This window comes from Hordeum vulgare, chromosome 5H, assembly GCF_904849725.1.
Source record: "Hordeum vulgare subsp. vulgare chromosome 5H, MorexV3_pseudomolecules_assembly, whole genome shotgun sequence".
In the NCBI taxonomy this organism is placed as follows: Eukaryota; Viridiplantae; Streptophyta; class Magnoliopsida; order Poales; family Poaceae; genus Hordeum; species Hordeum vulgare.
This window is the reverse complement of record NC_058522.1, coordinates 136,973,297-137,045,385: the sequence shown is the minus strand read 5'-3', so window position 1 is coordinate 137,045,385 and position 72,089 is coordinate 136,973,297. Positions and strand designations below refer to the sequence as shown.

At 43.2% G+C, this 72,089-nt stretch overlaps 1 protein-coding gene across 1 annotated transcript; it reads right to left on the bottom strand.

The window, feature by feature from the left end:
- Positions 1–28,101: 28,101 nt before the first annotated feature.
- On the bottom strand, positions 28,102–56,831 carry LOC123396420. The gene is made up of 7 exons (XM_045091359.1): positions 56,686–56,831; positions 29,962–30,180; positions 29,713–29,849; positions 29,333–29,404; positions 29,132–29,203; positions 28,730–28,893; positions 28,102–28,214 (listed from the first exon to the last, which is right to left on the bottom strand). The coding sequence occupies exons 1-6, from the start codon at positions 56,829–56,831 to the stop codon at positions 28,829–28,831; spliced, it is 711 nt and encodes a 236-aa protein (XP_044947294.1). The 3' UTR covers positions 28,102–28,214; positions 28,730–28,828.
- Between the last annotated feature and the right edge of the window lie 15,258 nt (positions 56,832–72,089).

The following is a 72,089-nucleotide window of genomic DNA, read 5'->3' as shown; positions in this document are numbered from 1 at the left end:
TACCTTGGTGACCCTGTTCTTGAGCTAGAAATGTTGATTTTAGTTGGTCCCAAGTAGTTTTAGCGCGTGATACGGTCTCTAGGCACTAGTGGGAGTAGTTGCTACAAGGTATGGTGGGTCTTTATTCACTTTTCTCTTGAACTTTAAAAATTTCAGCATAAGGAAATTATGTTCAGGAGGAAGTTTCATGGTGGTTCCACAAGTAAGAAGGGTCCTCGTCTCTCTTTTCGGGAGCCTGAACCTTTTCAACTAAGGGAAGCTCCGGTACAACCATGTGAATGGCCTTCCGATGAGTTCATGATCGAAGAAGGTTTCAAGGATGAGTTTGATACACTTGTCCGCAATGCTGGGTTCGAAGAATTCCTCTCAGATAAATGTGAACAGTATGGTATGCTCACTGCCTCTTTCGTGCATAGATTTAAATTCTCAGTTGGCCGTGACTCATCCATACTGTTCGATCTGTACGATAAATCATATACCATGGATCTGGAGGATTTCAATAGGATTTGCAAGATACCTGATGGGGGTAGTGTTAATGATCCTCCTAAGTCTTCGGTCAGAGACTTTGTCTCCAGTATAACTGTTGGAGAAACCAGAGATATCACGCACGCCACCATAGGAAGCATCCATTTCCCTGCCTTGCACTACCTTGCCCTCTTCATAGGTAGGAGCATTAACGGCAAGGGTGCACATTGTAACCTATGCGCTTTCGACCTTAGTATCCATAAGAGCGCAGTAACAGGTGACAGGAGCTTCAATATGGGAGCTATAATAGCAAGGAGGCTGAATACAAATGCCAGTGAGGGGGATTTCTTTAGTGGAGTTTATGCTAAACACTTAGCAAATTTTCTTGGGGTATCCATCCGTCCAGAAAACCCTCCTCTCCGTACACCCTACCTTGATCGTGTCGCTCTAACACGCTACCAGTTCCTTGAGAGAGATCATGGATCCCTCCTATACCGCTTGATATTTAACCGGCAGCGTGTTTTCCATATTAACCTTCCTACTCCTGCTTTCTTTGACTTTCAGGTTAAACAAAGATGCTACATAACCATAGGAGAGGAAGAGGAGTATGAGAGGGAGGCGATGGCTGCTCAACTTCGTGAGGCAGCTATTCAGGCAGTGGCTGCAGCACTCCCGTATAACACCCATTATGACTTTGGGTTTCGCGAGGATCATCCATGGCAGTAGACCAAGCTAGGCCAAAAGCCTAAGCCTGGGGGAGTACGTGTTCTCACCGACTTTACATTCATGCTTATGCTTTCACTTTGTTAGCCGGTGTTCACACTTTGCCACTGTATTATCCATGCTAGTTTATTTTCGTTTTCTTGTTTTCTTGTTTTGTGTCCTTTTGATAAAACCCAAAAAGATTTTTCTTTCTTCTTTTGCATGTTGGGAGCTTTCCTGTGTAAATAGTTTTCTTTTTCTTTGTGTCAAGGTAGAAGATATTGGTTACAATTTTTATTGGTTCTTGCATGCTTACCTGTTTAGCTTTCGAAAGAGCCATATTATTTTGTATTCTCCTTTGTGTTTGCCTGCAGATTCAGCTTAGTCCAATGCACTTATTATCGTTTTCATCGTTCGGTCATGCAAATGAAAGGCAACAATAATGATATATGATGAAGTGACTGAGACTGAAAAGCTGGTATGAACTCTATCTATTTTGTTTTTGTAAATATGACTAGCTTGTCGACCCAGATTTAGCTTTATTATGAGAAAACCATGTTTGCAATGACAACTTAGAGATCATAGTTTCTGATGCCATGCTTATTTAGCTGAGAGCTTATAATGGTTTGTCTTGAATGCCAACATAGATTTTGAGATGACTATGATGTAGTATGATAGGATGGTATTCTCCTTTGAATGTTTCAAGTGGGTTGACTTGGCGCATGTTCATGCATGTAGTTGAAACAAAATCATTATAGAATCTATGATGTTCATGTTCATGGTGATTTATATCCTGTTCATGCTTGCATTTAATGTTAGTCAAACTCATTGCATCTTGATGACTATTGTCGCTCTCTAGTTGGTCGCTTCCCAGTCTTTTGCTAGCCTTCACTTGTACTAAGCGGAATACTGCTTGTGCATCCACCTCCATAAACCCAAAAGTTTTTCCATGAGAGTCCACCATACCTACCTATTTGTGATATCTACATGCCGTTCCAAGTTAATTTGCATGTGCCATTCTCTAAACCTTCAAGAAATAATCTTTTTTGCATGCCCGAACCGCTCATGTGGTGACAGGGGGCTATTGGTATCTTCCATGCTAGGAGTGTTATTCTCGACATGTGTTTATTCACTGTCATTCACGAGAAAGGGGCCGGTAATTGGAATGCCCAGTTCCATGCTTAAATCTAAAACATAACTGTAAAACAAGACTCCCCCGGATTGATGTTAGTATGGACGGTACCCGAGGATTCGGCTAGCCGTGGAGTGTGATTTATTGGTGGTGGGGGAGTTAAAACTTTACTTTTCTGTTTGGGAACCTCCTATAGCATGAGTAGCATGGAAGATATTGAGAACTCTTGGTCATTACGTTGACAATGAAAGCATGCCACCCAAAATTATTATCTCTGTTTTCAAAGCTTGAGCTGTGGCACCTCTACAAATCAATGCTTCCCTCTGCGAAGGGCCTGTCTATTTATTTTCCTGTTGAGTCATCCTCCTCTTGTATAAGCACCAACTAGAGAGCACCTCTGTCATTTTTATGATTTGCTTTTGATTGATATTGAGTATGACTATGAATGGATCTTCGTTGCTATGAATTACAATGTTTAGTCAGCCCTTGATCTTTGAAAGTGCTCTGCATTTATGTTTTGCGGTCTCAGAAAGAGCTAGCGAGATACCATCTATTCATATTGCTTCATGCTTGTTTTGATTGAAGTGTTGGTATTTGAAACTCATTATTATTTGCTCCTTAGCTGATTATGCCATTGATATTAGTTTACCGTGAGACCTTTGTGTCATTTGCTTATGTGGTTAACTTGTGATCTTGCTGAAATTCTGGTTATGAGTTAGACATAGTTGCAACAACAAGATCAAACAGAGTTTGTCAAAGTTTTTCTTTCTCTCTCAGTTTGTCAACTGAATTGCTTGAGGATAAGCAAGGTTTTAAGCTTGGGGGAGTTGATATGTCTCCATCATATCTACTTTTCCAAATTCTTTTCCCTTGTTTTGGACTCTAATTTGTATGATTTGAATGGAACTAACCTGGACTAGCGTTGTTTTCAGCAGAATTGCCATGGTGTTATTTTTGTGCAGAAATCAAAGTTCTCCAAACGTCCTTAAAATTTACGGGGAGCAGTTTTGGAAAATAAGAAAAATATCCACACCAAGTTCCACCTCAGGGGGTGGCCCAGTGGGCCACAAGCCCTGGCTCCGCCACCACCCCCCCTGGTGGCGGTGGGCAGGCTTATGGGGCCCACACGGTTCTGCCGCCCCCAATGCCAGCTCTATAAGATCCCTTTCATCCCAGAAAAAATAAAAAGAGAAGTTTTCGCTGCGTTTACGATACGGAGGCGCCGCCACCACCTGTTCTTCATTTGGAGGGCAGATCTGGAGTCCGTCTTGGGCTCCGGAGAGGGGAAATCGTTCCATCGTCATCATCAACCTTCTTCCCTCTCCAATTCCATGAAGCTCTTCGTCGTTCGTGAGTAATCTATTTGTAGGCTCGCTGGGCGGTGATGAGTAGGATGAGATCTATCATGTAATCGAGTTAGTTTTGATGGGGATTGATCCCTAGTATCTACTATATTCTGAGATTGATGTTGCTACTACTTTGCCATGCTCAATGCTTGTCACTAGGGCCCAAGTGCCATGATTTTAGATCTGAAGTTATTATGTTGTCACCAATATATGCGTGTTTTAGATCCGATCTTGCAAGTTGTAGTTACCTACTATGTGATATGATCCGGCAACCTCGGAGTGACAATAACCGGAACCACTCCCGGTGATGACCATAGTTTGAGGAGTTCATGTGTTCACCAAGTGCCAATGTGTTGGTCCAGTTCTTTATTAAAAGGAGAACCTTAATATCCTGTAGTTTCCTTTTGGACCCCGCTGCCACGGGAGGGATGGACAATAGATGTCATGCAAGTTATTTTCCGTAAGCACGTATGACGACACACGGAATGCATGCCTACGTCACATTGACGAACAGGAGCTAGCCACATATCTCTCAGTGTTGTAGCTGTTGCATGATGAATATCATCCAAACAAATCATCGACCCATTGCCTACGAGTTTGTCCTACTGTTGCTACTGTTGTTACTTGTCTTGCTCTGCTGCTGCTACTACTGTTGCTATTGATGTTACTTGTTTTGCTCTGCTGCTACTACTGTTGCTACTGCTGTTACTTGTCTTGCCCTGCTGCTACTGTTGCTACTACTGTCGCTTGCTACTGTTGCTACTTGCTAGTTCTGTGACTACTGTTTTTCCTTGCCGCTGATATTGCTCGTTACACTGCTGCTACCTGTTACAATTTTGGTTCGCTGGTCGTTGACGGGAACTGACAATTTCCGTTGACGAGGCAACTTGGTGCCATTGATACAATCGTTAGGAATAGTCTGCCGTCAACAGATCGTTTTGGAAACCGTTGTTATCATATTACTTTGCTGTTACTACTGTGCTTGCAGATACTAATCTTTCAGGTGTGGTTGAATCTGACATATTCAGCTGCTAATACTTGAGAGTATCCTCTCACCTCCTGTTTGGTAAACCAACAAATTGGGTCGAATACTCTACCCTCGAAAACTGCTGCGATCCCATGCGCTTGTGGGTCGTCAACAACATTCTTCTAGTTTCGATTACCGGAGAGTGCTAAACAACATTTTTCTGGTGCCGTTGCAAAGGGGAAGAATAGTTGGCATCAGGCCGCTACGGGGGTGGAGATTCCATCGTTGGTGGCAAGTCCCAGCGGCGGAGGTGCTCGGGGAGGCAAAGGCGATGACCATGGGTCCTTCAGGGCAGCTTAGGGTTTTGAGGCAAAGAGATTTTGAGGAACTGTTATCAAAAACTCTTTCGCCAGAATATATACCCTTCCGCTGTAGGTGTCACCGAGATTACAAAATCGGTGTCACCGAGTTCCTCTGTTGTCAGCTAACAGGGAAACTCCGTCTAACAGAGTTGGTGATTATGCTGGTACCGAGATTGAACTAGATCAGCTTTGGGAATTCGGTGGAACCGAGTTTGTGAGGTTGGTTTCACCGAGATTCACAAAGAGGTTTTGGAAGGCAGCCTTTGACGATACGGAACTCCGAGTGCTCCTTCACACAGAGGGAACGACAAGAGCTTGTTCAAGTTTTCTGATGAAGCATGAATAGAACTTGAGATGAGATAGCATAGATAGCTAGAGAAGGGTCCTAGACACTCTTGTCCATCCAATTGGCAAAAGATAAATCAAGAGCCAAATAACAACAATTGGATGTCCTTGAATGAGCAAACACATGCAGACCAACATACTCACAGAATAAGATGATAGAAAAAATATGGTGAACATGCACAAACATCCTAGAATCCATCAAGCACTTGGGCAATGACAGGGTCATCTATATATGAGTATATTGACTTAGGAGCCAAGTAAGAATACTTGATCATAGGTCATACTCATCGTTAAGAACAAGTGGGGTTACCACTTTTACATAAGGATTAATGTGTTCATATCCTTAGGAGATGCTTATACTGAAGGTTTAGAGTAAAGCTCCCCCTTGACATGACATCCCCCTAAGAGGGATAAACTAACCTTGGGTTTTGTCGTAGAAGACTTGAAGTAGGTGAAGTAGTGGTGGATGCTCAATGTTGATGAGGATCGTCTTGAGTTGGGAGCAATCCTTGTTGTTTTTTACTCTTTTCACCTACATGGGTTAGTCCCAAAGCACGAGGAACATATGCAAGAGTATCTATGGACATGGAGTGAAACACAAATGGGATGATGTCTGATACGTCTCAAACGTATCTATCATTTTTGATGGTTTCACGTTGTTATCTTGTCTACTTTGTATGTTTTATGTACCTTTTTATATCTTTTTAGGGACTAACTTATTGATTCATTGCCAAGTGCCAGTTCCTGTTTTTCCGTGTTTTGACTCTTTTTAGATCTGATTTTGGAACGGAGTCCAAACAGAATAAAATCCCCGAAATGATTTTTTCCGGAACGAAAGAAGACCAGGGAGCCTTTGGGCCAGGCCAGGTGGGCCCCAGGGATCCCACAAGCTTGCACCATGCCACCTGGGGGGAGGCGGCGGTGGGCAAGCTTGTGGCTTCCCTGGCCTCCTCCTGACCTAGGTTTTGCGACTATATATTCCAAAATATTCCGCAAAAAATTAGGGAAGCCTCGAAAACACTTTTCCGCCGCCGCAAGCTTCCGTTTCCGCGAGATCTCATCTGGAGACCCTTCCCGGCGCCCTGCCGGAGGGGACTTTGGAGGTGGAGGGCTTCGTCATCATCATCATCGCCCCTCCAATGACTCGTGAGTAGTTCACTTCAGACCTACGGGTCCGTAGTTAGTAGCTAGATGGCTTCTTCTCTCTCTTGGATCTTAAATAAAAAGTTCTCCATGATCTTCATGGAGATCTATCCGATGTAATCTTCTTTGGCGGTGTGTTTGTCGAGATGCGATGAATTTTGGACTTGTGATCAGATTATCTGTGATATATATTTGAGTGTTTGCTGATTTCTTATATGCATGATTTGATATCCTTGTAAGTCTCTCCGAGTCTTGGGTTTTGTTTGGCCAACTAGATCTATGATTCTTGCAATGGGAGAAGTGCTTGGTTTTGGGTTCTGCCATGTGGTGACCTTTTCGAGTGACATTAGGGGCAGCAAGGCACACATCAAGGAGTTGCCATCAAGGGTAAAAAGATGGGTTTTTTATCATTGGTTTGAGATTATCCCTCTACATCATGTCATCTTGCTTAAGGCGTTACTCTGTTCTTATGGACTTAATACACTAGATGCATGCTGGATAGCGGTCGATGTGTGGAGTAATAGTAGTAGATGTAGAAAGTATCGGTCTACTTGTTTCAGACGTGATGCCTATAGAAACAATCATTGCATAGATATCGTCACGACTCTGCATAGTTCTATCAATTGCTCGGCAGTAATTTGTTCACCCACCGTCTACTTGCTTTCATGAGAGAAGCCACTAGTAAACACTACGGCCCCCGGGTCTATTCACATCCATCGTTTACATCTCCGCTTTTACTTGGCTTTGTTACTTTGTTACTTTCAGTTCTCACTTGGCAATCAATCTATAAGGGATTGACAACCCCTTCATAGTGTTGGGTGCAAGCTTTTGTGTTTGTGCAGGATCTTAAGATACTCTTCCGCCGGATTGATACCTTGGTTCTCAAACTGAGGGAAATACTTACCGTCGCTGTGCTACATCACCCTTTCCGCTTCGACGGAATACCAACGTGCCGTAGTAGCAGTATTTCTGGCACCATTTCCAGGGATACACAGCAAACATCAAAAGTATTTCTGGCGCCGTTGCCGGGGAAGAGGATCGCTTGCCGAGGAGGATCGTGAAGAATATTCTCCCGACAACACGCCTATTTCTGGTGTCGTTGTCGGGGAGGAGAAATCAAGATCTATCCAAGTAGGTCTCAGAAACTCTTCTCTTGCATTTACTTTTGTTGCCAGTTGCCTCTCATTTTCCTCTCCCCCACTTCACATTTGCCGTTTTCATTCGCCTTTCTCCATCGCCGTTTTCCTTTACCTTTGCCGTTTTCCTTTGCTGGTTTCTTGCTTGCTTGTGTGCTTGTTAGTTTGTTGAAGACATCATGTATGAAAACACCAAACTTTGCGACTTCTTGAGCACTAATAATAATGATTTTATTAGTACTCCGATTGCTCCCGCCACTAGTGCGGAATCGTATGAAATCAACACAGCTTTGCTGAATCTTGTTATGAAAGAGCAATTCTCTGGCCGTCCTAGTGAAGATGTCGCATCCCATCTAAATACCTTCATTGAGCTTCGTGATATGCAAAAGAAAATATATGTGGATAATGACGTGATTAAGTTGAAACTTTTTCCTTTCTCGTTGCGAGATCGTGCTAAAACTTGGTTTTCTTCTTTGCCTAAAAATAGTATCGATTCTTGGGATAGGTGCAAAGATGCTTATAAATCCAAGTATTTTCTGCCGGCTAAGATCATCTCCTCACGCAACGATATCATGAATTTCAAGCAACTTGATCATGAACACGTTGCACAATCTTGGGAGAGGATGAAGCTTATGATTGGAAATTGTCCCGCTCATGGCTTGAGTTTGTGGATGATTATACAAATCTTTTACGCTTGCTTGAATTTTGCTTCTTGCAATATCCTGGACTCCACCTTAGGTGGAACGTTCATGGAAATCACGTTAGGAGACGCTACAAAACTCCTAGGTTAGGAGACGCTACAAAACTCCTAGACAATATCATGACCAACTACTCTCAGTGGCACACTGAACGGTCGCCTGCTAGCAAAAAGGTGCATGCTATAGAAGAGATTAACTCGCTTAGTGCTAAGATGGACGAGTTGATGAATTTGGTTGCTAGTAGAAACGCTACCGTAGATCATAATGACATGCCACTATCTTCTTTGATTGAGAGTAGCAACGCTAGGTTGAGCGTGAATTTTGTTGGTAGGAACAATTTTGGCAACAACAATGCTTTTAGAGGAAACTATGTTCCTAGGCCTTTTCCTAGTAACTCCTCTAACAATTATGGCAATTCCTATGGCGACACTTATGGAAATCATAGCAAATTACCCTGTGATCTAGAGAGTAATATCAAAGAGTTCATCAACTCTTAAAAGATTTTCAATGCGTCCATAGAGGAAAAACTACTCAAAATTGACGATTTGGCTAAGAGCGTTGATAGGATGTCTTGTGATATTGATGCTTTGAAAGTTAGATGCGCTCCTCCCAAGATCAACTTGGATGAAACTTTGAAAAGCTATGTGTATCTTCATGAATGAGAGAAAAGAAAGAACCGCCCAAATTTGCGCTAGACATGAATGGATTAAAAGGGTGCGTTCTAGTGATGCAAATCACGAAGATCTTAAAGTGCTTGGTGTGTCTCCTCTTGAATCTTTGTTTTCGCGTGTCAAACCTACTTATGGAGGGGCTGGATATGAATCCACTTTGGTTGAAAAACGCTCCGATGATTCGGAGTCCACCTATCTTGATGATAAAGGTGTGGAGAGTGGAGTAGAAGAAGTAAAAATTTTGGGTAGTAATGAAACTCCCACTTTGGATTTAAAGGAATTCAATTATGATAATTGCTCCTTGTTTGAATGCATTTCTTTGATGCAATCCATCGCAAACTCTCCACATGCTTATAGCCAAAGTAAAGCCTTGACCGCGCATATCGTAGATGCTATGATGAAATCTCTTGAAGAGAAGCTCGAACTAGAAGTCTCGATACCTAGAAAACTTCATGATGAGTGGGAACCTACTATCAAAATCAAGATCAAAAACTATGAGTGCAATGCTTTGTGTGATTTGGGTGCTAGTGTTTCCGCGATTCCAAAGTCTTTATGTGATATTCTTGGTTTTCATGAGATTGAAGAGTGTTCTACTAATTTGCATCTTGCGGATTCTACTGTCAAGAAACCCATGGGGAGGATCGATGATGTTTTTATTGTTGCAAATAAGAACTATGTACCCGTGGATTTCATTGTACTTGACATAGATTGCAATCCTTCATGTCCAATTATTCTTGGTAGACCTTTCCTAAGGACTATTGGTGCTATCATCGATATGAAGGAAGAGAATATTAGAATTCAATTTCCCTTAAAGAAGGGCATGGAGCACATTTTATAGAAATAAAATAAGATTTCCTTATGAATCTATGATGAGGGCTACTTATGGTTTGAGCACCAAAGATGACTATACGTGATTCCATCACTTTTGCCTAGCTAAGGGCGTTAAACAAAAGCGCTTATTGGGAGGCAACCCAATGAATCTATCCTTTTTCTTTCTGTTTTGTGTTTTTCACACTTTCATAATTCTGTTATGATTGTGTTTTTTATGTTTCTTTTTGCGTTTGTGCCAAGCAAAACCGTTATGATTAGTCTTGAGGATGATCGTTTGGTCATGCTGGGAAAGACAGAAACTTTCTGCTCACGAAAAGAATTTTAATTTTTTTCTGTAAGAGCTTTTGAGTTGATTCGTTTTGCTGCTGATTGCTACGCAAATTCGTTAGACTGTCGTAATTTTTCAGAATTTTTGAAGTACCAGAGGTATACGAAACATACAGATTGCTACAGACTGGTCTGCTGTTAATAGATTATGTTTTTGTTGTGTTGGTTGCTTATTTTGATGAAACTATGGATAGTATCGGGGGGTATTAGCCATGGAAGATTGAAAGTACAGTAACCCAACATCAACACAAGTAGTATCTAAGTTTTCTACAGTACCTAAGGAAGTGGTGGTTTGCTTTCTTGTACTAATGTTATCACGAGTTTCTGTTTAAGTTTCGTATTGTGAAGTTTTCAAGTTTTGGGTGAAGTTCTTATGGACCAAAAGATAAAGAGTGGCAAGAGCTCAAGCTTGGGGATGCCTAAGGCACCCCAAGAGATTCAAGGATGTCGTAAAAGCCTAAGCTTGGGGATGCCCCAGGAAGGCATCCCCTCTCTTGTCTTCAATCCATCGGTAACGTTACTTGGGGCTATACTTTTATTCACCACATGTTATGTGTTTTTGCTTGGAGCGTCTTGTATCGTAGGAGTCTTTTATTTTTGTTGTGTCACAATCATCCTTTCTGCACACCTAGAGAGTGAGACATGCACACGCCATGATTTTGTCGAGCTTCACTTATATCTTTTGGTAGACAATTCAGCTCACATGTGCTTCACTTATATCTTTTGAGCTAGATACTTTTGCTCTGTGTGCTTCACTTATATCTTTTGAGCTAGATACTTTTGCTCTATGTGCTTCACTTATATCTTGTAGAGTGCAGCGGTGCGTGGCTTGGTAGTTGATCTATGCTTTGAAAGTAGTCTCAAAAGGGGTAGTTATCCAAAGGGATACGAAAACTTCCTCCTTCATGTGCATTGAATAGTTAGAGAAGTTTGATTCATCTCAATTAGTTTTGAGTTGTGGTTATGGTAATATTAAGGTCATGCTAGTAAGGTGTTGTGGATCTAGAAATACTTGTGTTGAAGTTAGTGATTCCCGTAGCATGCACGTATGGTGAACCGCTATGTGAAGAAATCTGAGCATGATTAGTATATTGATTGTCATCCTTTGCGTGGCGGTCGGGATCGCGCGATGGTTTATACCTACCAACCCTTCCCCTAGGAGTATGCGTTGAATGCTTTCTTTCGATTACTAATAAAACTTTTGCAACAAGTATATGAGTTCTTCATGACTAATGTTGAGTCCACGGTTTAGATGCACTTTCACCTTCCACCATCACTATCTTCTTAGTGTCGTGCAACTTTCGCCGGTGCACAAAACCCACCATTAGCCTCCCTTAAAACAGCCACCATACGTACCTACTATGGCTTTTTCAAGGTCATTCCGAGATATATTGCCATGCAACTACCACCAGGATATGGGCCACCACGTCTACATTGCCATTGCATGATCGTAAGATAGCTAGCATGATGTTTGCATTGATGTCTATGCCTTTCTAGATCGTTGCCACGGTACACTACCGAAGGAATTCCATATAGAGTTATAATTGCTCTAAGTTTTGAGTTGAAAGTGTGATGATCATCATTATTGGAGCATTGTCCCATGTGAGGAAATAAAAGAGGCCAAAGAAGCCCATAAAAAAAAGAGGACAAAGAGCCCACCAAAATAACAAAAATTAGAGAAAAAGAGAGAAGGGACAATGCTACCACTTTTTCCACACTTGTGCATTTTGAGCACCATGATCTTCATGATTGAGAGTCTCTCGTTTTGTCACCACCATATAGCTAGTGGGAAATTCTCATTTTATAACTTGGCTTGTATATTCCCATGATAGGCTTCCTCAAAATTGCCTTAGGTCTTCGTGAGCAAGCAAGTTGGATGCACACCCACTAGTTTTCTTTAAGAGCTTTCACATACTTGTAGCTCTAGTGCATCATTTGTATGGCAATCCCTACTCACTCACATTGATATCTATTGATGAGCATCTCCACAACTCATTGATATGCCTAGTTAATGTGACTACCTTCTCTTTTTTGTCTTGCAACCTCCACCATATTCCACACCGTATATATTGCTATAACCATGGCTCACGCTCATGTATTGTGTGAGAGTTGAAAATGTTTGAGAAAGTAAAGGTGTGAAACAATTACTTGGCCAATACCAGGGTTGTGCATGATTTAAATTCGTTGTGCAATGATGATAGAGCATAGCCAGACTATATGCTTTTGTAGGGATAACTTTCTTTTGGCCTTGTTATTTTGAAAGTTCATGATTACTTTGCTAGTTTGCTTGAATTATTATTGTTTGCACGTATATACCAAACTAGTGTTTTGAATCTAATGGATCTGAACATTCACGTCACATAAGAGGAACTACAAAGGACACCTATGCTAGGTAGCATGAAAACATCAAAAATTCATTCTTATCACTTCCCTACTCGAGGACGAGCACGAGTTAAGCTTGGGGATGCTTGATACGTCTCAAACGTATCTATAATTTTTGATGGTTTCACGTTGTTATCTTGTCTTCTTTGTATGTTTTATGTACCTTTTTATATCTTTTTGGGGACTAACTTACTGATTCAGTGCCAAGTGCCAGTTCCTATTTTTCCGTGTTTTTGACTCTTTTTAGATCTGATTTTGGAACGGAGTCCAAACTGAATAAAATCCCCGAAATGATTTTTTCCCGAACGAAAGAAGACCAGGGAGCCTTTGGGCCAGGCCAGGTGGGCCCCAGGGAGCCCACAAGCTTCCACCATGCCACCAGGGGGAGGCGGAGGTGGGCAAGCTTGTGGCTTCCCTGGCCGCCTCCTGACCTAGGTTTTGCAACTATATATTCCAAAATATTCCGCAAAAAACTAGGGGAACCTTGAAAATACTTTTCCGCCGCCGCAATCTTCCGTTTCCGCGAGATCTCATCTGGAGACCCTTCCCGGCGCCCTGTCGGAGGGGACTTTGGAGGTGGAGGGCTTCTTCATCAGCATCATCGCCCCTCCAATGACTCGTGAGTAGTTCACTTCAGACCTAAGGGTCCGTAGTTAGTAGCTAGATGGCTTCTTCTCTCTCTCGGATCTTCAATACAAAGTTCTCCATGATCTTCATGGAGATCTATCAGATGTAATCTTCTTTGGCGGTGTGTTTGTCGAGATCCGATGAATTGTGGACTTGTGATCATATTATCTATGAATCTTATTTGAGTTTCTTCTGATCTCTCTTATGCATGATTTCATATCCTTGTAATTCTCTTCGAGTTGTGGGTTTTGTTTGGCCAACTAGATCTATGATTCTTGCAATGGGAGAAGTGCTTGGTTTTGGGTTCATACCGTGCGGTGACCTCACCCAGTGACAGAAGGGGTAGCGAGGCATGCATCGTGTTGTTGCCATCAAGGGTAAAAAGATGGGGTTTTCATCATTGGTTTGAGATTATCCCTCTGCATCATGTCATGTTGCTTAAGGCGTTACTCTGTTCGTCATGAACTCAATACACTAGATGCATGTTGGATAGCGGTCGATGTGTGGAGTAATAGCAGTAGATGCAGAAAGTATCAGTCTACTTGTCTCGGACGTGATGCCTATATGTATGATCATTGCCTTAGATATCGTCATGACTTTGCGCGGTTCTATCAATTGCTCGACAGTAATTTGTTCACCACCGTGATATTTGCTATTTTGAGAGAAGCCTCTAGTGAACATTATGGCCCACGGGTCTACTCCACACCATATTTTCAGCCTTACACTTTTTACTTCGTTTCACTTTCTGCCTTCAGATGTCACTTTGCAATCAATCTTGAAGGGATTGACAACCCCTTTATAGCGTTGGGTGCAAGCTCTTTTGTGTTTGGGCAGGTACTCTGGACTTGAGGAGATTCTCCTACTAGATTGATACCTTGGTTCTCAAACTGAGGGAAATACTTACTGCTCCTATGCTGCATGACCCTTTCCTCTTCAAGGGAAAAACCGACGCAAACAAGAGAAGTAGCAAGAAGAATTTCTGGCGTTGCCGGGGAAGGACTTTTGTTGTCATAGCATGGAGCTCCAAGGCGTCGCTAGTGTCTCCGGCATCGCAGAGAAATGACATGGAGGAGCTGCGCTGTGTTGGAGAGGATGAACCGTAGGTTTGTTCAAAGAAAGTTGGAGGGTTTCTCCAGAAAATGAGTACGGTGACAACTTTTCTGGATGGAGTGAGTACTTCACACTTATCTTTTAGAGCACACTAACGTATAGGTTTTATAAAAATAATTGCACTATCGTTCTTCACTTGTATTTGTTTGTGAGTTAATAAACAATGATGGTAATTTGCATGGGTTATAATATCAGTTCAAAATTAACAGGTATTCAATGATTGCATAATCAAAACCACATGTAGCACATAAATAGAAATCATGGTTAATGATATTAATGGGTAATGTGAGAAATAATGAATGCATGATCATTGGTTAATATAGGTATCTTGAATTAGAGGTGTTAATTTTTTGTTCATCCAAATATTTTTATGGCATGGTGATGATGTGTGAGCATACTTATTCCTCGTTGAAATCCTAATGTTGTTTGAGTCGGGGGGCGCGCGATGGTTAACTCTGACCAACCTCCTCCCTAGGGGCATGCGAGTAGTGCTTTGCTTCGAGAAAGCTAATAAAATCTTGAAATGAGTATGTAAGTTATTCATGACTAATGTGAATCCATGGATATATGCACTCTCACCTCCACATATTTGCTAGCTTCTTCGGTATCGTGCATTGCCCATTCTCACCTCAAGGATCGGTGCAACTTTCGCCACTGCATCCAAACCCCGTGGCATGATACGCTCTGTTGCACATAAGCCTCATTATATCTTCCTCAAAACAACCACCATACCTACCTATCATGGCTTTTCCATAGCTATTCTGAGATATGTTGCCATGCAACTTCCATCATCACTTCATATGACTTATACTTCCATTGTCATATTGCTTTGCATGATCATATAAGCTGACATGGTATTTGTGGAAAAGCCACTGTTCATCATTGTTATACATGTTACGCTTGATCATTGCACATCCTGGTACGCTTCCAGAGTCATTCATATAGAGTCCTACCAGTTCTTCATGTTGAGATGTAAGTAAATAAAAGTGTGATGATCATCATTATTTAGGGCACTATTTCAGTGAGGAAAGTATGATGGAGTCAATGATTCCCACACAAGTTAGGAAGAGACTCCGAACAAAAAAAATTGAGAGAAAAGAGAGAAGGGATAGTGCTACTACCTCTTATTTCACACTTGTGCCTCAAAGTGGCACCATGTTCTTCATATAGGGAGTCTCTTATTTTGTCATTTCCATATGCTAGTGGGAATTTTTCATTATAGAACTTGGCTTTTATATTCCGCTAATGGGCTTCCTCAAATTATCAAGGTCTTCATGAGCAAGCAAGTTACATGCACACCCACTTAGCTTCAGTTGAGATTTCATACTCTACTCATCCCTACTCATGGAATATGGTGCACCTGTTGATAATTTGAGGACTGTGGATGCGAGACTTTCTTCTCCACAATATATGAGCATGAACGATGGGTATAGCATAAGGGTGGAATAGAATATGGTGGTAGATTTCAAAAGGGTGAAAGTGGAGAAGAAAGTCTCGCATCCACAGTCACCCTTTTGAAATCTACCACCATATTCTATTCCACCCTTATGCTATACCCATCATTCATGCATACGCTCATATATTGTGCAAGTAATAAAAAGTTGAAACGCGTTAAAAAGTACAATCCAATTGCCTCACTTGACACCACGATGCTTAACATTTGTATTTATGTGGTGAGGACGGAGCCATGCTATATTTTATATGATAAAATGAATAGTGGCTGAACATTCTTTTAGGATTGTATGCTTTGAAACTTGATGATTATGTTGCTTGTGTTTACATATGGATAGCGTGGAACATCAAAAATTCTGTTTTTATCATTTACCTACTCGAGGACGAGCAGGAATTAAGCTTGTGGATGATGATACGTCTCCAACGTATCCATAATTTTTGATTGTTCCATGCTATTATATTATCATTCTAGGATATTGTCTAGAGTTTATACACCAATTATTATTATTATTGAGAACTAACCTATTGACCCAGTGCCCAATGCCAGTTCATGTTTTCTGCGTGTTTTTGCTTTGGAGGTTTACAGTACCAAACGAAGTCCAGTTGCCACAAAACTTTTTGGTGATATTTTATGGACCAAAAACAAGATCTAGAAGCTTCGCGAGGAGGCCAGAAGCGTCATGAGAGAAGCACCACACAACAGGGTGCAACCAGGGGTAGGGCGTGCCCTGTTGCCTCGTGCTCCCCTCGGTTGCCTCCTAGAGTACCTCTTCGTCCTATAAATTCACATATATCCCAAAAACCCTAGAGAGCCTCCCGAAACACTTTTTCCGTTGCCGCAAGTCTCTGTTCTGCCGTGTGCCCATCTAGAGCCGTTTTTTGGTGCCGCGCCGGAGGGGGGATCGATCACAAAGGACCTCTACATCGTCCTCGCTCCTCCCATGGTGATGTGTGAGTAGTTCACCATAGACCTACGGGTCCGTAGTTAGCACCTATATGGCTATCTCGCTCTCTCTCTCTCTCTATCTATCTATCTCTATCTCTATCTCTCTCTCTCCCGATCTTCAATACATTTATCATTGTATCTTCGCTTTGATCTATCCGATGTACCTCTTTTGTGCGGTGCATTTGTTGGGATCTGATGAATTGTGGGTTTATGTTTAGATTATTCATGATAAATATTTGAGTCTTCTATGAATTCTAAATATGATTCTTATGTTCATGATCAGCATAGCTTCGTAAGTCTCTCCGATCTATTGATTTGCTTTGGCCAAGTAGATTGATCTTTCTTCAGTGAGAGGGGTATGTTGTAGTGGGTTCAATCTGAAGGATTTCTATATCCCAGTGACATAGTAGGGAACAAGATACGTCTTTGTATTTATTTCACTAAGGATAAAACGATGGGGTTAGTTCATATTAATTAAATTCTCTTTCTCTACATCATGTCAATGTTTTCCAAGCATTACTCTGTTTTACTTAATACTCTAGATGCATGTTGATAACGGTCGATGGGTGCAGTAATAGTAATAGGTGCAGGCAGGACTCGTCCTATTTGCTTATGGAGGTGATACCTATATACACATGATCATTATCGTGAATATCGCATAACTATCCACTTTTCTATCAATTGCCCAACAATAATTTGTCTACCCACTCTATGATTGCTTTGTTGTGAGATGCCACTAGGGAAAACTATGGCCCCCGAGTCTATTCACTTATAAGTTTACAAAAATAATAATTTCCTTGCTGCCTTCATTTACTTTTTAGTTGCAACTTCCAACCACACTACTTACTTGCTTGCAAATAATGAGACAAGGTGATTGACAACCCTCTTGTCCACATTGGGTGCAACTATTTGCTTCTCTTGTGTGTAGTCCCCAAAGACTAGGGTTGGTTGTTACTCCTATTGATTCGATAAACCTTGGTTCTCTACTGAGGGAAATACTTACCTATATTTTGTTGCATCACCTGTTCCTCTTCACGGAAAACCCAACGCAGATCAAAAGTATATGGGAACAAGAAACAACGTTGCTGGAGGATCTTCTCTCCCCATCTCATCTCCACCTCACTTCCTCTCTATGGCTTGACTGACAACATCGGAGTGAGAAAGGACTATGACCACAATTTTCACAATAGATAAAACTACATCCAAGAATACATACATTGTATAGAGGCATTTAGGCTACACAAATCATGAATATATGGGTAGGACAGAGAGATCATGAGCAGAGGGGAAAGAAGGATTGGGGAAGCTCACTCTCATATGTGCCCCTCCCAAACTCTGCCCGTGGTTGCCTATCCCTATTGCTGCTGCTCTCCTCGTGCTCCTCCTACTGGGTGGAAGAGGAACCAGCGGCCTAATTGGTGGCCCAACTTCCTGATGAGCTGAGGAGGAGAGGGTGGCGAGGCCGAGGAGTCACAAGAGATCAGTGCCAGGGTAATGCGATCTTTTGCATCAGCTGCTTCCGTAGTCGCCCACATGCCGAGGCCGTCCACTAGACCCACATGAGCTGCCTATAGAGCTAGGGTTTGATGTGGTCGGGCGGAAAGGATGGTGTCGAGCATGGTTGTCGCTGCATCAAGAGACTTTTGAGACCGGAGGTGGGGCGCCGGGAGAGCACCAGCTTTGTAGGGGCCAACAGTGATGTCACGGGAGATGAGAGGATGAGCGTGTGGGAGGGAGCAGAGGTAGCGGCAACGTGGGAAGAGGAGGGAAGGAGTGTGGGAGCGGATGAGGGAGGGAGGAGGAGTGAGGGTGTGGCGGCCATATATTAGGGCAGGGCTGCCCAATGGGCTCTTATTGAGCCAGTCAATCCCACCCACCCGCGCAGCCAGCGAACATACAACGACCCCACCAATGAGTTGGCCCACTTGTCATTCACGTGTAAAAACTGAATGGGGTAAAACACACATGCAAGATCTAATGGTTGAGGGGAGAGAAATGGGAAATCTACTGTGATCGAATCACTAGGAACGGCCCAATCGGGGGAGCTCAGTCGAGACGATTTCTGAGTGACCTTATAGGTTTAGATATGGAGTAAATGTCCCACGTGTTGCTTGTCAAACATAATCTTCTCATGGGAGTTAAATTCACTCGCAGACACTGCATTTGATGTGGAAATTCACTTTGCTCACTCGACTGCGGAATACCCAAATTACAATGCTTAACGTCACATCAAAAAACAGTGTTGCTCACCGTGCATGATGTATCAGTGTATTTGGCACACGGGCACACTATTTGACCATTTGACCAGCCACGCAAGCTAGGCGAGGGTTCTTTTGCTGACGCCAGTCGATTTGGGGGAGGGCAATTTGCAAATTTTGCATTGTGGTGCCTACATAGTAAAGCTCCTCCATTTTGCTATGTTCCTTCTTTGTTGTGCTCGAGGCAGGGAGGCGGTTGGCTTTCCTCTCGTCAGGAGGCGGTGATGAGAGGCGGAGGTGATCGGTAGCTTGTCCTCTCGTCGGGAGCAAGGCTATGAGAGGTCTTGCCATCGGGACTCAGGCTCCTCTAGTGATGGCCCATGTTCGACGCCCAGAGCATGAACTGTCGCTACAACATAGTAAGAACTTGATGTAATCAGCCTTTAATCATGTTTTTTCATGCATAGTCGATCGTCCATAGCCTCATTCCATGGATTCGAAGGTAGAAATCTTGTGAAGAAAGGGGTTAGAGCTAGGGATTTGGTAGGGTTTTGGCAGTGGATTTTTTGGTGGGATTAGGTAGGGTTTACGCACGGATTAGGCTGGCATTGAATTGCACTGATTTGGGGGGATTTTGTAGATATGTTTTGATATGCTGAAGAGAGATAGGGTTCTAAGGGAATTCAATAGGGTTTGTAGTGTTCGTTTGGGGGGTTGTAAATAAAGCAGGCTCTTTCAGATGTAGTTGCTTCCAATGCACGCACTTATATACGCAATGCAGTACTGATCAAGCAATAAAGCAGACTTATGTAGTACTAATCAAGCAATAAAGCAGGCTCTTTTGCAATGTGGTTGCGTCCTCCTTTCATGTACATAAACTCTCTTTAGTTTGGAATAGAAGAAAAGGTTGTGGGGTGATCACCCTACAGTAGTTCGTCAAAAAAATGTAGTTGCTTCCAATGGTTAAACTTTTGATACTTTGTTGTGTGGATAAAATTCATGTAGCTTCTTTTTCATAATCCAATGTCGAAATTCAGAAACTAACTGCTTATTTTTTGTGACTGAATATGTTATACTGATAAACTCCATATATTGATTGCAGGTGATGATGATCCTATGTTTTGTGTTCAAATATGGCATGGAGGTTTTTTAATGGGCCAAGGAAGAACCAAAAATACTATGGAGGGCACAACATATGCACTACAGGAATCAGAGAATTTGCCATATGTCTGATCTTTGCCGTCTGCTCGCACATGGCAAAGAAGCTCTTTGCCGTCAGCTGCCAAAAACAGACGGTAAAGAGCTGGCTGATGCCAAAGATACTCTTTGCCATTAGTGTGTTCTTTACCATCGGCCGGCGGACGGTAAAGATGGACCGGGCTAACGGCAAAGCATAGGCTCATGGCAAAGATGGTCCAGGCAGAAGGCAAAGAATAACCGCATGTGGAGCCGTCCCCTTTACCATCAGAGGCATCTTTGCCGTCTGCACACAACCCCCTTTGTCGTCTGCCTCGAACTCTTTTCCATCAACTTGATTCCCAAGCGGACGACAAAGAGGACGGCCACTAACGGCTGGCATCCATCTCCCCACCCCCATCTACTTTCTCCCCCGATCCCCACTATCTCTCTCTCACCAATCCACACCTCTCTGCCTCTCCTCCCCGCTCCGCCACACCACCACCACCGCATTGCGCCCTTCCCAGCGTCCTCCAACCGCCCTTCCCTCCCTCCCCGATCCAATCCAGAGATCGAGGTCCTCAAGAGAAGGTCAGGCGGCAGCCATGGCTCGTCTAGATCAGCCAGCACCGCCATCGTCCTTCTCCTCTACTCCTAGTGCCAGATCCACCTCGGGCGGGCCCCATCTCCACATCCGGCGACCTCTCCTCCCTACCATCACTGCCTCCCCACCCCACCTCCCCACCTTCTCGAGCAGGTCAGGCTTCGTCTGCATCCGCCCCAATCTTCCTCCTCCCAGGTTGCTGCGGAGGAGCCACTGTAGTGGGACAGCATCCGACCAAGCACCGCCGGCTAGATCCACGTCTAATCCCCACTCCCGCCGCACCGCTGCCCGAAACCCTAGCTCTCCCACACATGGCCATGACCATGGCGAGCCCTCACGAGGTGCAGTAGCTCATGTCACTGTAGTGGAGTCAGTCATTGCTTCTATTCAGGGGCTCTTGCAGTTCGCAAGATTGGATTTATGCAGAGTAGCATGTGTGTTTCTTTTTTCGATCAGTGTTTTGTGTGTGATTCAAGAATTAGCTCATTTTTGTGCTAATCTTTTTGCAGGATTAGGATTGGTAAGGCGGCAGATGAGAGGGAGAAGAATCCTAGCAGAGTGCCTGCACTTGAAGCATCGTGCTTTTGCGGATAACAAGGTTGATACCATTGTTAATCCAGCAGCCTGGACTAGCTTCGATACCGTGGAAGAAGCGTATAAGTTTTAAAACCTCTACTTGTTGGAGACAGGCTTGTGTCCGGTATAAAAAGAGCCAACTCAATGTATAAGGTCAGGTGGAAGTGGACAAAGTCGTATTTCGTGGGAGCGTTTTGCGCTAAGATGACGGACACGCCGAGAGTGAGAATGCAAACCATTTGCGGAAGGGGTATGTGCTTCCTAGGTGCCCCATGCACATGTTTGTTAGACAGTACAAGAAGATGTAGTTTGACAGAGATTCAGTGGAGAGTTATCAAGAGAAGAGGATAAAATTGGTGAGATGACCTTTGACCTTTTGCACATACATTTGCATATAGCTGCTCGTAGAATAGTTCCAGTGTTGCTTCATTCATTGAGAAGATAATATTTTAAAATCCTTCCATGCAGGGTGGAGTAGATTTAAAAGCAAATTTGCTGATTCAGATACACGCTTCTAAATTTATACAAGAACAAGGTTCGAAAAATTCCGAGAGATGTTGTATGATCAGCTCATGTCACGAGCCCTCATGAGGTTATGTCTATCAGTTTAAGTAATATGCTTGCTCTCATGACCATAAATTGTTCTCCATGTTTGTACTCCATGATAATTTAGGACAGTGTGAAATTACAATCGAGTGTGAAATGACTATTGGTTTTATTGGTTTTCTTTAATTGTTTTATTAGTTAGCTTTGTCTCTGTTGATGCAATTACGATCGAGTGTGAAATGACTATTGTTGGTGGTGATGTATTGATTTGATTTTGAGGGCCTGGTGATGGTGACAATGTTCTCGTTGATTTAGTTATATTTATGAAAGTGTTGGCTTCCTGAGTTGCTGATATATATCAATGGAATCAGAGGCGCTCGTGCAAACACAATACATTGATTTTCTTTAGGAGATTATAAGCATGTTTGTCTATAAGGTGTCCTTTTTTTAATTAAGTTAAGGTAGCTACAGTTGATGCCATGTATACTAATTAGGTTCTGCAACTCTTTGCAGGTCACTCGCAAAACAGTGGATGTTTCTTCTGGCATATTGATCATGGCCGTGTTAGATATGTAAGTAAAACATTACTTTATGTGAAATTGAAGGGTAAAATTACCATGCAATCAAATTTCATTTATCAGGTTATCCTCCAGTCTTGTATAAGATTTTTTGTGCGGTATTATAGTGCCTTCATTTCATTGTGATTAATTTCAATCAAGAAAGTTTGAAGAGGCTATTGTTGCTCGATTACTGCTTCATGGATGCTTCAAATACCTGCACTGAGACTATCCCGTTGGCAAGTCTCATGGCCTCACTTCTAAGTAAATTAGCTTAGCCGTGTTTGAAGAAATTAGCAATTAGGTGTTTGTAAAATGTTGTGGAACCAGCACGAATGATGAAGGTTGTTAAGAATTTGTAATTTGGAAATATTATTCGTTCCACGAGACTGACGGGAGCAGCAAAGCGCGCATTCACAACAAATTATTAGTATGCTAAACTTAGTGTTCCCGATAAAACTATCTGCCATGTATAAAATGGATGATACTCAGTTTAGGGCCCTCTGTATCATGTGTGTTTAGAGTTTAACATTGATAGACAATGGTGGAATGGCCACGATATGATAAATAATAATAATATCCCAAATTATTGCTTCATCTTGCAATTCAATAATGATATGCCAAATTATTTGCATTATGATGTGGAATAAAGAGTTTTAGGCATCATTTTTATCTTCATACATTAGTATTTGGAACAAATATTCCCTTTATTCTTAAGGTATTTAGATGAATGGTTGTTGTATGGTCCTTTCATTGTAGGATTATATTTTCCTTGTAATATATTTTAGAATAAATAGCACTTACATTTTATGGTTTTGTTCTGTCAAATTGCTCCTCCTACTGTATATGCTTGTCTTAATCGGAACCTCTACATCAGTGGTTTCACATGAGCATAGGGCATTGTTGCATCTTATCTGGTTGCATACAAATTTATCACAATATAGGGTGGTCTCTCCCGCTCCGCCCCTCCCCGTGACTCCTCATGCCGACTCCTCCTCCCGCGGGATCTTTAACGCCGTCTCCGGATGCGTCATGCCCTCGGTAATCGCATCTGACCCCCACCCCTTCCTGCGCATACTGGATCTCGCCATCGCCGAGGGAGCAGGCGGGGAAACGGAGGCGGATGATCCCCTAGGAGACAGTGAAGCTCTGGCCGCGGACCGTCTCGCAGAGATCATGGAGTCGTTCGTGCCGCAGGGGAGCGGTGGATCCGTCTCGACGGTTGCGCCCATCGCCGCCTCCAACCTGGACCCCAACGCCAAAGAGTTCCTCCATAGTTCCAAGATTCGAGCGAAGCTTTTGGGCAACCCGACGTATCTGCAGCCGCTGATGTCCCCGCGGTCGTCGGAGCACGTGGCCGACCTGCTCGAGGCGGGTGATGAGGAGGTGCGCGGGATCAAGCTCGCCGGAGTCACGCCCAACGCCCGCTGGTTCATGAAGACCGAGGAGGGGGCCAAGGAGTTCGTCGCGCTGGTGAACCGGCCCGAGCTACAGCTCGGCGACATCGAGAACATCCTCAATGTCGTCTTAGGAGAGCCACAGCAGTTCGACGACCAGTACTGGTACGTTGCTAATTCGATGCCCCCAGTCTAGTCCCTCGGCTTGATCAAGAAATATGTTCATTGATTCAACGTGCTGCTGTGATTCTGTCTTGCAACCATACTGAACAAAAGTACAGTGCTCTGTCGTTGTAATTAACCTTTTCTTGCCTGCATCTGCATGGTGCAGGGTGACATCTCTGTTATATAACGTGTTATAGAAACATTTCCATCCCCTACAGATGTGTTTCCATCACAAAACTATTTTTCTCTAACCAAACATAAGTTGTTTCCATGCATTTTTCGTTCATACACCGTCTTCATATGATACACATTTGTGTCATTCAAGTTAGTGATGATACAATGCTTTCTATGTTCATATTATATGTCCCCTATAAACTATATATGGAAGTCAAACTATGGACACATAAGAAGTACATGTAGTATCATTTAGAAGCTGCAGAACTAAGAAGCACAAATAGATTAGTTTGGCAACAGATATATACTTTAGTAGAAGGATGCAAAATTTAGATCATGTTGAGACGAGTATTACCACCAACTTTAGGAATTAGGTTATTGTGATTTGATAATAAATTAACCAAAATTCATAGATCACATGATCCATTGCACACTGGATATAACATAGATATATACGTTAAAAAATCATGGGAGAAAGCATTGCATCCAAAGTAACATATTAAAAGTGAATCAAAGATGAAATGAATCAAACCCTATAGACATGTTTTTGTTTGATGCTCTTGTAGTTAGGATTCTACTCCTGGAAGTGATGCTTGTAGAAAATGTATTAGCTTTATATGGCAAAAGGTTGTGCATTAATTAGTCTTTTCTTCTTCTTCTTCTAATTTCTTAATTACTTCAATTTTTGCAGATTTGATTCATTTCATGGAAGCTGGCATTGATGGACTGCTAGTGTTTAGTTTTTTTCATTTGTATTGACGAACAATGTCAAACTTATGTATGTATATATAGATGAACTATGTGAAACTATGTATTGTGCTAGCCTATGTGTTCGCTAGCTTGTTAAATATTTCATGATGATGCTGGAAATATATATGATGTGAAATATATGTGTTGAAGATGTATGAAATATATGCTGTGAAATATATATGTATGTATGTATATTTGTGGTATGAAAATGTAGGGAAATAAAAGAAAACAGACAAAAAAGAAGCAATACAGGCTCTTTGCCATCAGCCAGCAGACGGCAAAGGGCTGCCCCCAGCAGATGGCAAAGGCCCCCCGGCAGACGGCAAAGGGCTGCCACCCGGCAGACGGCAAAGGGCCGACCCCCGGTAGACGGCAAAGGCTCCGTTAGCTATCTAACGGAGTTGCCCCTGGTGGTTGTCGTCTAGCTTCCTTTGCCGTCTGCTAACTATGGCAGGCAGATGGCAAAACTCTTTGCCGTCCGCTTCCTACCAGCAGACGGCAAAGAAGGCTCTTTACCGACAAAAGCTATCGTAGAAATTTTGCCGTCCGCCGACAGACGGCAAAGGTCTTTGCCGTCCGTGGAGTGGCCCTTTGCCGTCCGCTATGGCAGACGGCAAAGAAGTTGATTCCTGTAGTGATGGTTTTATAACATAGACAAGAACACATGGTCACCCCAAGATGTGGATGATCTCATAGAGCAGATAGGGTATGAGAAGGAAGAACGGATAACAGTGTACTACTGCATGGTAGGTCTTCAAGTAAGTAAAAATGGGACTAGAGTGATCAATGGAGAGTATGTCGCAAATAACATGAGAGCTTTTGTTACATTTGGGCATCATTTCATGGATATTTTTCTGGAACATGATGAATCTATCAGGGATCTAGATGATATAAGTAGGTTCCCAATTCAAGATATCCCTCAAGTCATCGGTCCTATGAAGCCATTGAGTGTGGGAAGACCTAAATCACGACAAGGTTTCAGGACAACAATTGGAGTACTAAAGGATAAAGGCAAGTCAGCTATGCACTACTAGGAAAAGGCCTACTAGTGGCGCACCTGTTTTGGCTACTAATGGCGCACTATAGGTGCGCCACTAGCATCACACCATTAGAATTTTTTACTAATGGTGGACCACAGGTGCGCCATTAGTATCTGGTATACTAATGGCGCACCAGGCAGTGCGCCATTAGTATAGCTCATGGTGCGTCATTAATATCTGGTATACTAATGGCGCACCAGGCAGTGCGCCATTAGTATCTGGTATACTAATGGCGCACCAGGAAGTGCTCCATTAGTATAGCTCATGGTGTGCCATTAGTATGCCTCCTAGGGGCCATATTTACCCATGTGCTCTGGCTTACTAATGGAGCACTAGTTGACGATGCGCCACTAGTGTGCTTTTGCAGTGCGCCACTAAAGTGTTGAGTAGTGCGCCACTAGTTTGAATATTATATTAGGTATTATTATTTTTCTGATATTTGCACAGATTACAAAACATATTATTGCACAGAATATAGAGAGCACAACATATAAACAGCAGATTTATCGAATACAATAGAAGATTAGTCTCCGAATACAATTCATCATATTAGTCTACGAATTTAAAATACCGAACAAAGTTAGAACATTACAAGTCCCGAGACCGCGAGTAGCGAGTTTGTCTTCACATTACAAGTCGATATCGATCATCTAAACTACCATCACATAGAAGAGAGCTGTGGGCATCACTACCATCTACGCGTGCGCTGCCATCATCAGTGGTGGCATCCTCGGCGGCACCATCAGTGGTGTCATCCCCGACGTCACTAGGGGTTGTGTAGTCGGGATCGGTGTCTTCCGTGGCATCCTCATAGCGGTGAGGTTCTTCCTCCATCTCCTAGGACAGCTCCTAGAATGCCTTGCCCGAACCACCAGCCTCATCATTGTGGGCCATGTTTCGCTCTAAATAGGAAAAACGTTTAGTCAAAAAAGTTGGTTATTGTCAAGGAACAAGATCATGGTCTCATCATTTAGGGTTTGTCGACACCGAGGCATCCTAAAAGCTAAGTTTTTATCATTTAGGGTTTGTCAACGCCGAGGCACCCTAAAAGCCTAAGCTTTCATCATTTAGGTTTTTATCGACACCGAGGCACCCTAAAAGCCAAGGTTTTATAATTTAGGGTTTGTCGACACTGGACCATAGGGACAACAAGACAAGCCTTGTGGACGGACATGCAATGGGGTGTAGACATCAGAATATGGATTGCACAAATAAATGGTGCATGCACTGCAAAAAGGAGCCCAACACAGAATTGCAATCACATCCTCAAGCAAGATGATGATCAGTCACAATAACACAAGACCGCCACCACACATCCAAACAATAAATCACCAACGGCTCGATTACCAGCCGTTATGTATGTCCTGATTGTGAGTGTGTGTGTGTGTGAGAGAGAGAGAGAGAGAGGTTATGTATGTCTTGATTGTTCTACTTGGTAACAAAAGACTATGCAAAAGTTAAAGAAAACTTAAAATAAAATTAGGCATATAAAGCATAGCAGTATATGTTCATGCTCCTGAGCCAATGAGTAAGCTAGTGTAGATTAGGAGCCCCCTGGATTTTTTATAGTAGAATAAAGCTACAATTTTTCTTCTCCAATTTATGCCTTTTTCGACTAATCACCAACCAATACGCTCAAATAGAATGGCGATGTTCATAGAAATTTATCTAATCGCGACAACATAACAAGTAAGCTATGTACATGGCAGGAAGGGGAAGAGGCATGCCTGGGCCGTCTAGGATCTACAGGCCGTCGGGGGCGGGGGGTGTGGTGGGGATGGAGGGGGGACTACCACAGCAGGGAGCTCCCAATCTTCTGTTCCAGGTGTAGCTTCACTTGTCTGCAATTACAAAAGTAATTTTCTTTATGGGTCACTCGATTCAATCAATCAGCAGGAGAAATATTGCAATTTAAAAGGATCCTCAGGTCAACCAACAAAAGTTTGCACAGGGAAGGAAACATGCAGCGACATTATAGCTACACACGGACTGATTCAGGAGTATGGTGCTACAAGAGACACAACTGCTGAAAAGAAAAGATCCAGTATCCGTCGAAAACATCAGGATTCAGGAAACTCCCAACCAACCTGGCCTCACATATGCAAAACATATATTTCTGTCCAATTTAAGCAGGGTAGCAGGCGTCCATCATGCACGTATATGAAGAACATAAGTACTAATATGCATAGAGTGAGAGAGAAGACTATGCATATCAAATATATGTTCTTGCTCCTGAGCAAACTAGTAAGCTGGAACAAATTAAGAGCCTTGTCCACTTTGTTTCCTACAAGCATCTTTATGCAGTCCTGGTTGGTCGAATACAGGTCAATTTCCTTGGCCCATATGTCAGACAGATTTGTGAACATGTCTCGGCGAGTAACATCGTACACTAGAAAAAAGACGAGGCATTCATTAAGTGGCATCTCTCAAAATTAGACAGCGCATTAGATATAACCCAACAAGAAACACACCAGTGAAAGAAACAGAAAAAAGGCTTTGGCGCCCTGTGTAGTGAATGACTCCTAATAAGTTAACCAAAGCCAGAAAGAGAGTTGTACTTTTCTATGATGAAGTAGGGTTGACAGTTGTATGTTCTATGATAATGATACAGTAGGCTCGGCAGTTTTTAAAAAATAAAAAAGCCTGAAAAGGTAACACTATAGATGAAGTGATTTTCTTTCAGGAAAGTCAAGCTGACCTACTTAATCATGTATGTATAACTGAAAACACAACCATCTAAGGCGATGTGTAGTTCATCAATGTAAGGAAATTGACAGAATAGTTTATTGTCAAGACTAGCCTAGTTGATGTGGCATCAAGTTCCAACAATGTAGGAAAAGGAGAAGAAAGGAGTATGACACGGCCTTCAACAGTGCAAACCGAAGTGTGAAGAGAAAGAATTACCCATGATGATCCCTTGTGCCCCTCTGTAGTAAGAGCTGGTCAAGGTCCTAAACCTTTCCTGTGTACGATGGTTAAGCCAGAGGAAATCGGAGTTGCCCCTCAAGGTTGTTGGAGTTGCAGCTCTCGCTGTCTCGCTGCCAACACTAGGTAATTAACAATGCCTCCTGCACCAGGCACCATGCATGAAGAATTAGTCGTCCGTCGGTAACTAAGTGATGCTCTACTGCCTAACTAAGTGATGTCGGACAATGATAAGAAGCCAAGAGGGTTTGAAACTGAACCACGTGGTACATCTCTGGCATTTAAACATGATGAGAAAAAAGTGCATCCCATCCCTTCCCATCCTTTTTCTACACACTACCATAACAAGTGATAGCAAAAGGTAGAGAATTTTGCCCTCACCTTTCTCGCATGGGGACGCACGGGCAGTTCCAGAAGCCTTGGGGCGCCTCGGCGGCCTTGTCGTCGTAATGCCTGGTTTGATTCGATTCCAAAAGCAACAGGTTCAGGTAGGCATGTAAGTAAGTAACAACACATGTCTGTGTGTCAAAAACAAAAACAGACGATGCGTTCCTAACAAGGCATGAGATGATTGAATACTACCTGCAGGGGCAGAGAGGAGCTCCGAGTTGATCCTTGTGGTCAGCATGCCCGTGCAAAAAAGATGTTTTTCTTCTAGTTAACGAAAGCAATGAATTAATCATCAAAGGAGAGGGACAGACACATCATGGGCGTGAACATGAACTCTGTTAGAGCTTAATTTGAATCAATCAATCAATCAACGAGGCACATCACATCAGTACAGCAGCAGCAGGTATGTGAATGAACTATTTTGGTTTGTACCAGTACCACTATCATGAACCACACTGTTTGACCTTAATTAGCTAGCATTTGCAGCAGCTGGTAGATGAACAAGATGGAGTCGAGGTTGCAGCTAATGACCAGCAGCAGGGAAAGGATAAGGATAAGGGGAAGGGCCGGACCTTGATGACGACGGCGGTGACGAACTTGTCGGAGCAGAAGAAGGTGCAGGAGCAGCGGGCATACTGCTCCGAGAACTTGCGCATTATCTCCACAGACTTCTGCTCGGACGAATACGCCGCTCCCCCGTCTCCGGCCGCTGCAAAACGCGGCAAGAACCGATTTTTTCAGATTCAGATGGTTTGTTTTGGGATTGGGATTGGGATTTGGATTTGGATTTGGGGGGTTTGGTTGAGAGAAGAAAATGTTACCTTGGGCTCGGACGGCGCACCTGCCTCCGCGCCGTCCGCCCCTGGAGACGGGCGGCGGGCAGAGCAGGGTCCCGGCGGTGGAGGTGATGGACATCATCGGCGATGGTTGTGGGTGGGTCGAGTGGGGAAGGAGGGAGGAGAAAGGGATAAGGCGAGACGAGAGGCGGACACCAGAGGAGGAGGAGACAGACTCCGGAAGGGGTGATAGCAATGGCGCATCTCCAGGGGTGCGCCATTAGTGATTTTGCAAAAAGAAAATTATTATAGTGGCGCACCACCTACAAATGCGCCATTAGTAACCCTGGTTACTAATGGCGCACCAGCTGATGATGCGTCATTAGTAGTTTTGCAAAAAAAAATTATAGTAGTGGCGCACTGGGTGAGTGGTGCGCCATTACTAGTTAAACTAGTAATGTCGCACTCTGCCTCGGTGCGCCGTTAGTAGTTTTGCAAAAAAAAATAGTAGTGACGCACCGAGTGTGTGGTGCACCACTAGTGTCCATCACACTAATGGCACACCTGCACATGATGCGCCACTGCTATATAGTAGTGGCGCACTACTTGTGTGGTGCGCCATTAGTGTTTGTATCATCTATAGCCCTTTTCCTAGTAGTGATGAATGTGGATGCAGATGAGGTTGATGACAATGATGAGAGTGGATATAGTTAAATCATAGTGGAAGAGGGTAGTAACATTGATTATGTGCCTAAAATTGCAGATAGTTATTATGCCATATTAGAGGGGGCAATGACTTATATGTCAACAATTGCTTTGATGTTGTAGAGAAGAAGAGGAATGAGGAACCCTTGGAGGTGTTAGAAGATGATGAGTTAGGAAGGTCAGATTCTGATGTTGAAGGAAGAATTCATATGAACTTCAAAACATTCAGGGATGAAGATTTGTTATGCCCTAAGTTTCATGTGGGCCAAGTTTTTCATAATGGGCAGCTGCTTAGGAAGGCTATCAAACAATACTCATGCAGGAACAGGGTCAACCTCAAGATGCCAACTAATGACAAGATGGGGGTTTGTGCAAAGTGTGAAGAGGAGTGCCCTTTTTATATATGGACATCCATTGATAATAGGTCAAAGGAATTCATGGTAAAGAAGCTTATGGACAATCACACATGCATCAAGAAATGGAAGGTGATAAACTTCATAGCTTCATACATGGCACAGAAGTATCTAGACTCATTTGGGGAAGATGAAAACATGAGCATGAAGATCTTATCTAGGGTGGTGCAAGAAAAAAGGAATATGAAGCCTACAAGGAGTAAGCTTAGGAGAGCTAAAAGGTTGTCTCTTCATATTGTCCATGGAGATGATGAGAAACAGTACAACAAGCTTTGGGACCATGCAAATGAATGGAGAAGGTCAAATCGAGGGAGCACTTTTTATTTAGCTACAAATACAGATGGTACCTTCCTGCACTGCTATTTGTCTTTGGAGCCAAGCAAGAGAGGGCTCATGCAAGCTTGTGGGCTCGTAATCCACCTAGATGGTTGCCATTTGAAGACTATATATGGAGGTGTTCTTCTCAATGCAGTTGGCTTAGATCCAAATGAATGCATCTATCCAATTGCTTGTGTCGTTGTTGACATTTAGAACAATGACACCTAGAGATGGTTCTTATCCTCTTTGAAGCAAGACCTAGGCATTACTGAAAAAACTGATCTCTAGACAATTATGTCTGACAAGCAAAAGGTACTTCCATGTCTTTACCACTTTGTCATGATGCATGGTTAGACACTTGATTTTGTCCAAACTGTCATGCTAACATTGTCTTGGACATATTTCCACGGTCTCAGCAAAGCTGTGAGAGATTACTTTCCACATGCATAACGCAGGTTATGTGTCAGCCATTTCTGGCAGAACTATCAAGAGCGGTTCAGGGGTGAATTTCTCAAGAACCAGCTTTGGAAAATGTGCTAGGAGCACAACTCCTACTAATTTTGAAGAGAACATGGAAGAGCTGAAATTGATAAACTTTGAAACATGGAAATGGCTAGACGGGATGGACCCCAAAACTTGGGTTAGGGCATTTCAAAGTGAATTCCCCAAGTGTGATATTATTCTCAATAATGCTTGTGGAGTGTTCAACAAATAAGTTGCATCATTTTTGTGTGTTTCTCCCAAGTGTGATATTTTTTGCCAATTAGTTTTGCAGCACATGAACCAATTATTGTCCATGTGGGTTGCAGGTACATACTTGAAACCAGAGAGCTCTCAATTATGTCATTGATCGTGTTACTCAAAAAGGAGTTGATGACAAGGTTTTACAACAAGAGGGTGTAAGGATAAACATGGGATGGCAGTCTTTGCCCCAAAATTAAGAAAAGACTTGAGAAGAATGATGAACTATCAGCTACGTGTCATGCATCAAATGCAGGAGAAGGAATATTCCAGGTAATCTAGCTCAGCTTTGCATTTTCCCAAGTTCATTTGCATATTCATGTTAGTTGCATTGTAGCCTATGTTATATGTGTAGGTTGCTAACTCTTGGATCGATAGAAGGGGTGTCTAGAGGGGGGTGAATAGACTACTTGCATAAATTAAAATCCTATCCTTTTCCCAATTTTAATGGTTGGCATAGTTTAGAATTCTAACAAGTCTAGTGCACCCTACACATGCTAGTCAACATATATGGCAGCGGAAAGTAAAGACATTGCACATGTAAGTAAGGAGTAGAGTTTAGGAAGATCAAACGCAAAGATTGACATGGTGATTTTTGGCGTGGTTCCGATAGGTGGTGCTATCGTACATCCACGTTAGTTGAGACTTCAACCCACGGAGGGTAACAGATGCAAGAGTCCATGGAGGGATCCACCCACAAGGGGTCCACGAAGAAGCGGACTTGTCTATTCCACCATCGCTTACGTGCACACAGGACTAGCCTCACTCGTGGTAGATCTTCACGAAGTGGGCGATCTCCTTGCCGGTACAAACTTCTTTGTTCAACTTCACAATACGAAGTAGGACGCTCGCAAGCAACACCTAGCTAATCTAGGAGGTACCACCCTCCAAAAGGTAATAGATGCGGTAGAACGATGAACTCCTTGCTCTTGTGCTTCAAAAGATAGTCTCCTCAACACCCAATCACTCTCTTAGAGATTTGGCATGGGTAGGAGAGATTGATTTTGTGGAAAGCAACTTGGTGAGGCTAGAGATCAAGTTTCAAATGGTTGTATTGGAAAATCTTGATCTCAACCCATGAGTAGGTGGCTCTCTCTCAGAAAATGGATCTGGCAATAAAGTGTGTGTTTGAGTGCTTCTCCCATGAATGAGAGGTGGGACAAGGGGTGTAAATAGGTAGCACACAAAATCCAACCGTTACACCAAAAGTGGAAAACTCTAAGCACTTGAGAAACCAATTCATCATAGTACCTCACCCCCTTTAATAGTATTTGCTTTCCTATGGACTCAAAAGTGATTTCTCACAAATGTAAAATATAGAGTCTTCTTGCTTCAAGCTTGAGACAATCATATTCATTTCCTTCATCAAGGAGCTTCTCCTCAAAATCCTTTGGCCAATGCTCTCTTTGGACTATACATGAAATATACAAGGTAAAAATGTTAGTCCAAGAGACAATGTATGTTGTCATGAATTATCAAAACCGCCAAGGGAGCATATGTGCTTTCAATCTCCCCCTTTTTGGTAATTGATGAGAACATACAATCAAAGCTTCAATTAAAGATATGCATTATAATATGACAACTTTGAAAGATACATGACTAGTACAACCCCCCCCCCCCCTAAATGTGTGCAATCCCCTTTTTAAAAGGATAGTTGCTTTAGACTACATGGGCACACGCATGGTAGAAGGACAAGACAAGTCACATAAATCTTGGCTACATGCATCAAACAAATGTGAATGAAGCACTTCCATGTTTAAGACTCACTCTTGCAACCAATATGTGCAAGAGACAAGAGATCATCTTGAACAAGGATATGATGCATATACTTACCTTGAGGTAATTGAGCGTCTTAGCAGTAGGAGTACACTTGGGAAAACAAAAGTTAGATAACACAAGAGTACTCTACTGTAGAGATGCAAAGAGCTTCATAAGTACCAAGATATGGAGAACATATGAGAAATCTAATTTGATGATAGATATGTCTCCAAGAGAATTTAGAACTTTCTCCCCTAAGGATGAATATGTAAGAATTTCCGATCCCCCTGAATCATAGCATGTAGATATTGGGAGTAGGTAGGGTGAGACAAGTTCAAACCAAAGATAGCGGAATAAAGTTATATCTCTCTCCCCCTGAGTATGTGAGGTTTGATATATCTCCCGCTTTGGTAGATATCCCCTTAGGTAGACCTCCCCTTAGGTATATACATCAACCCTTTTGACTGAAGCTTATTGGAAGCTTTGATATTATATTTCTCCCCCTTTGGCATTGATTTCCAAAAGATGAGAATGGGGCATCAATCTAGGAGGCGTGCATTTTCTCAGGAACACATGCCAGAACCAAGCTTCGTCAAGTTAGCATGAGATCAGAATACCAGGATGCCACATGTTACTACACCTGCTAGCAGGGATGGAAGTCAAGCCATGAAGCTGAGGCAGATGAAGATGGAGAAAGATAGAGAAATGGCAGAGAAGAGGGATGTTGCAGCAGAGAAGAGAGTTGTTGAGGCACGAGAGAAGAGAGACCTTGTTACAAAAAATAAAGTAATAGAAAGAGAAGCAAAGAAGCACAGATAAATGAGAAAAGGGATGCTACTAATGTTGCAAATAAGAAGGTAATAGCTCAAGCCAAGAGAACATTCATCCTTAAATAAAGAGAGAAGAAAGTAGTAGAGCTCGTAGCTGCTAGAGAGGAGGCAAGGAAGACAAAAGCTTTTGAGCTTGCTGCTAAAAGAAAGTAATATCATCACAACAGGTGTGTTCTTATGAGAGCCTCTTCAAGTCAACAAACACATACCATGGGAGGTGGATCCAGTAGTAATAAATACAAGAAGGTCAACATTTTTTATGAGCTGAGAGAGCCTAGGAAGTAAAAAACTTTGGTCTCTATCAGGTCAATGTGCTTCTGGTGAACTAGTCCATCATTTTGGTGTTTCTGTTCATGTTGAGTTTAAATTTAGTGGTGTGGAAGTATTGAACTTAACCTTGGTGTTATGCTTGTTAGACATGTGCTTGTGGTGAAGTTCGGATATTTAATATTGTATTTATCCTCTGGCTATGATGTGCTTGCTATATATGTTGCTTGTCACTACCAATTTCTATGAATCACATCAGTACCTCGCGATCACCTTTATTATATATGTACTAGTGATCATCTATGTTATATATGTACTAGTGATCACTTTTGTCATTTATCACTTATCATTTTGTCAAATGACAACACAGTTATGCAAACAAGCCAACCGTGATCATATATTTTCCAATAGAATTCCATAGCTTGCAGCTTGATTACATAATTTAAAGAGGAGAACACTTCTTCACTGCTAATGTCACACCTAACATCATCTCACTAATACTTATCACATGCATGGCTAACATCAGACTAAATCACCTTCTTCATAGTAGCAACAATTCTACCATCACCTGCTTCACTTCATCACCAGCATCAGACACATCACGCACATAAGCACACCTACTGCCACAACTATCTTCAACACAACAACAATTTGCATGCGAACCTGCAACAATGATGCATTCATCCTATCCTTAGATCATGAAACCCTAAATCCTACTGCCATTTCTCCTTTAGCTCTTCTTTGTTCATTGCGTCGTTCCAGCTCTCCTCTCTTGTCGTGAGACCACCCAATTGTATACACACATGTGACACCCCTGATTAGCAGCTACATTAACCCATGTAATCAACCTACAATAACATGATGATTAAGCTAATCCTTTCTGCAAATCCATGTGTGATCACCTTAGGAATCAAATCCTAATTCATTTTTCCTTTGAAATTCAAATTCATTTGAAATGTGGATTTAAAAGTTTTGTAAACCCGAAAACAAAAATCATGGATGGGTTGCAAATATTCCATAAGAAATTATAAAACTATAAACCACATTTTTATAAATTATTTTGGTGCCACACTATTAATAAAACAAATGTCAAATCAATTATTAAATCCCCTTTTGACTTATGTAAAATTGAAATAAATTCTCGAGGCCCCAAAGTTTTTGTGGCACTCCCTAATATTGCAATGCTAACATTAGGCCAAGTGGAATATTTTTACGAAAATATTTTCTCAATAAAATACTTAAAACGGAAACAAATATAAGAAAAATCTAAAAGAAATTTAGAAAATGAAAATCCCCTGTCCCCCCCCCCGACACTGGGCCTAGGCCCATCTCCCCCTCTCGAGTCGGCCCAACCTCCCCCACTCATCTCCTTCCCTTGCAACACGGGGTACAGGGGGAGGCGTGGTAGCCATCGGCCGGCCATGGCGACCATCCCCCAGTTGCCTCCCTTCTATTTTACTGTCGGCGGTCCCTCCCCCGCAACCCTAGCGGCTCCCCTCGCTCGTCCCTCTCCCTCTTTGATTTGCTCGTCCTTGAACCACGACCGCCATGTCGCTTCCAAAAACACGGTCACCGTGCCTCCAGTGCCCCCTTGATGTGTTCTCGAGCTTCGTGGGCCTCCCCTTCCTCTACCTCATGCACCAATTTGAGTCGTGGCTCGTTCCACCGTCGTCCCTGAGCACTTCCCCCCTCTTGGTCCCGACGGATTTCTCCGGTCGACCCACTAGACTCTGACCTCCTCACACCTCCCCAAGCTTTCCCTACAATGATGTGAGCTCCCCCTTGTAGTCCCCTCCCTCGCTCCACTCCCGTAGGCCCGCTAGCTAGTTGTTGTCTTTCTGAGCTCTGGTCGCCGTCATGGTTGGTCGCCTCGAGCTCCCGGGCCCCTTCGCCTTGGTTGGGAAGCACCAACATGCTCCTGGTGACCTTCAGAACATGTGATGTCGTTGCTTTGCTCGTTTTGCTTGTTGTAGATGCGCACCTGTGCGGGTCCGAAAGCAACCGCCGCAGCAGCTCATCACTGATGCCTTGCCGACCCTTCCCGCGCGAGCTAACACCATCATTCAATGCGCCATGCTTGGCCCGTTCGAGAGCACACAACCGCGCGTGATTTGGCCCACACATGGCATTTTTCGGACATCATCGTCATTGCTGTGGCTGTTGATACGTCTCCAACGTATCTATAATTTTTTATTGTTCCATGCTATTATATTATCTGCTTTGGATGTTTTATATGCAATAATATGCTATTTTATATTATTTTTGGGACTAACCTATTAATCTAGACCCTAGTGCGAGTTTATGTTTTTTCCATGTTTTTGAGTATTGCAGATAAGGAATATTAAACGGAGTCCAAACAGAATAAAATCTCCGAAATAATTTTTGTTGGACCAGAATAAACCTCCTAGACTTGGAGAAGGGGGAAGGAGACCTGCCGGGATATGACAAGCCGGCAGGGCGCTCCCTAGGCTTATGGCCCCCCTGCAGCTCTCCCAACCCTAATCCTTGGCCTATAAATTCCCAAATATTCCCCCATTACCAGAACGACACCAAAAAATATCTTTCCGCCGCCGGGAGCCTCTGTTCCGGTGAGATCCAATTTGGGAGCCTTTTCCGGTAATTTGCCGAAGAGACAATCCATCACGGAGGGCATCTACATCAACTCCATTGCCCTCCAATGATGCATGAGTAGTTCACCATAGACCTACGGGTCCATAGCTAGTAGCTAGATGGCTTCTTCCCTCTCACTGTTCTTCAATACCGTGTTCTTCATGATCTTCATGGAGATCTATCCAATGAAATACTCTTTTGCGGTGTGTTTGTCGAGATCCGATGAATTGGGGGTTTATGTTCAGATTATTTATGAATATTATTTGAATCTTCTCTAATTCTTATATGCATGATTTCATATCTTAGCAAGTCTCTTCGAGTTATTGGTTTGGTTTGGCTAACTAGATTGGTAATTCTTGCAATGGGAGAAGTGCTTAGTTTTTGAGTTCAATCTTCTGGTGTCCTACCCCAGTGACAAAGTAGGGGTAGCAAGGCACGTATTGCATTGTTGACATCGAGGATAAAAAGATGGGGTTTTCATCATATTGCTTGAGTTTATCCCTCTACATCATATCATCTTACCTAATGCGTTACTCTCTTCTTCATGAACTTAATACTCTAGATGGAGGCAGGAGTCAGTCGATGTGTGGAGTAATAGTAGTAGATGCAGAACCGTTTCGGTCTACTTGACACGGACGTGATGCCTATATGCATAATCATTGTCATGGATATCTTCATAGTTATTCGCTTTTCTATCAATTGCTCGACACTAAATTGTTCACCCACGGTATTAGTTTCCTTCATTATTATACTTTCAGATCTATAAACCAAAAATACCAACAATATATTGCTTCCATTTATTTACTTTTGTTTTACTTTTAGTTCTAGCAATATTTTATCTATCTCTCTCAGATCTCATCCTTGCAAATAACCGTGAAGGGATTGACAACCCATTTTTAGCGTTGGCTGCAAGTGTTTGATTCTCTGTGTAGGTTCTAAGATTGGGGCCTTGCTTGTTAGTCCTACTGGATTGATACCTTAGCTCTCAACAAACTGAGGGAAATACGTATCTACTTTGCTGCATCACCCTTTCCTCTTCAAGGGAAAACTAATGCAAGCTCAAGAAGTAGCAAGAAGGATTTCTGGCACCATTGTCGGGGAGGATACATAGCCAGATTAAGCCTACCAAATACCCATCACAAACTTATCTCTTGCATTTACTTTATTTGCCATTTGCCTCTCGTTTTCCTCTCCCCACTTCTAAAATGATTTTCAAAAATTACCAAAAAGATTTGCCTTTTATTTGCCATTCTTCCGTTCATCTTTTCGTTTGTTCGTTTCCATGACTCAACCCAAAAGTTTTGATCTATATCTTAAAAAGTTGGAAGATATTGAGAATAATGCTAAGGGATTCATGTCGCTCCAATTGGACGAACAAACTAAAAACAAACGAAAAGACAAACGGAAGATGGGCGAATAAAAAGGCAAATCTTTTTGGTATTTTCTAAAAATCATTTTAGAAGTGGGGGAAAGGAAAACGAGAGGCAAATGGCAAATAAAGTAAATGCAAGAGATGAGTTTGTGATGGGTACTTGGTAGGCTTGATATTGCTACTTCTTGAGCTTGTGTTGGTTTACCCTTGAAGAGGAAAGGTGTCGGTGCACTGAAGACTGGGGTCTCTTGTGCCCCAGACTTGTGCACGGGCGCTAGAAACCCCTTTGAAGGCAGGGCACGACGAAGGCTGGCAGGGAGATTACTCCCCAAGCTCACCAAGGCCACACCCCTCCAAGGGTGTGAGGAACAAGTCTAAGGTACAAGGCACCGATGAGTCTTCCTAGTCAGGAAGACATCCAAGGCCCCGACAAGTCCTCTTTGCCGGGAAGATAGACAAGGCCCCGGCGAGTCCTCCTTGCCGGGAAGATGGACAAGGCCCCGGAATGCCTTCCTTGTTGGGAAGGCAGACTAGGCCACTAGCGAGGGCACCAGCCCGGCAAGCCCCCTTCGCCGCCAGGTATTCCCTCCTTCCACAGTGCCACCGCTACCACAATGCCAGTGCATCCCTCATGCGCCAGCACAACACCCAGGTGTCAAAACACCTGGGTACGTGTCGATACCATCCTGATGCAGGTCAGGAGACTGATGAAGCATTTACTGCCCCTAACATCGCTGTAGATGGATAACAGTGAACCATATTCACTGTGCAGCTCGTGAACCCACTATTCAGCACTGTTGGTGACCCCTTTGCCTATAAAAGGAGGCCCAATGCTCAGTTCTAAGGGGTTAGACACTTTGGGCATTGGCCATTAAGCAATCACTATAGCAAGTAGTCCTACACCAAACACCTAATACAACAAACAATGCAGGAGTAGGGTTTTACGCACTAAGCGGCCCGAACCTGGGTAAAAACATTCCCCATGCTGATCGCTAGCTCTGCTCTTGGCGTCACTCCTCTCCCCGCCGAACGATCAAGGTATTCGTGGAGGTTCCCATAGGTGTCGTCCCCGACATCTTTGGCGCGCCAGGTAGGGGGTTGATACGTCCCAAACGTATTTGTAATTTCTGCTTGTTCCATGATCTTTTGGGTGACATTGTTATATGTTTTGCTACACTTCTATATCATTTTACAAATATTTGGACTAACCTACCAACTCAGTGCACCCAGTGCCAGTTTCTGTCTGCTGATGTCTATTTTGCAGGGGCTTTTACCCAATTTTCCGACGCCCGAAAAATCCCAAGAAAAATATATCAAAATCAGTGCACCAGAAGCTTCATGAAGCACGAAAGGGGGCCGCAGGGGTGCTAGGGGCCGCCCAGGAAACCTGTGGGCGCGACCGACCTCTAGGTCACACCAGGAGGCTGCCTGGGTGGGTCACATGCCCTTTGGTGCCCTCCTTTCGCCTATATTTACCCCTTGACGAGGAAAACCCTAGATGGGATCCAGAATCACGAATTTCTCCATCGTTCCGCCACCGCAACGCTTCCGAGATGGGGAGCATCAGGAGACCTCTTCCCGGCACCCTACCGGAGGGAGGATTGACCTCCGGGAGCTTCTCCACCGCCATGGATGCTTCCCGGACGTGCCGTGAGTAGTCCTCCTTGGACCATGGGTCCATGACCAGTAGCTATGTGATGTCTTCTCTCCAATTTTGTGCTTCAAGGGTTAGTCAATTCTCTTGCTATTTCTATGCTTGGTTTGTTGGCATCCGATGGATTATGAGATTATGTTCAGATTGTTATGAGTTATATATTTGATTATCCTTTTATATTATGTTCCTTAGTGATTCATGCATGTTCTCTGTTACTATTCATTGCTTTGGCCGAGTAGTAGATTGTAACTCCAAGAGGGAGCGTTATGCATGATTGTGAGTTCATGCCCCTCGATGTCTAGCTTGAGTGACAGAAACATGAGACTAGGGGATGTGATTTGCCACCAGGAAGAAAACAACGATGCTTGTGACCATGGTTGCAAGGATTCTTTACCTTACGTATAGTTCGTTAATGCAGTTGTCCGTTGCTTTGAGTTTACACTTTGGATGGGGCTCGCAACTTAATATCGGCGAGTTGTTCTGGATAAATATCTCAAGGTGTATGATTAGTAAGTAGATCCTGATAAATAAATGATCTACTTGTCTTGGCATACTGCCCATTACTATTGAACCTCTAACTATCAAGTAGCATAATCAGCATTGTGGTGCGTTCATAATTCTGTCAATTGCCCAATTGTAATTTGTTTACCCAAGCATAGTTGTTTATCGTATTTCGGGAGAGAGACTTCACTAGTGAACGTCATGTGACTCCAGTCCATATCACCATCATTGTTACACCTCCATCATTTACTACTTTCATTTACTTTTCCGTTGCAATTACTATTACTTTTCCCGCTTGTGTTTTGATCCTTTGCAAACTACAAGGCCGGAGAGATTGACAACCTCTTTGTACTCATTCGGAGCAAAGTTATTTGTTGTGTGTGGAGGTCCATGTCTTTTGCTAGCCAGGACAACATACACCTGCTTGTTGATCCTAGGAGTCCTCTTGGTTCGATAAACCTTATAGTCTCCGTGTGAGGGAAAACTTGTTGCTGACTACATCTCAACATTCCACTTGGGGTAACCAACGAGGTGCGAGAAGTATATACATCATCTCATCATCAAGCAAAGTTTTCTGGCGCCATTGCCGGGGACTCCACTTTTCAAGATAGGGCAGTTGCATGCTATCTTTTACCTTTGCTTTTTAGTCTTGTTAGTTTTGTTTCTAGTTTTTTTCTTTAGAGTCTTATACCAAAAACCACAAAAAAATAGTTGCTCTGTTCTTGCTTGTTGCTGCTGCTATGCGTTCCACTAAGAACACCAAGTTGTGTGACTTCACTAGTTAGGCTTATGGAAAACTGCACTCTTAGTTTGTTCCTTGGGGAAGGCCGCTTTACCACACCCGTGGTAGAGAAGTCTCCTCCACCTACTGAATGTATCCCATTCAAAATACCACTTGGGATAATTGAAATAATTAGGAATACTTGTTATGCAAAAGATGGAATAGTCAATCCTAGTATTCATTTGTTGAAACTTACAAAACTTTGTGAGTTGTTTAAGATTTCAGGTTTGACAAGAGATGGAGTCATGAGGAAATTATTTGCCTTGTCACTGAAAGGAAAACCATTGGAATGGTATAGGCTACTCGATAATTCTCACCTACGGGATTGGGAAGAGATTCAGTCTCTCTTTTACTCCAAGTTTTATCCTCTTCATGAAGTGGATGAGAATAGGAATTATGTTTATAATTTTATCCTCATGACGGAGAGAGCATAGCTCAAGCTTGGGGGAGACTAGAAACTTTAATGCTAAAATGTCCTAACCATGGGCTCCCCAAGGATATTTTGCATGTGAATCATGGTAACAATGCTTTATGTGATACTTATATTTTTGAGTTTATTCATGGACTCACTGAAAAAATTTATGAGAAGGGAACATATGCTTATAGATATTTCAATAATATCAAGTTCCCTCTCTTTATGTTGAAGGTTTTGAAGCTCCACTTGCTTTGCCTTCCTATGCTTATTGCTTTGTGCTTCAATGAATTATTCTATTGCAATATTCCTATGCATAGGAAGAATGTTAGACTTAAATGTGGTTGGTATTTGCTTCTTGATACTCTCTTTTGTTCTACAACTCTTATTCCTACGAGAGCATCATTAAAATCTTAAGCCCATCTTTATGGCTATAAAGAAAGAGCTCTAGGGAGACAGCCCCTGTTATCTTTACTTTGAGTTTTTACTTTCAGTTTTAGTGGTCTTGATGATTTTTACTACAGTAGCAACATCATTGTATCTTTGTTTTCAAGTTTTGTGCCAAGTTTTCGCCTCCAATTGCAAGGAAGTTCAAAAATTGTGACATGTTGTCTAGAAACATATTTTGTGTGTCTGGCGGAAAAATTCGCCAAAAATCACCAGATCATCTTTTGGATCTGAATTGTTTTGACAGTATGCTCTATATAATTTTCTTTCTGTCACCTGTTCTGAGTTTTTTGATTTGAGTTGCGGAAGTACCCCGAAAAAATTATTTACTACCTGTTGTGCTGTTTTTCACACATTTTGCCACGTTTTGCGTTTTCATCATTTTGCAAATCTTAAGCTTGCTTTTCCTTTGCAAAATTTTTTTAGCAATCATGAGAAATAGTAGCTTTTCATGAAAATCATTATTTCCAGTAGTTATTGAATTATTTTATCATCGGTACTAACCACTCTAATCAGCTTATGATGAGTTTCGTATGAAGGGAGTTTTCAAGTATGCGATGGAAGATGATGAAATAAGATCAAGGACTGTCAAGCGCTCAAGCTTGGGGATGCCCCCATGCACCCCCAAGAAATATTCAAGAATACTCAAGTGTCTAAGCTTGGGATGCCCCCGTGCATCCCCTTCTCAATCAACAATCATCAGTTCGTCCATCTCTATGCTATATTTTTATCACTTCATATGTTATGTGCTATGCTTGGAGTGTCCCGCTCTTTACTTTTTAGTTTGTTTTAGTTCTGTTTGTTGTTCATAACAAGTTGGAATCTAGCCTACCTTGTTTGGGAGAGAAACACGCTCCATTCCACTCTAGAACACAACATAGGTTTTCATGCTTATCCTTTTTGTGTGTTCTCTATCTTCACTTAGCTACTGTCATGCTTAGCTCTTATTTTTCATGCTATATCTTTTTAAAAGATTTTATTTAGGTTGCTTTTGGAACTCTCTTGAGTTATCATGCTTATCTTGCTTAGAGAGTTGGCTCATTGCATTGATTTGGGTATCTTGCATAAGTAGGTAATTGAGGTTGCTATTTAAGTATAGTAGAAACTTGCAATAGTTTTGAGGTATTGATTTGAGTAATGTTTGGACTATTTGTGCCAAGAGATTGAGCCTATTAGTGATAGGTGTCGTATTTTGGGAAATCCATGTGTTTTTCAAAAACTAAAAATTAGTTGAGAACTCTAGCTACTAAATTGATCGCTAACCTCTGGAGGGGTTGGAATATATAGAGTACCCTCACGTTACCATGAGTCGAGGATGCGCAAGGATAACCAAACCCCCAAATGCTCCTCCTCATGGTACTAGTCTCTTTGTGAATATCCTAACTAGATAGAGATTTACCGATAATAAGTGTATGAGTTCTTTGGACTAATGTGAGATTTACCGATAATAAGGCATCTATGTAATTCTCTTGCTATTGCTATGCTTGGTTTGTTGGGATCCGATGGATTATGAGATTATGTTCAGATTGTTATGAGTTATATATTTGATTATCCTTTTACATTATGTTCCTTAGTGATTCATGCATGTTCTCCATTGTTATTTATTGCTTTAGCCGAGTAGTAGACTGAAACTCCAAGAGGGAGCGTTATGCATGATTGTGGGTTCATGCCCCTCGATGTCTAGCTTGAATGACAGAAACATGAGACTAGGGGATGTGATGTTGCCACCAGGGAGAAAACAACGGTGCTTGTGACAACGATTGCAAGGATTTTTTACCTTACACATAGTTCGTTAATGCAGTTGTCCCTTGCTTTGAGTTTACACTTTGGGTGGGGCTCACAACTTAATACTGGTGAGATGTTCTGGATAGATATCTCAAGGTGGATGATTAGTAAGTAGATGCTTATGAATAAACGGTCTACTTTTCTTGGCATACTGCCCATTACTATTGAACCTCTAACTATCAAGTAGCATAATTAGCATTACGGTGCGTTCATAATTCTGTCAATTGCCCAACTATAATTTGTTTACCCAAGCATAGTTGTTTATCGTCTTTTGGGAGAGAGACATCCCTAGTGAACATCATGTGACTCCGGTCCATATCACCATCATTGTTACACGTCCATCATTTACTGCTTTCATTTACTTTTTCGTTGCAATTACTATTACTTTTCCCGCTTGTGTTTTGATCCTTTGCAAACTACAAGGCCGGAGAGATTGACAACCTCTCTGTACTCGTTGGGAGCAAAGTTATTTATTGTGTGTGTAGGTCCACGTCTTCTGCTGGCCAGGACAGCAGACACCTACTTGTTGATCCTAGGAGTCCTCCTGGTTCGATAAACCTTATAGTCTTCGTGTGAGGGAAAACTTGCTGCTGACTACATCTCAACCTTCCACTTGGGGTAACCAACGAGGTGCGAGAAGTATATACATCATCTCGTCATAAGGGGTGAGAGCATTTGCACTAATCTGGGAAAGCTCTGCGCCGTATTTTTAGGAGATGAGCGCACCACTGCAGTTCCCCTAAGCGGGACACATCGCTGGTCGCTCCACTCTGCTATGGCCTCCTAGCGCGTGCGCGGGCATGTTGTTGCACAAGTGCAGGCCTAGGAAACGGCCAAGTCTAACGCCATCAGGCTGATGCGCCGCTCCAGGATAGTACGTTGTTGTCGAGGGTGTGCCTGGGAGCTTCGGGGAGGCCTTCGGCGGACGCACCTCTTCGGAGTGATGCATAGCCGTCGAGGATGCGCCAACAGGTCCCGAAGCCCTAGCACGCACTCCAGCAAGAACGTTTTCTCCCCTGGAAGTGTTGCGTCGCTGCCAAAGATGTGCTCGGGGGCTCCGTCAGCATGGCCTGGCAAAATAGAAAAAGGAGTTACACCCCGGCAAACCCCTTCCCTACACGATGGTCAAAGACTATCGGTAAGAACCTTGTCGAGGAGGAGGTTGCCGCGGGCTGATACGTCTCCATCGTATCTACTTTTCCAAACTCTTTTGCCCTTGTTTTGGACTCTAATTAGCATGATTTGAATGGAACTAACCCGGACTGACGCTGTTTTCAACAGAATTGCCATGGTGTTGTTTTTGTGCAGAAATGGAAGTTCTCGGAACGTCCTGAAAATTTACGGAGAATATTTCTGGAAAATATGAAAAATACCTGCGCAAAGATCCATCGGAGGGGACGGGCCATTGGGCCACAAGCCCTGTAGCCGCGGCCTCCCCCCTGGCCGCGGCTACCAGTCTTGTGGGGCCCACGTGGCTCTACCGCCCCCAATTCCAGCAGTATTTATTCCCTTTCGTCCCGGAAAAAATCAAGAGAGAAGATTTCATCGCGTTTCATGATCCAGAGGCGCCGCCACATCCCGTTCTTGCCTTGGAGGGCAGATCTGGAGTCCGTTTTGGGCTCCGGATCAAGGAGATCGTCGCCATCGTCATCATCTACCTTCTTCCCTCTCCAATTCCATGAAGCTCTTCATCGTTCGTGAGTAATCTATTCGTAGGCTCGCTGGGCGGTGATGAGTAGGATGAGATCTATCATGTAATCGAGTTAGTTTTGACGGGGTTTGATCCCAAGTATCCACTATGTTCTGAGATTGATGTTGCTACTACTTTGCCATGCTTAATGCTTGTCACTAGGGCCCGAGTGTCATGATTTCAGATCTAAAATTATTATGTTGTCGGCAATATATGTGTGTTTTAGATCCGATCTTGCAAGTTGTAGTTACGTGCTATGTGTTATGATCCGGCAACCCCGGAGTGACAGTTACCAGAACCACTCAAGGTGATGACCATAGTTTGAGGAGTTCATGTGTTCACCAAGTGCTAATGAGTTGGTCCGGTTCTTTATTAAAAGGAGAACCTTAATATCCCGTAGTATCCATTTGGACCCCGCTGCCACGGGAGGGATGGACAATAGGTGTCATGCAAGTTCTTTTCCCTAAGCACGTATGACTACACACGGAATGCATGCCTACATCACATTGACGAACTGGAGCTAGCCACATATCTCTCCGTGTTATAACTGTTGCATGATGAATGCCATTCAACAAAACACCGATCCATTGCCTACGAGTTTGTCCCACTGTTGTTGTTACTTGCTTTGCTCTGCTGCTATTACTACTGTTGCTGCCAATGTTACTTGCTTTGTCCTGCTGCTGCTGCCACTACTGTTGCTACTACTGTTGCTTGTTGTTGCTGTTACTTGCTACTGTTGCTACTTGCTACTGTTGTCACTACTGATGTTCCTTTCTACTAATGTTACTCGTTACACATCTACTACCTGCTACAATACTTTTCTGGCGCCATTGAAACTTCAGTTAGGAATAATCTGCCATCAACAGATTCTTTCCTAGCACCGTTGCTATCATACTACCTTGGATGCTTATAAACTGCTTGAGGATACTAATCTTTCAGGTGTGGTTGAGCCGACAACTCAACTTCTAATACTGGAGAATGTCCTTTCACTCCCATCGTGTTGAACCAACAAATTTGGGTTGAATACTCTACCCTCGAAAACTGTCGCGATCCCACACGCTCGTGGGCCAATGCAAGACAATTGCTAGTTGTTGAGCAACTAGAAGCAGCTCTTTTCTGGCACCGTTGCCAGGGACTGCTAGCAGCTCTTTCCTGGCGCCCTTGCTGGGGAGAATAGCTATATTCTCTGGGTCACTTGGGATTTATATCTGCTGATCACTATGAAGAATCTGAAAGATCCAAGAACCAAAGTCTTTCCCTCAACTACGAGGGGAGGTAAGGAACTGCCATCTAGCTCTGCACTTGATTCACCTTCAGTTATGAGTAAGTTTCCGACACCACCTCTTACTAGGAATCTTGATATGTCGCATGTGCTTGATGATGCTTATGATGCTACTATGCCTGATACTGCTAGAGATGTTATGCATGATACTGCTAGAGATGCTATGCCTGATACTGCTAAAGATGCTATGCCTGATACTGCTATCCATGATGCTATGCTTGATACTGCCTTGCCTGATGATGCTAGAGATGCTATTTTGCCTGATGATGCTATGCTTGATACTGCTTTGCCTGATGATGCTAGAGATGCTATTATGCCTGATGATGCTATGCTTGATACTGCTAGAGATGTTACTTTGCCTGATATGCCACTAGGGGTATTCCTTGATGCTCATATTGCTAGAGTTACTCCCAATGCTCGTGATGCTTCTGAAACTGCCGATACTATTGAGATAGAACCTGCTTTTGCTCCGGCTAGATCTAGCTCTCCTAGATATGAATTGCCTGATAACCTGAGGGTTATGTTATGGAGGGAGAGATAGCTGAGGATTTTCTTGCGTGTAAGGATGCCTATGACGCTGAGAAATTATTTCTCAAATGGAAGGAAAAATCTCTGAAAGCTAGGATGAAATACGACCCGAAGTTTGCCACTTCACCTATCTTTATCATCGATGAGGATTATGAATTCTCTGTCGACCCTGAGATAATCTCTCTAGTCGAATATGATCCTTTCCACGGTTATGAGTCTGAGACGGTTGTAGCCCGTCTTACCAAACTACAAGATATAGCCACCCTTTTCACTAGTGAGGAGAAGATCATCTACTACTATATCCTTAAGTTGTTTCCTTTCTCTCTAAAGGATGACGCTAAAGCCTGGTTCACTTCTCTTGCTCCGGGATGTGTGAGTAGTCCCTAGGATATGGTCTATTACTTCTGTGAGAAATATTTCCCTGCCCATAAGAAGGAAGCTGCCTTGCAGGAAATATACAACTTTGCCCAACTCAAAGAAGAGAGTCTCCCACAAGCTTGGGGGAGGCTCATCTAGCTATAGAATGCTTTGCCTGATCACCCTCTTAAGAAGAATGAGATACTTGATATCTTCTATAACGGACTTACCGATGCTTCTAGATACCACCTAGATAGTTGTGCCGGTTGTGTTTGTAGGAAACAAACTGTAGAACAAGCTGAGATCCTACTGAATAACATCTTGATCAACGATAATGCTTGGACTATTCCCGAACCACCTCCTAAGCCAACTCCTAAGAAAAGAGGTATTCTATTCCTCAATCCCAAAGATATGCAAGAAGCCAAGAAATTTATGCAAGAGAAAGGCATTAGAACTGAAGAAGTCAAAAATATACCGCCTATCGAAGAGATCCATGGTCTCGATAACCCGATACAAGTAGTAGAGGTGAATTCTCTGCGTAGATTCAATGAGAGTGATATTCCTTTTGACAAACCTGCTAGCCTATGCTTTGATGAATTTGACAACTTTGTTGCCAAACAACAGAGTTTCAATGATTATGTTGGCAGACAATTGGAACAAAGTACTTGTATGCTTAGTCATTTAAGTGCTTGTGTAGACAGAAATGTCAATGATCTGAGGCTTCTGAGTAAACATGCCTCTATGGTTACTACTCAGGTAGAACAAGTACTTAAAGCTCAGAATGAATTGCTCAATGAATTAAATGACAACTCTGTCAGAGCCATTTCTAGAGGAGGCAAAATGACTCGGGAACCTTTGTATCCTGAAGGCCATCCTAAGAGAATTGATCAAGATTCTCAAGGAATTAATGCCAATACACCCAGTCAACCTAAGAATAAGAAGAAGGATGATAGAAACCTACATGTCAGTTCATCAAATACTGTCACACCTGAAGAACCAAATGATATTTCTGCGTGTGATGTAGAAACACAATCTGGTGATGAACATGAACCTGGTGACAATATGGACAGCGATGTTCATAATAATGCTCAACCTAGCAATGATAAGGATGTGGAGATTGAACCTACGGTTAATCCTAATAACCCACAACCTAAGAGATACGATAAGAATGACTTCACTGCTAGGAAGCATGGTAAAGAAAGGGAGCCATGGGGTCAGAGACCCATGCCCTTTCCTCCTAAGCCATCCAAGAAAAGGATGATGAGGATTTTGAGCGCTTTATTGAAATGTTGAGACCCGTCTTTCTGCAGATGCGGTTAATTGATATGCTCAAAATGTCTCCATATGCCAAGTACATGAAAGATATCGTGACCAATAAACGGAAGATACCAGATCTTGAGATTTCCACCATGCTCGCCAATTACACTTTCAAAGGTGGAACTCCTAAGAAACTTGGTGATCCTGGAGTGACCACTATACCTTGCTCCATTAAAGGAAACTACGTAAGAACTGCCTTATGTGACCTTGGAGCCGGTGTTAGTGTTATGCCTCTCTCTCTCTCTCTCTCTATCGTAGACTTGAACTAGATAAGTTGACACCCACTGAAATTTCTCTGCAATTGGCCGACAAATCAACTACTTTCCCTGTCGGCATTTGCGAGGATGTGCATGTTGTGGTTGCTAACGTTACTATATTAACGGACTTTGTTATCCTGTATATTCCTGAGGATGATGCCATGGTGATCATTCTTGGAAGACCATTCTTAAACACCGCAAGGGCTGTTATAGATTGCAGCAAAGGCAATGTCACCTTCCATGTCAACGGTAATGAGCATACAGTGCACTTTCCGAAGAAACAATATCTAGTACATTGCGTCAATGCTATCTCAAAAACTTCATCGATTCTTATTGGGAGCTTTGAATGCCCGATTCCTCGTGTTAAGATGAAGTATGATTTGCTTGTTGGGGACATTCATATCCCCATTGAGGTGACTTAGTGGCTATTCGACAATTCTCCGTTTCCTTTTGCGATTTGAAAAAGTTTTGTCATGAGGATTTGATCAACCCGATTGACGGATTTCTTTCGATGACCATGAAATGGATGAATCAAGGAGACACATACCTCTGTTTTAAGCTTTCACTTTCTGTTGCTTAGAAGAAAAATGATAGATTTAGTTTAGTTTTTCCTATTTTCTGTTTTAGCGTCCCAGAGAAAAGTACACAGAAAATAAAAGTACTTCGATGGTCCTGAAAACCAAATATGATTTTTTCTGGATTTTTTGAAAATTACTAGGACTGAGAGCTGGTCTGGGGCCACACCAGTGGGACACAAGCCCTGTAGCCACGGCCTCCCCCCTGGCCGCGGCTACCAAGCTTGTGGGGCCCACAGGGACCCCCTCCACTCATTCCAGCTCCCATCCTCTTCTTCTACCTCCAGAAAAAATCGTTTCGCAGCTCAAACTCGTGTTCTTGCTCATTTGGCTGTGATTTTTGATTTCCTTGCTCAAAGCACCATTCTCCGAACCGTTTTGGGGAAATTACTCCTTGGTAAGTGACTCCTCCATTGGTCCAATTAGTTTCTACTCTAGTGCTTTATCCTTCGCGTATTCTTGCTACCTTGGTGACCCTGTTCTTGATCTTGAAATGTTGATTTTAGCTGGTCCCAAGTAGTTTTAGCGTGTGATACGGTCTCTAGGCACTAGTAGGAGTAGTGGCTACGAGTTGGGTTAATCCTTACTCACTTTTCTTTCGAAGTCTCTAAAAATTTCAGAATTTTTTCAGAGTTAGAAAAGGGGAAAGATGAGGAGGTTCTTGAGAGGCTCTGCAAGTCGTAACCCCAAGGAGGATGAGAAGAACCACCCCAAGTACGTGGTTCCTCGAGTCACAGAAGTTCGAGCGTGCGAGTGGCCAAGTGATGAATTTTTGTGCGCCGCTGGGCTTTATGAAGACTTTTATTACTTGGTGGAGAACGCAGGTCTTACCGCGTTCGTTGAAGATAAGTGCCCACAATACCTCCTCCTCACCAATATTTTCGTTCAAAGCTTCAACTTTTATCCGAGGAAGAATCCTCCTATGGTTGAGTTCATGTTATACGATATCCCCCAGCGCATGACACTACAGGATTTTTGCAATGTGTGCAAATTTCCTTATGTTGGGGATATTCATGATCCTCGTCCACGGGACTTGGAGGCTTTCATAGATACTATTGTTGTTGGAGAGGAGAGAGGAGTGTCTCGCGCTAGAATTGCTAGCATACATTTTCTTGTGCTTCGGTACTTCTCATTATTTGTGGGAAAATGTTTGATTGGCCGTGGGGAGGCTGGATCACTTCGCTCTCCAGACCTTGCGGTTCTGCGCGAAAGCCTTTATGACAATAAGACTTATAGCCTAGGTGCTATAGTAGCTCAGCGGTTGAACAAAAACCGTTCTGAAGGTGTCGTATATGGAGGTATCTATGCTAATCGTCTTGCTAGACACTTTGAGATACCTATTAGACTTCGCGAGGAAGAAGAGATGCTTCTTCCTGAGAAATATCTGGATTATGACAGCATGGTTCGCCATGATTTTTTGGATAAAGATGCTAGTAGACGGATGATTTATAACCTGGTATTTAGTCAGGGTACTCGAGAGACTATTACTTTGCCTGCTCCTTCTTTGTTCAACCTTTTATGCAGGCAGGTACATTATCATGCCCTCGGACATCTACGCGTATTGGGGCTTGGCCCAACCACAAGTGCCCGTGCCCGAACCGCCAGTCGAGTACCAGAGGCCAGTTTATCAGTGGGAGCCAGAGGAGCTCACACAGCAGTGGCATCCACAGTCCGCTCCGGAGTATCCCGGAGCTGGTTATTTCCCTCCTTGGGAGTAGACCAAGTTAGGCCAAAAGCCTAAGCTTGGGGGAGTACGTGTTTGCACCAACTTTACATTCATGCTTATGCTTTCACTTTGTTAGTCGATGTTTACACTTTGCCACTGTATTATCCATGCTAGTTTATTTTTTTTTCTTGTTTTCTTGTTTTGTGTCCTTTTGAGAAAACCCAAAAAGATTTTCCTTTCTTCTTTTGCTTGTTGGGAGCTTTCACGTGTAATAGTTTTCTTTTTCTTCGAGTCGAGGTAGAAGACCATGGTTACAATATTTAGTGGCTCTCGCATGCATACTTGTTCATTTGTTAAAGAGCCATATTACTTTGTCTTCTCCTTTATGTTTGCCTGTAGATTCAGCTTAGTCCAATGCACGAGCACTCTTATTATTGTTCACATCGTTCGATCGTGCAAGTGAAAGGCAATAATGATGATATATGATGAAGTGACTGAGACTGGAAAAGCTGGTATGAACTCTATCTATTTTGTTTTTGTAAATATCACTAGCTTGTCGTCCCAGATTCAGCTTTCTTGAGAGAGAACCATGTTTGCAATGACAACTTAGAGATCATAGTTTCTGATGCCATGCTTAATTAGCTAGGAGCTCATAATGGTTTGTCTTGAATGCCAACATAGATTTTGAGATGACTATGATGTAGTATGATGGTATTCTCCTTTGAATGATTCAAGTGGCTTGACTTGGCGCATGTTCATGCATGTAGTTGAAACAAAATCAACATAGCCTCTATGATGTTCATGTTCATGGTGATTTATATCATGCTCATGCTTGCACTCAATGTTAGTTAATCTCAATGCATTTTGGTGACTGTTGTCGCTCTCTAGTTGGTCGCTTCCCAGTCTTTTGCTAGCCTTCACTTGTACTAAGAAGAATTCTACTTGTGCATCCACTTCCATAAACCCAAAAGTTTTTCCATGAGAGTCCACCATACCTACCTATTTGCGGTATCTACCTACCGCTCCAAGTAAATTTGCATGTGCCATTCTCTAAACCTTCAAGAAATAATCTGTTTTGCTTGCCTGAACCGCTCATGTCGTCACAGGGGGCTATTGGTACCTTCCATGTTAGGCGTGTTATCCTCGACATGTGTTTAGTCACTGTCATTCACGATAAAGGGGCCGGTAATTGGAATGCCCAGTTCCACGCTTAAATTCAAAACATAACTGTAAAACAAGACTCCCCCCAGATTGATGTTAGTATGGACGGTACCCGAGGATTCGGCTAGCCGTGGAGTGTGATTGATTGGTGGTGGGGGAGTTAAAACTTTACTTTTCTGTTTGGGAACCGCCCATAGCATGAGTAGCATGGAATATATTGAGAACTCCTGGTCATTGCGTTGACAATGAAAGCATGCCACCCGCAATTATTATCTCTGTTTTCAAAGCTTGAGCTCTGGCACCTCTGCAATCAATGCTTCCCTCTGCGAAGGGCCTGTCTAGTTATTTTCCTGTTGAGTCATCCTCTTCTTATATAAGCACCAATTAGAGAGCACCTCTGTCAGTTTTATGCTTTGCTTTTGATTGATATTGAGTATGACTATGACTGGATCGTTGTTGCTATGAATTACAATGTTTAGTCAGCCCTTGATCTTTGAAAGTGCTCTGCATTTATGTTTTGCGGTCTCAGAAAGAGCTAGCGAGATACCACCTATTCATATTGCTTCATGCTTGTTTTGATTGAATTGTTGGTATCTGAAACTCATCATTATTTGCTCGCTAGCTGATTATGCCATTGATATTAGTTTACCGTGAGACCTAGGTGTCACTTGCTTATGTGGTTAACTTGTGATCTTGCTGAAATTCTGGTCATGAGTTAGACATCGTTGCAACAACAAGATCAAACAGAGTTTGTCAATGTTTTCCTTTCTCTTTCAGTTTGTCAACTGAGTTGTTTGAGGAGAAGCAAGGTTTTAAGCTTGGGGGAGTTGATACGTCTCCATCGTATCTACTTTTCCAAACTCTTTTGCCCTTCTTTTGGACTCTAATTTGCATGATTTGAATGGAACTAACTCGGACTGACGCTGTTTTCAGCAGAATTGCCATGGTGTTGTTTTTGTGTAGAGATGAAAGATCTCGGATTGTCCTGAAAATTTACGGAGAATATTTCTAGAAAACAGGAAAAATACCTGCGCAAAGATCCACCGGAGGGGACGGGTCAGTGGGCCACAAGCCCTGTAGCCGCGGCCTCCCCCCTGGCCGCGGCTACCAGGCTTGTGGGGCCCACGTGGCTCTGCCGCCCCCAATTCCAACGCTATTTATTCCCTTTCATCCCGGAAAAAATCAAGACAGAAGATTTCATCGCGTTTCATGATCCAGAGGTGCCGCCACATCCCGTTCTTGCCCTGGAGGGCACATCTGGAGTCCGTTTTGGGATCCGGATCAAGGAGATCGTCGCCATCGTCATCATCAACCTTCTTCCCTCTCCAATTCCATGAAGCTCTTCATCATTCGTGAGTAATCTATTCGTAGGCTCGCTGGGCGGTGATGAGTAGGATGAGATCTATCATGTAATCGAGTTAGTTTTGACGGGGATTGATCCCTAGTATCCACTATGTTCTGAGATTGATGTTGCTACTACTTTGCCATGCTTAATGCTTGTCACTAGGGCCCAAGTGCCATGATTTCAGATCTGAAATTATTATGTTGTCACCAATATATGTGTGTTTTAGATCCGATCTTGCAAGTTGTAGTTACCTGCTATGTGTTGTGATCCGGCATCCCCGGAGTGACAATAACCGGAACCACTCCCGGTGATGACCATAGTTTGAGGAGTTCATGTGTTCACCAAGTGCTAATTCATTGGTCCGGTTCTTTATTAAAAGGAGAACCTTAATATCCCGTAGTATCCATTTGGACCCCGCTGCCATGGGAGGGATGGACAATAGATGTCATGCAAGTTCTTTTCCCTAAGCATGTATGACTACACACGGAATGCATACCTACATCACTTTGACGAACGGCAGCTAGCCACATATCTCTCCGTGTTATAACTGTTGCATGATTAATGTCATTCAACAAATCACCGATCCATTGCCTACGAGTTTGTCCCACTGCTGCTGTTACTTGCTTTGCTCTGCTGCTGTTACTACTGTTGCTGCTACTGTTACTTGCTTTGTCCTGCTGCTGCTCCCACTACTGTTGCTACTACTGTTACTTGCTACTGTTGCTACTTGCTACTGTTGTCACTACTAATGTTCCTTTCTACTAATGTTACTCGTTACACTGCTACTACCTGCTACAATACTTTTCTGGCGCCATTGAAACTTCAGTTAGGAATAATCTGCCGTCAACAGATTCTTTCCTAGCACCATTCATACTACCTTTGTTGCTTATATCCTGCTTGCAGATACTAATCTTTCAAGTGTGGTTGAGCCGACAACTCAACTTCTAATTCTGGAGAATATCCTTTCACTCCCATCGTGTCGAACCAAAAAATTTGGGTTGAATACTCTAACCTCGAAATCTGCCGCGATCCCACACGCTGGTGGGCCATTGCAAGACAATTGCTAGTTGTTGAGCAACTCGAAGCAGCTCTTTTCTAGCGCCGTTGCCAGGGACTACTAGCACGGGCTACTACATCGCGCTTGCCGGGGATGTGAGGCCCCGGCAAAATATTCAGACGCCGCGAGAAGATGTGTCGCGGCACGAGAGATAAGTGACAAAAACTCTTGCTAAGATTTTTGAGTAGATAGATTGTTTCCCTTTTAGAGATCGCGATATTTGTATGAGAAACCTGTGCGCAGTGGAACCTTGCTAGGATGAGTGCACCTTGTTTCTGTTTTGAACTCGTTCAACGACCTGAACAGCCACAGAGCGCCTTCACACTGTTTTGAACTTGCTCAACAGGCCAAGTAGCTACGCAGCACCTTATTTCGCCTCGATCCGCGCTCGACGATTTAAACGGTTGTACTGAGTGCGGCAAGGAGTCTTCCGGTAACGGCCCCTCCGACGAACTACTAAGGATCCGTTCCTCAAAGCACTAATGGCAGGACCAGTCTAGCCAGTAAACTTCCGGAAAACTTTAAGGATGTATCATACAAAAAGGGGGATCACACAAAAGGAAAACAATATTTCATTCATTTGTTTGAGGGAAACTCACACATATTACATGGATGAATTTTACTACTCTAACCTATGATATTGTCTTTGGCGAGGAACGATGCTTGCCGGACAAAAGTTCAAGAAGACAAAAAGACGAGGCCCGGGGCGCAACCCAGGCTGGCTCCTCCTAGACCAGCACTACGCAGAGGAGAACGGGGCCAGAAGGGATGGCAGAGCTAGGAACCAGGCGCTGTCGGGAATATGGGGCAGCGTCGGTTCTTCTGGCGCGTCGGTCCCAACTCGGGAGGAGGAGAGCCGGGGACTGACGGTGATGGTGCAGCCGGCGGTCAGTCCGAGGTCAGATCCTCGTACCCAGGCTTAGCCTGCCGAGGGTCTGACCTGTACCCACTCTCGCTCCCATCTGTCCCTTCCTCGTCGCTCCCACGCGAGGAAGGGCTTTCAGTCTCGCTCGAGCTCTCTTCGCAGCAGCTAAGGCGTACACCTGATCTCCCGTATAGCTTGACAAAGAGCAGGTTGTCCGCCATCATCTTGAAGCGGAGAACGTGCCCATCCCAGATATTGTGGGCACGAGCGAAGCTCTTTCACCCACGACTAAGGAACAGGAGACGAGGCCCCGGTTGCACCACGGCCACCGGTACGACGTCGTTGCCGCAGCCATGCACCCAGAGCCACAGCATCGGGAGTTGAAGTCGGGTCCTGAAGCGGCCTTGCAGCTTGACAAGGAACTCCAACAGAGTCCTTTCAACATAAGTCCCCACAGGAGTGAGCCTCGGAGAAGGTGGGGTGCTGGAGTAGCATCCTGCCTTCCTCGGCCACGTCCTCCGTGACCACCACAGCCCCTCGCCCCTCCGCCACCTTGGGCGCTCGAGCCGTCCTCCGTAGCTGCGGCTCCTGAAGCTGTGGCATGATCCGAACGGGAACCTCTCGTCGCTCTGACGGCTGATGGTGGCCGCCCTCGTCTCCTAGCCATGATTAGGGGCAAGCGCTGCCTGAAACTGAAAAATATATTGCAAAACAGGCTGGGGGTGTTGTGCGTTTCACGAGTTGGATGGATGAGCAAAACCACCTCGCAAATCCCCTAATTTATAGGGCGAAGCACGAGGGCTAGCCCTCCTCACTCCAGAAACTGCCGCCCCTCTCGCCCCAATCGCCCGTGGTCACGGGCAAACAGGGAGCCGCCCTGCTGCACTATTCCATGCAGGGTCGGGCCCTGCCACAGCTGCGACTTTTAAGGCCACGATCACCACTTGCCTGACCGTTACTGCGCATGCCTCACGCGTGGCAAAACGCTTCGGGAGGAGGGACGGTGATTGATACATCTCAAACGTATCTATAATTTTTGATTGTTTCACGCTGTTATCTTGTCTTCTTTGGATGTTTTATGTACCTTTTATATCTTTTTTAGGACTAACTTATTAATTCATTGCCAAGTGCCAGTTCCTGTTTTTTCTATGTTTTTGACTCTTTTCAGATCTGATTTTGGAACGGAGTCCAAACGGAAGAAAAACTACAAAATGACTTTTTCCCGAACGGAAGAAGATCAGGGGGATTTTGGGCCAAGCCAGGTGGGCTCCAGGGATTTGATATCATTGTAAGTCTCTCCGAGTCTTGGGTTTTGTTTGGCCAACTAGATCTATGATTCTTGCAATGGGAGAAGTGCTTGGTTTTGGGTTCTACCACGTGGTGACCTTTCCCAGTAATAGTAGGGGCAGCAAGGCACACATCAAGTAGTTGCCATCAAGGGTAAAAAGATGGGGTTTTTATCATTGGTTTGAGATTATCCCTCTACATCATGTCATCTTGCTTAAGGTGTTACTCTGTTCTTATGGACTTAATACACCAGATGCATGCTGGATAGCGGTCGACGTGTGGAGTAATAGTAGTAGATGTAGAAAGTATCGGTCTACTTGTTTCGGACGTGATGCCTATAGATATAATCATTGGATAGATATTGTCACGACTTTGCATGGTTCTATCAATTGCTCGACAGTAATTTGTTCACCCACCGTCTACATGCTTTCATGAGAGAAGCCACTAGTAAACACTACGACCCCCGGGTCTATTCACATCCATAGTTTACACCTCCGCTTTTACTTTGCTTTGTTACTTTGTTGCTTTCAGTTCTCACTTGGCAAACAATCTATAAGGAATTGACAACCCCTTCATAGCGTTTGGAGCAAGCTTTTATGTTTGTGCAGGATCTTGTGATACTCCTCCACTCGATCGATACCTTGGTACTCAAACTGAGGGAAATACTTACCACCGCTGTGCTACATCACCCTTTCCGCTTCGAGGGAACACCAACGCAAGGCTCCAAGGCCACGGGGGAAATCCTTTGCGTACTTGCCTAGGAAGTCCCTTAACGCGTAGCCGCAGCTGAAGGATTCCTGGTGCCGTCGACACGACAATTTCTGGCGTCGTTGCAAGGGAAGCACAACTGACATGAGTGATACGTCGCAAACGTATCAATAATTTTTGATGGTTTCACGCTGTTATCTTGACAACTTTGGATGTTGTGTTTACCTTTTATATCTTTTTTGGGACTAACTTATTAATTCAGTGCCAAGTGCCAGTTCCTATTTTTTCTGTGTTTTTGACTCTTTTCAGATCTGATTTTTGAACGGGGTCCAAACGGAATAAAATCCCCGAAATAAATTTTTCCAGAACGGAAGAAGATCGGGAGACTTGAGGGCCAAGGTAGGGGCCCCACACGGAGCCCACAAGCCCTGTTGCCGCGGCCAGGGGGCCCGCAGCAACCAAGCTTGTGGCCTCCCTGGCGCTCCCCTGTCCTAGCTCTTTGGCCTTTAAATTCCCTAAAAATCCAGAAAAAAATCAGGGCATCCACGAAAACACTTTTCCGCAGCCGCAAGCTTCTGTTTCCGCGAGATCTCATCTGGAGACCCTTCCCCGTGCCCTGCCGAAGGGGACTTTGTTGTTGGAGGGCTTCTACATCAACATCATCGCCTCTCCAATGACTCGCGAGTAGTCTACTTCAGACCTACGGGTCCGTAGTTAGTACCTAGATGGCTTCTTCTCTCTCTTGGATCTTCAATACAAAGTTCTCCATGATCTTCATGGAGATCTATCCGATGTAATCCTCTTTGGCGGTGTGTTCGTTGAGATCCGATCAATTGTGGATTTGTGATCAGATTATCTATGAATTATATTTGAGTCTTTGCTGGTTTCTTATATGCATGATTTGATATCCTTGTAAGTCTCTCCGAGTCTTGGGTTTTGTTTGGCTAACTAGATCTATGATTCTTGCAATGGCAGAAGTGCTTGGTTTGGGTTCATACTGTGTGGTGACCTTTCCAAGTGACAGAAGGGGCAGCAAGGCACGCATCGTGTTGTTGCCATCAAGGGTAACAAGATGGGCTTTTATCGTAGATATGGGATTGTCCATCTACATCATGTCATCTTGCTTAAGGCGTTACTCTGTTCTTTTGGACTTAATACACTAGATGCATGCTGGATAGCGGTCGACGTGTGGAGTAATAGTAGTAGATGCAGAAAGTATCGGTCTACTTGTTTTGGACGTGATGCCTATATATATAATCATTGCGTTAGATAACATCACGACTTTGCGCGGTTCTATCAATTGCTCGACAGTAAGTCCTTCACCCACCTTCTACTTGCTTTCATGAGAGAAGCCACTAGTGAACACTACGGCCCCCGGGTCTATTCACAACTATCATTTCCACTTTCACTTTTACTTTGCTTTGTTTACTCTTTGCTTTCAGTTCTCACTTTGCAAACAATCTATAAGGGATTGACAACCCCTTCATAGCGTTGGGTGCAACCTCCTTGTGTTTGTGCAGGTACTTGTGACTTGACGTTCTCCTCCTACTGGATTGATACCTTGGTTCTCAAAACTGAGGGGAATACTAACCGCCGCTGTGCTACATCACCCTTTCCTCTTCAAGGGAACACAAACGCAAGGCTCCAAGGCCGCGGGGAAATCCTTTGCATATTTGCTAAGGAAGTCCCTATAGGCGTAGCCGCAGCAGCAGGATTCATGGCGTCGTTACCAGGGAAGGTCTGTTGTCGCAGTAGCAGAAGGATTTCTGGCACCGTTGCTGGGGAGGAGATCTATCCAAGTAGGTGTCACAAACTCATCTCTTGCATTTACCTTTTTTGCTAGTTGCCTCACGTTTTCCTCTCCCCCACTTCACATTTGTCTTTTTCATTTGCCTTTCTCCTTTGCCGTTTCCTTTTGCCTTTTTGCCGTTTTCCTTTGTCGTTTTGTTTTGCCCTTTGCCGTTTTCCTTTGCCAGTTTTCTTGCTTGCTTGTGTTCTTGTTGGTTTGTTGAAGTCATCATGGCTGAAAACACCAAACTTTCCGACTTCTCGAGTACCAATAATAATGATTTTATTAGTACTCCGATTGCTCCCGCCACTAGTGCGGAATTGTATGAAATCAACGCAGCTTTGCTGAATCTTGGTATGAAAGAGCAATTCTCTGGCCTTCCTAGTGAAGATGCCTCATCCCATCTCAATACCTTCATTGAGCTTTGTGATATGCAAAAGAAAAGAGATGTGCATAATGACGTGATTAAGTTGAAGCTTTTTCCTTTCTCGTTGCGAGATCCCGCAAAAACTTGGTTTTCTTCTTTGCCTAAAAAAGTATCGATTCTTGGGATAAGTGCAAAGATGCTTACATATCCAAGTATTTTCCGCCGGCTAAGATTATCTCCCTACATAATGATATCATGAATTTCAAGCAACTTGATCATGAACACGTTGCACAATCTTGGGAGAGGATGAAGTTAATGATTAGAAATTGTCCCGCTCATGGCTTGAGTTTGTGGATGATTATACAAATATTTTATGTTGGTTTGAATTTCGCTTCTCGCAATATCTTGGACTCCGCCTCAGGTGGAACGTTCATGGAAATCATGTTAGGAGACGCTACAAAACTCCTAGACAATATCATGACCAACTACTCTCAGTGGCACACTGAAAGGTCACCTGCTAGCAAAAAGTTACACGCTATAGAAGAAATTAACTCGCTTAGTGCTAAGATGGACGAGTTGATGAATTTGGTTGCTAGTAGAAATGCTCCTTTAGATCCTAATGACATGCCACTATCTTCTTTGATTGAGAGTAGCAACGCTAGTTTGGACGTTAATTTTGTTGGTAGGAACAATTTTGGCAACAACAATGCTTTTAGAGGAAACTATGTTCCTAGGCCTTTTCCTAGTAACTCCTCTAACAATTATGGCAATTCCTATAGCAACACTTATGGAAATCACAACTAATTACCCTCTGATTTAGAGAGTAATATCAAAGAGTTCATCAACTCTCAAAAGATTTTCAATGCGTCCATAGAGGAAAAACTACTCAAAATAGACGATTTGGCTAAGAGCGTTGATAGGATGTCTTGTGATATTGATGCTTTGAAAGTTAGATGTGCTCCTCCCAAGGTCAACTTGGATGAAACTTTAAAATCTATGTGTGTCTCTATGAATGAGAGCAAACAAAGAACTGTCGAAATTCACGCTAGGCATGAATGGTTTAAAAGGGTGCGTTCTAGTGATGCAAATCACGAAGATCTTAAAGTGCTTGGTGTGACTCCTCTTGAATCTTTGTTTTCGCGTGTCAAACCTATTGATGATGGGGCTGGATATGAATCCACTTTGGTTGAAAAATGCCCCAATGATTCGGAGCCCACCTATCTTGATGATAAAGGTGTCGAATGTGGAGTAGAAGAAATCAAAATTTTGGGTAGTAATGAAACTCCCACTTTGGATTTCAAGGAATTCAATTATGATAGTTGCTCCTTGTTTGAATGCATTTCCTTGATGCAATCCATTGCAAACTCTCCACATGCTTATAGCCAAAGCAAAGCCTTTACTGCACATATCGTAGATGCTATGATGAAATCTCTTGAAGAGAAGCTCGAATTAGAAGTCTCTATACCTAGAAAACTTCATGATGAGTGGGAACCTACTATCAAAATCAAGATCAAAAACTATGAATGCAATGCTTTGTGTGATTTTGGTGCTAGTGTTTCCGCGATTCCAAAGTATTTATGTGATATTCTTGGTTTTCATGAGATTGAAGAGGGTTCTCTTAATTTGCATCTTGCGGATTCTACTGTCAAGAAACCCATGGGAAGGATCTATGATGTTCTTATTGTTGCAAATAAGAACTATGTACCCGTGGATTTCATTGTACTTGACATAGATTGCAATCCTTCATGTCCCATTATTCTTGGTAGACCTTTCCTAAGGAATATTGGTGCTATCATCGATATGAAGGAAGGGAATATTAGATTTCAATTTCCCCTAAAGAAGAGCACGGAGCATTTTCCTAGAAAAAAAATAAGATTGCCTTATGAATCTATGATGAGGTCTACTTATGGTTTGAGCACCAAGGATAACTATACGTGATTCCATCACCTTATGCCTAGCTAAGGGCGTTAAACAATAGCGCTTGTTGGGAGGCAACCCAACGAATCTATCCTTTTTATTTATGTTTTGTGTTTTCCACACTTCTATAATTCTGTTATGATTGTGTTTTTTGTGTTTCTTTTTGCGTTTGTGCCAAGGAAAACCGTTATGATTAGTCTTCGGGATGATCGTTTGGTCATGCTTGAAAAGACAGAAACTTTATGCTCACAAAAAGAATTTCCATTTTTTTCTGTAAGAGCTTTTGAGTTGATTCTTTTTGCTGCTGATTCCTACGCAAATTCTTCAGACTGTCGTAATTGTTCAGAATTTTTAGGTACGAGAAGTATACGAAGTATACATATTGCTACAGACTGGTCTGCTGTCAACAAATTCTGTTTTTGTTGAGTTGGTTGCTTATCTTGATGAAACTATGGATAGTATTGGGGGGTTTTAGCCATGGAAGATTGAAAATACAGTAACCCAACATCAACATAAGTAGAATTTAAGTTTGCTATAGTACCTGAGGAAGTGTTGGTTTGCTTTCTTATACTAATGTTATCACGAGTTTCTATTTAAGTTTCGTGTTGTGAAGTTTTCAAGTTTTGGTGAAGTTCTTATGGACAAAAATATAAAGAGTGGCAAAAGCTCAAGCTTGGGGATGACCAAGGCACCCCAAGTTGATTCAAGGATGCCGTAAAAGCCTATGCTTGGGGATGCCCCGGGAATGCATCCCCTCTTTCGTCTTCAATCCATCGGTAACGTTACTTGGGGCTATATTTTTATTCACCACATGTTATGTGTTTTGCTTGGAGCGTCTTGTATCGTAGGAGTCTTTTATTTTTGTTGTGTCACAATCATCCTTGTTGCACACATAGAGAGAGAGACATGCACTCACCGTGATTTTGTCGAGCTTCACTTATATCCTTTGGTTAGACAATCCAGCTCACATGTGCTTCACTTATATCTTTTAGAGCACGGTGGTGCGTAGCTTGGTAGTTGATCTATGCTATGATAGTACTCTCAAAAGGGGTATTTATCCAAAGGGGTATGAAAACTTCCACCTTCATGTGCATTGAATTGTTAGAGAAGTTTGATTCATCTCAATTAGTTTTGAGTTGTGGTTGTGGTAATATTGAAGTTATATTAGTAAGGTGTTGTGGATCTAGAAATACTTGTATTGAAGTTAGTGATTCCCGTAGCAAGCACGTATGGTGAACCGCTATGTGATGAAGTCTGAGCATGATTAGTCTATTGATTGTCATCCTTTGTGTGGCGGTAGGGATCGCGCGATGGTTTATACCTACCAACCCTTCCCCTAGGAGTATGCGTTGAATGCTTTGTTTCGCTTACTACTAAACTTTTGCAACAAGTATATGAGTTCTTCATGACTAATGTTGAGTCCATGGTTTAGATGCACTTTCACCTTCCACCATCACTATCTTCTTTAGTGCCGTGCAACTTTCGCCGGTGCACAAAACCACCCATATAGCCTCCCTCAAAACAGCCACCATACCTACCTACTATGGCTTTTTCAAAGCTATTCCGAGATATATTACCATACGACTACCACCATGACATGTGCCACCACTTCTACATTGCCATTGCATGATCATAAGATAGCTAGCATGATGTTTCCATTGATGTCTATGCCATGCTAGATCATTGTCACGGTACACTATCGAAGGCATTCCCTATAGAGTCATCATTGCTCTAAGTTTTGAGTTGTAAGTGTGATGATCATCTTTGATGGAGCATTGTCCCATGTGAGGAAATAAAATAGGCAAAAGATGCCCACCAAAAAAAAGAGGCCAAAGAGCCCACACAAAAAAATGAGAGGAAAAGAGAGAAGGGACAATGCTACTATCTTTCCACACTTGTGCATATTAAGCACCATCATCTTCATGATTGAGAGTCTCTCGTTTTGTCACCACCATATAGCTAGTGGGAAATTTTCATTATATAACTTGGCTTGTATATTCCAATGATAGGCTTCCTCAAAATTGCCTTAGGTCTTCGTGAGCAAGCAAGTTGGATGCACACCCACTAGTTTTCTTTAAGAGCTTTCACATACTCTTAGCTCTAGTGCATCAATTGTATGGCAATCCCTACTCATTCACGTTGATATCTATTGATGAGAATATCCATAGCTCATTGATATGCCTAGTCAATGTGACCATCTTCTCCTTATTTGCCATGCAACCTCGACCACACTCCACACCACTTATAGTGCTAAAACCATGGCTCACACTCATGTATTGCGTGAGAGTAGAAAAAGTTTGAGAAAGTAAACGTGTGAAAACAATTACTTGGCCAATACCGGGGTTGTGCATGATTTAAATTCGTTGTGCAAGGATGATAGAGCATAGCCAGACTATATGATTTTGTAGGGATAACTTTCTTTTGGCCTTGTTATTTCGAAAGTTCATGATTACCTTGCTAGTTTGCTTGAATTATTATTGTCTCCACGTCAATAGCAAACTATTGTTTTGAATCCAATGGATCTGAACATTCACATCACATAAGAGGAGTTACAAAGGACATCTCTGCTAGGTAGCATGAAAGCATCAAAAATTCATTCTTTATCGCTTCCCTACTCAAGGACGAGCAGGAGTTAAGCTTGGGGATGCTTGATACGTCTCAAACGTATCTATAATTTTTGATGGTTTCACGTTGTTATCTTGTCAACTTTGGATGTTTTGTTTACCCTTTATATCTTTTTTGGGACTAACTTATTAATTCAGCGCCAAGTGCCAATTCCTGTTTTTTCTGTGTTTTTGACTCTTCTCAGATCTGATTTTGGAATGGAGTCCGAACGGATAAAAATCCCCGAAATATTTTTTTCCAGAACGGAAGAAGATCGGGAGACTTGAGGGCCAAGGGAGGGGCCCACAGGGAGCCCACAAGCCCTGTTGCTGCGGCCAGGGGGCGCGGCAACCAAGCTTGTGGCCTCCCTGGCGCTCCCCTGTCCTAGCTCTTTGGCCTATAAATTCCCTAAAAATCCAGAAAAAAATTAGGGCATCCACAAAAACACTTTTCCGCCGCCGCAAGCTTATGTTTCCGCGAGAACTCATCTGGAGACCCTTCCCGGTGCCCTGCCGGAGGGGACTTTGGAGTTGGAGGGCTTCTACATCAAAATCATCGCCTCTCCAATGACTCGTGAGTAGTCTACTTCAGACCTACAGGTCCGTAGTTAGTAGCTAGATGGCTTCTTCTCTCTCTTTGATCTTCAATACAAAGTTCTCCATGATCTTCATGGAGATCTACCCGATGCAATCCTCTTTGGCGGTGTGTTTGTCGAGATCCGATGAATTGTGGATTTCTGATCAGATTATCTATGAATTATATTTGGGTCTTTGCTGATTTCTTATATGCATGATTTGATATCCTTGTAAGTCTCTCCGAGTCTTGGATTTCGTTTGGCCAACTAGATCTATGATTCTTGCAATGGGAGAAATGCTTGGTTTGGGGTTCATACCGTGTGGTGACCTTTCCCAGTGACAGAAGGGGCAGCAAGGCACGCATCATGTTGTCTCCATCAAGGGTAACAAGATGGGCTTTTATCGTAGATATGAGATTGTCCATCTACATCATGTCATCTTGCTTAAGGCGTTACTCTGTTCTTTTGGACTTAATACACTAGATGCATGCTGGATAGCGGTCGACGTGTGGAGTAATAGTAGTAGATGCAGAAAGTATCGGTCTACTTGTTTTGGACATGATGCCTATAGATATAATCATTGCCTTAGATAACATCACGACTTTGCGCGGTTCTATCAATTGCTCGATAGTAATTCGTTCACCCACCATCTACTTGTTTTCATGAGAGAAGCCACTAGTGAACACTACGGCCCCGGGGTCTATTCACAACTATCGTTTCCACTTTCACTTTTACTTTGCTTTGTTTACTCTTTGCTTTCAGTTCTCACTTTGCAAACAATCTATAAGGGATTGACAACCCCTTCATAGCGTTGGTTGCAAGCTCTTTGTGTTTATGCAGGTACTTGTGACTTGACATTCTCCTCCTACTGGATTGATACCTTGGTTCTCAAAACTGAGGGAAATACTTACCACCGCTGTGCTACATCACCCTTTCCTCTTCAAGGGAACACCAAGGCAAGGCTGCAAGGCCACGGGGAAATCCTTTGCATATTTGCTAAGGAAGTCCCTATAGGCGTAGCCGCAACATCAGGGATTCCTGGCGCCGTTACCAGGGAAGGTCTGTTGTCGCAGTAGCAAACGGCCACTGTGCGCACGCCTCTCCACTTCGTGCGTTCAAGATGCGACATAGGGAAAGACTACTAGCAACGGCTCCAGCCTACAAGATACCCTGTCACAGGGGCCCGTGCACCACTTTGTGCCTGGCCCAACAATGCCTCGCACGCGTGTGTGGCCCAGGCCCGGGGGCACCTGTCGGTGCACTGACGACTTGGGTCTCCTGTGCCCCAGACTTGTGCACGGGCGTCGGCAACCCCTTTGACGGCAGGGCACGACAAAGGCTTGCAGGGAGATTACTCCCCAAGCTCACCAAGGCCACACACCTCCAAGGGTGTGAGGAACAAGTCTAAGCTTCAAGGCCCCAGCGAGTCTTCCTTACTGGGAAGACATCCAAGGCCCCAGCAAGTCCTCTTTACCGAAAAGATAGACAAGGCCCCGGCGAGTCCTCCTTGCCGGGAAGATAGACAAGGCCCCAGCAAGCCTTCCTTATCGGGAATGCAGACTAGGCCACTAGCTAAGGCACCAGCACGGCAAGCCCCCTTCGCCGCCAGGTGTTCCCTCCTGCCACAGTGCCACCGCTTCCACAGCTCCAGCGCATCCCTCATGCGTCGGCACAACAGCCAGGTGTCGAAACACCTGGGTACGTGTCGATACCATCCTGATGCAGGTCAGGAGACTGACGAAGCATTTACGGCCCCTAACATCGCGGTAGATGGATAACAGTGAACCTTGTTCACTATGCAGCTCGTGAACCCACTATTGAGCACTGTTGGTGACCCCTTTGCCTATAAAAGGAGGCCCAAGGCTCAGTTCTAAAGGGTTAGACACTTTGGGCATTGGCCATTAAGCAATCACTATAGCAAGTAATCCTACAACAAATACCTAATACAACAAACAAGGCATGAGTAGGGTTTTACGCACTAAGCGGCCCGAACCTGGTTAAAAATGTTCCTGGTGCTGATCGCTAGCTCTCCTCTTGGCGCCACCCCTCTCCCTGTCGAACGATCAAGGGATCCGTGGAGGTTCCCATAGGTGTCGTCCCCGACAAAAGGGTGATGTAGCAAAGTAGATAACTATTTCCCTCAGTTTGTTCAGAACCAGGTATGAATCCAGTAGGAGGAACAAGCAAGGCCCCAATCTTAGCACCTACACAAACAATCCAACATTTGCTCCCAAAGCTAAAAAGGGATTGTCAATCCCTTCAACGTTATTTGAAAGGATGATATATGATAGAGATAGATATAAAAGATTGCTAGAACTAAAACTAAAACAAAAGTAAATAAATGGAAGAAATATTTTTTTGGTATTTTTGGTTTATAGATCTGAAAGTATAATATGGAAAATAGACCCGGGGCCATCGGTTTCACTAGAGGCTTCTCTCATGAAGGAAAATAATACGATGGGTGAAAAATTTACTGTCGAGCAATTGATAGAAAAGCGAATAATTATGAAGATATCCAAGGCAATGATTATGCATATAGGCATCATGTCCGTGTCAAGTAGATCGAAACTATTCTGCATCTAGTACTATTACTCCATACATCTATCGACTCCTTCCTTCATCTAGAGTACTAAGTTCATGAAGAACAGAGTAACTCATTAGGTAAGATGACATGATGTAGAGGGATAAACTGAAGCATTATGATGAAAACCCCATCTTTTTATCCTCGATGGCATCAATGCAATACGTGCCTCGCTACCCCTACTTTGTCGCTAGGTGAGGACATGATACGTCTCCAACGTATCTATAATTTTTTATGGTTCCATGCTATTATCTTGTCAACTTTGGATGTTTTGTATGCATGATTATGCTATTTTATATCTTTTTTGGGACTAACCTATTGACTCAGTGCCAAGTGCCAGTTTCTGTTTTTTCGTGTTTTTGACCTTTTTCTAAGAGGAATATTAAACGGAGTCCAAATGGAATAAAACTTGCGGAATGATTTTTTTCTGTAACAGAAGATACGCAGGGAACTTGAGAACCAAGGCAAAGGACCCCGGGGGAGGTCACAAGCCCCCTAGCCGCCGCCTGGGGGCGCCTACCAGGCTTGTGGGTCCCACGTGGCTCCTTTGCCCTACTTCTTTCGCCTATAAATTCCCTAAAAATCCAGAACCACCAGAGAGAGCCATGAAAATACTTTTCCGCCGTCGCAAGCTTCTGTCTCCGCAAGATCCCATCTGGGGACCGTTCTGGTGCCCTGCCGGAGGGGGATTCAGACACGGAGGGCTTATTCATCAACACCATTGCCTCTCCGATGATGCGTGAGTAGTTCACCACAGACCTTCGCGTCCATAGCTAGTAGCTAGATGGCTTCTTCTCTCTCTTGGATCTTCAATACAAAGTTCTCCATCATCTTCATGGATATCTATCCGATGTAACCTTCTTTTGCGGTGTGTTTGTCGAGATCCGATGAATTGTGGATTTATGATCAGATAATCTATGAATATTATTTGAGTCTCCTCTGATCTCTTATATCCATGATTTCTTATCCTTGTAATTCTCTTCGAGTTGTGGGTTTCGTTTGGCCAACTTGATCTATAATTCTTGCAATGGGAGAAGTGTTTGGTTTTGGGTTCATACCGTGCGGTCTCCTCACCTAGTGACAGAAGGGGTAACGAGGCACGCATCATGTTGTTGCCATCAAGGGTAAAAAGATGGGGTTTATATCTATTGCATGAATTTATCCCTCTACATCACGTCATCTTGCTTAAGGCATTACTATGTTTGTTATGAACTCAATACACTAGATGCATGCTCGATAGCGGTCGATGTGTGGAGTAACAGTAGTAGATGCAGACAGTATTGGTCTACTTGTCTCGAACGTGATGCCTATATGTATGATCATTGCCTTAGATATCATCGTGACTTTGCGTGATTCTATCAATTGCTCGACAGTAATTCGTTCACCCACCGTAATACTTGCTATCATGAGAGAAGCCTCTAGTGAACACTATGGCCCCCGGGTCAACTTCACATCCTATTTTCAGTTCCACAAAGTTACATTGTTGCACTTTTCACCTTCAGATCTCACCTTGCAAATAATCGTGAAGGGATTGACAACCCCTTTATAGCGTTGGGTGCAAGTTTGTTTGTTTTTGCGCAGGTACATTGGTGCCTCATCTTGATACTCCTACTGGATTGATACCTTGGTTCTCAAACTGAGGGAAATAGTTATTGTTGTTGTGTTGCATCACCCTTTCCTCTTCAAGGGAAAAACCAACGCAAGCTCAAGAGGTAGTAGGACACCACAAGATTGAACCCAAAACTAAGCACTTCTCCCACTGCAAGAATTACCAATCTAGTTGGCCAAACCAAACCAATAACTCGAAGAGACTTGCTAAGATATGAAATCGTGCATATAAGAATTCAGAGAAGATTCAAATAATATTCATAGATAATCTAAACATAAACCCACAATTCATCGGATCTCGACAAACACACCACAAAAGAGTATTACATCGGATAGATCTCCATGAAGATCATGAAGAACATGGTATTGAAGAACATAGAGAAGGAAGAAGCCATCTAGCTACTAGTTATCGACCCGTAGGCTGTGGTGAACTACTCACACATCATCGGAGAGGCAATGAAGTTGTTGTAAATACTCTCTGTGATCGATTCCCCCTCCGACAGATTACCGAAAAAGGCTCCAAGATTGGATCTCACGGGAACAGAGGTTCCCATTGGTGGAAAAGTATTTTTTGGTGTCGTTCTTGTATTGGGGGGATATTGAGAATTTATAGGATGAAGATTAGGGTTAAGAGGCTTGCAGGGGGCCCACAAGTTAGGGGGCGCCCCCCTAGGGTGCGCCCTGCAGGCTTGTCGTCTCCCGGTAGGTCTCCTTTCCCCTTCTTCAAGTCTAGCAGGTTTCTTCTGGACCAAGAAAAATCATTTGAGAGATTTTATTCCATTTGGAATCCGTTTAATATTCCTTATCTGCAATACTCGAAAACATGGAAAAAATAGAAACTCGCACTAGGCTCTAGGTTAATAGGTTAGTCCCATAAATAATATAAAATAACATATTAATGCATATAAAACATCCAAAACAGATAATATAATAGCATGGAACAATCAAAAATTATAGATACATGGGAGACGTATCAGGGTCCCACAAGTCAGCCTTTGTTGATTGACTGGTTGACCACACAACTCCCCCCTCCCCGAGTGTGAGCCCTTGTTCCCCTCTTGGGTGCACCTAGCAATGCCCCTTTTAATTTATGAATTAATATTAATTTTAATAATTTTGTAAAATGACTAAACTATGAAAATTAAAATAAAATAATTCATAACTCGGATGAAAATATTTTTACATGAAAGTTGATCAGAAAAATGAGATGAACCCGGGTACGTTGTCCGTTCGTGTGTCAGGTGCCCCTAGCATAGTGGACATGGAACCTTTCCATCATTTTAATTTGTCTGGTAGTAGCCACAAACCTGGGAAATATCGTCAAATATTTTCTCGATCCGTCCATGACGTGTAATACTGTGTTAGCTCATGCCTAGCACTGCATGTCGTCATGTCATGCATCGTGATGCACCTGCTTGCTATTATTTATTGTTTTCTTCCCCCTATTCTCTCCGGTAGATGCCAACGCTGATGCTCTCGCCGGGTACAACTACCCTCCTGACGACTAGCCTTTTGCAGCAGAGCAACAAGGCAAGCAACCCCCCTTTGATCATTCCTATATTGCCCATTCTTTCTCCCACATGCTTGCATTAGATTTTGCTACTGTTGTAGATACGTCCTATTCTAATGCATAGCCTATTTTTGTTAAACTGCTATTATGCTCTACTGAATATCAAATGCTTAATATAGGTGGCTCAGTGATGCCCATTGACGCTCCCCCTAGTCCAAGTTACCCAGCTTTATCATCAAAGTCTCGATCTATTGATCGACGAGCGAAGACTCGTCACACCACTCACACCCCCCTTGTTGTACGATGCTTCGGAGCCACTATCGAGTACCAAGGGTGACACCTCGTTACATACTCCTCATTTTAGCTCTGTAGTGTAGTTAATCGGTGGTGGTTCACGGAGGATGATTCCTCCTGCACCACTTCCGATAAAAACTCTCTCGTACAACCCCTCAAGTGTGGACCATCACGGGTGATTATTCCCTGGTCACCTTGTCGTGGTTTTGTCACGGCAGATGTCCTCGGGAAAGGACTTAG

Excerpts from the sequence above, each read along its gene's own strand:
- LOC123396420 (XM_045091359.1), bottom strand. The coding sequence starts at position 56,831 with ATGGCGGACAACCTGCTCTTTGTCAAGCTATACGGGAGATCAGGTGTA. Across the intron at positions 29,405-29,712 it reads TCACCGCCGTCGTCATCAAG|AAGAAAAACATCTTTTTTGC; the intron begins GTCCGGCCCTTC and ends TTCGTTAACTAG. Across the intron at positions 29,204-29,332 it reads GCTCCTCTCTGCCCCTGCAG|GCATTACGACGACAAGGCCG; the intron begins GTAGTATTCAAT and ends GAATCAAACCAG.